This window comes from Theropithecus gelada, chromosome 7a (assembly GCF_003255815.1).
Source record: "Theropithecus gelada isolate Dixy chromosome 7a, Tgel_1.0, whole genome shotgun sequence".
Taxonomy (NCBI): domain Eukaryota; kingdom Metazoa; phylum Chordata; class Mammalia; order Primates; family Cercopithecidae; genus Theropithecus; species Theropithecus gelada.
The window spans coordinates 56,253,011-56,325,099 of record NC_037674.1 but is presented as its reverse complement, the minus strand read 5'-3'; the positions used below and the strand labels follow the sequence as shown (position 1 = coordinate 56,325,099).

The 72,089-nt window shown below is 43.6% G+C and overlaps 1 protein-coding gene across 1 annotated transcript; it reads left to right on the top strand.

Moving 5' to 3' along the window:
* Positions 1-12,349: 12,349 nt before the first annotated feature.
* On the top strand, positions 12,350-69,742 carry CTXND1 (cortexin domain containing 1). The gene is made up of 3 exons (XM_025390444.1): positions 12,350-12,622; positions 61,515-61,666; positions 63,243-69,742. Exon 3 carries the CDS (start codon positions 63,308-63,310, stop codon positions 63,485-63,487), a length of 180 nt encoding a protein of 59 aa, XP_025246229.1. The 5' UTR covers positions 12,350-12,622; positions 61,515-61,666; positions 63,243-63,307; the 3' UTR covers positions 63,488-69,742.
* Positions 69,743-72,089: the final 2,347 nt, after the last annotated feature.

Here is a 72,089-nt window from a genome sequence, read left to right as displayed (position 1 = left end):
GCCCTTCGGACATAATAAAATAATGATTCTAGGGTTCTTAGAACCATGTTATTTCTTTCCTTTCTCATCCGTCTGGATGTGAAGTAAAATAATAACTTAAATAACTTGAAGTAAATTATACTTTAAAAAGAATCTCAGCCAGGTGCAGTGGCCCACAACTGTAATCCCAGGACTTTGGGAAGTCAAGGTGGGTGGATTACTTGAAGTCAGGAGTTTGGGACCAGTCTGGCCATCATGGTGAAACCCTGTCTCTACAAAAATACAAAAATTAGCCAGGCGTGGTGGCGTGTGCCTATAATCCCAGCTGCTCGGGAGGCTGAGGCACAAGAATCGCGTGAACCTGGGAGGCAGAGGTTGCAGTGAGCAGAAATTGAGCTGCTTCACTCCACTCCAGCCTGGTCAACAGAGTGAGACTTCATCGAAGAAGAGGAAGAGGAAGAGGAAGAGGAAGAAGAAGAAGAAGAAGAAGAAGGAGAAGGAGAAGGAGAAGGAGAAGGAGAAGGAGAAGGAGAAGGAGAAGGAGAAGGAGAAGGAGAAGGAGAAGGAGAATCTCAGATTTATAAGATGAGAGATTCAGAAATATTTGGTTTCTAAGATCTAGGCATATTTGGTTTCAGCACCCAAAACTTTGGACAGCAGCCTCCTAATTCTCTCCTGGTAGAACTGACTTGAGAGAAAGCCTGGTTAGGGCTAACTGATTCCTAACATCTCTCTTTAACCAAGGTCATCTCAATTCAAAGAAGGAGAGTGTGCCCCTGGCTCAGATTAACCAGTGAGAGTTGAAGGGTACCGAGGACAAGGTACTAAGATGACAAGACTAGGGGGAAAAGTGCACTGTGGGCAGCAGGAAGTAACTGGACCCACATCAGAGCCAACAGCAAATATTCACACCATAACTCTGAATTCTCTGATCCCAGGAAGACTCTGACTTCCTCAGAACCCACTGTGATGTCTGAGCCTCTGGGCAAGGCTTGGATGTCTCAGTGGGCTCTCCTGCTTACCTGTAGTTTGAGTCACTCCCTTGCTGTTTTGTAGCATTTCAGCTAAATCCTGTGCATGGGGTGTGGGGGTTTCTTTAGACCTTGAGCCAAAGCTAGAAACCAGATTTCAAAAGTTCTGTGAGCAGCATTGAGAAGCTGTTCCAGGGAGAAGCAAGGACCAGGTTTTTCAGTCAAGCATAACTGAGCTGTTAAGACACAGGAGACTCAGGCATCTGCCTGTCCACATCCATCTAAGGAAAACTCAGTACACATTGCTGCAGCAAGCAGAGGTTTGGACATGGGATGGGCTGGATTATACTGTGCAGAATTTAACCAACACATGTCGGTGGCTGAATGCTACAAAATCCACTTCTTGCTCAAGTCTTACATGACCAGTAGGGGGTCAGCAGGGGGCTCTTCTCCACGCGTCCTTCAAGGACCCTGATGGAGGCTGATGGAGGTTCTACCACAGCATGGCTGCACCATCTGGAATCCATGGCCTCCTGGGTCACCTGGCAGGGCAAGAAGGAGATGAGGAGGTTTTGCACTGGCAATTAAATGCTGCAACCTAGAAGGGACACACTCATTTCCTCCCACAATCTGCTAATCAGAAATAGTCAAACGTGATGGTCCCCAAAAAAAGGGAAGAGCTGGCTGTAGCTGAGTGCTAGAAGATTCTGCCACAGTTCCTGCTATGGGTGAGTCCTCCTCCCCTTCTGAGACCACTCATTTCTTCCTGCATATTTACTATACAAAAATATTATAACAATACAAGGAATAAAAACAGAAAGGAAGCCCTCCACAATTCCATCACTCTAACAAACCAACTGCTTTTGTTGTTCATTGCTTCTTTTCCACGCTCTATCCACCTGTGTAAACAATTTTACATGATTTAGTGTTTGTTTCATGTGTTACCCAATATTATAAGCCAAACATTTTTCCACATTGCTCTATGATCTCCATTAGCATTCTCTAATGACAGTCAACTCTTTGCATTTGTGGGTCCACCTTCCATGATTTAATGGCTCCCTCGCTGTTGGCACTGGGCTCTCACTGAACACCAGGCTCAGCACTGAAGCTTTTCATGTGTCATCTGGCTTAATCCTCACAGCATCTCTAAAATCAGACCCCATTGTATCCCCATTTACAAGAAATGAGGGACTCAGAGATGGTGAATGAAGAGCTCAGACCTTCTTAGACAATAGGTAGTGGAGACAGACTTTGAACCCATGATGGTAGCCAGGTTTTCTCTATGGTAGATCATCATTGCTTTCAGAAGGCTATCTAGGGCCTCATGCCTCCCAAACCCCTTGTCCTTCCTGGCATTCCCACAACCCAACTCACTGGCACAGTAAGACCCTCCCTAAAACAGGCTCCCAAAGCAAATGTGGCTCTTTATTGAAGGTTGTGAGGGTAGACAAGAGAAGGTGACATTGTGTACCACTCAGCAGGACTTCCTAAAAGTATGTTTTAATTGTGTCTTTCTCTCTTGACAAAATTGTGTCTTCCTCTCTTACAAAATGTCACACATACACACATACACACACACACACACACACACACACACACAGCTACTTAAAATTCCCTCTCTCCCACCTAGCTTCTTCCCTCTGTCCCTTTAACCCCTCCCTGCCTCCCTCTCCCCCACTGCCTCCCTCCAGAGTCCCCCTTCTTTTCGTGCTCCAGCCTCAGCTCACAAACCTCCTTCAGGGCCACCTGCCCTGGGACAAGCTTCTCCTCTGCTTCCCATTCCTCTCCCAGAGAGTTTCTGCTGACTATCTCTTTCCTGAAGCAGAACAACTTGTGCCTGTCTTGGCTTTCCAGCTCTCTTCTCCATGCTCCACTCAGCATGATGTGATCCTAGATGCAAACCCAAAATGCAGGCCAGCTAAGAGTCCTTCCTCTTTAGAAGGTGACAGAGGGCAGTGCACATGTTTATAAGCTAAACGGATATTTTTTCAGTCATGTCTTTTCCCTCATACTTTGTGTTTTTCCTTAGAGCACACCTATCTGGAAACAGGGCACAGAAGAGCAGCACATCCCTTTTCAGGTGACTGCAGGTATGAGGGAGAGCATTCCTGGGCTGAGCTGAAATCCACCTCCCGGTACCTCCTCTTGCTGGATCTAGCCCCCTTCTCTGCACCACAAGCCCTCAGGGACCCACAGCAGAGATAATCTTGAGTTTTCCTTTCCAGCCAAATGTCCTAAGCCCTTGGAATGGCAGAACTTAGGGAGGCACTATGTCAGTCCATTTTTGCATTGCTATAAAGAAATACCTGAAGCTGGATAATTACAAATAAAAGAGGTTTATTTTGACTCACTGTTCTGCAGACTGTACAGGAAGTATTGTGCTAGCATTTGCTTCTGGTGAGGCCTCAAGTAGCTTTCAATCATGGCAGAAGGCAAAGGGGGAACATAGTGTCTCAGATGGTGAGAGAGGAATCAAGAGAGAGAAGGGAGGTCCCAGATTCTCTTAAATAACCAGATCTCAAGTGAACTCATTGCAGTGGGGAGGATGCCAAGCTATTCATGGGATGCCAAGCTGTTCCTGAAGGAGGCCACCTCCAACACTGAGGATCACACTTCAACATGAGATTTGGAGAGGACACACATCCAAACCATATCAGGCATTAAAGCAGGGGGTATGATGCTACTGAGCCACACAGTAACAACTCCAATATCAGGTGTTCAATCTGACAATGTGCCATGGGAGGTGCTTGGATGTGGCAGAAACTGCACCAGAAATGGACTCCAGAGACTTGGATGCTAGTTCTGGAATTTGCTGCTGAAGTCCTGAGACTTTGGACCAGCTACTCAACTGGTCTTTGTCCTCAGTTTCCTCATCTGCAAAGCAGGCATAACGCACTGCCTGCTCTGCCCTGCCTATAAAGCAGTGGTTGGAAATGCAGACGATGTACGAGAAAGGGCTTTGCAAACCCTGAGGCTGGTCCAGCTGGCAGGAATCATCTCCTTTCCTTGAGTATCTTCATTTAGGATGGGGTCATCCATCAACCCTCCCAAAATGCGAAGAGGAGGGACCGGCTGTCACCAATGCCTGCTTCCCCACTGCCTTTCTGGCCTCCTGAGGGCATGAATCAGCCTGCAGGCTGTGACCCTGAAGTGCAGGGCAAGGGGTGGGAGGAGAAGCTGACCCCACAGTGGCCATGCTGTGTCATCTGCAGAGGCAGGGAGCCCAGAGGAGAAGCATAAACAGCACCTTAGATGTAAACAACGGCCAACAGCTGGGAATTTTCCAAAGCTTTCCCTCAAAAGCTGCCTCCTTGGCCCATCTAGGGATAGATTAAGAAATGTCAAAGTGGGCAGAAAGCTCAGGGCTCCGCATGCCCTGGTCCAGTGGAGAAAAGGAGGCTAGAGAGAGAGAGAGAGAGAGAGAGAGCAAGGGGCTGCCTCAAAGTCACCTCCAAAGGAACTCTGTCTAGTGTGCCCTTTCCAAGCCACCTCTTGAAGTAGCCTTTGAGATGTTTTCTGAGGTCTTTAGGTCTCTTTTCACTGGGTCTATGAGGCTCTCAGGCTGGGATCAGGTTAGGAACTGGCCAAACAGGGCAGGAGCCCAAGACTGAGCTTTCATGGGGAGACCCTCTCCTAGGAGCGAGCACCCACCACCCAGCATGCCAAAGATGCCAAGGCAGGGGCCTGTCCATCCTCAGGAGGCTGCTGTGCCAGGCACCCAATCTGAACATCCATGCCCCCAACTGGGGTCAACTCCCCATGACACAGAATCCAGGAAAACAAAGTCCCTGCCCTCATGATTATGCAATCTGGTGGGTAGAAACAGACCACAAATGATTCTACAAGTAAGTACATCACAGGTCAGGGGAGGGGAGAGGCTATAAATGCAGTAAACAGATAAAGCAAGGCCAGTGAGATAGAGTGAAAAGGAAAGAGTTATTGTTTTGTACAGAACAATCATGGAAATTACTTGACAGGGGAGCCCAAGAAGAAGGAAGAAAGCAGTCCTTGCAGATCTCTGGAGAAAGAATAGTGCAAACAGAAGCAGCAATACATGTAAAAGCCAGGATCTGAATGAACCAGGGATGCTAGGAGAATCACTCATTGGTTGTCCTGGCTGAAGAAGCATGAACAAGGGAGCCAAAGGAGGTCAGAGAAGAATAGAAGTGATCTTTTCTGGGGTTATATGTCATATTGAAAGACTGATTTTCAACCTGAGTGAAAGTAAAAACTGTTGTTTGTTTGTTTGTTTGTTTTCTGTGCAAAGCAGTGGTATTTTCTGACTTAGATTTTAAAGGGATAACGCTGGCTGCTGTTTGGAAGAATGGTGGCATTCAGAATGTATTTTATAGAGCCAATTTAATTAACTAGTAATTGTAAGTGGGAGTAAGAAAAAGAGCATCAAAACATAGAGTTGAGGCAGAAAGAAATTTGCTGCCCGAACCTCCTTACATGTGGCAAAACTGGTCTGCCTAGATGTCCTCCCCTTGTGAGACTCAAGAGAGGACTCTGGTTGGCCAGAACCACGAGTCTGCCCACCACATGCAACAAGTCCCCTTTCTGCAGGGCAGTCAGGAGCCTCGGGCCTAGAAGAAATGTCAGAGATCTGCTGGGACAACTTTCCCCACCCAGTACCAGAGCTGAAGTCCCTTGGCAGCCCTCCAGAGAGTGGCCATTCACCAAGGCTGTGCTGGGAAATGTTTAACAGCTGGTTTGGGCTAGGGATGGGGGACTCTGACCTGTAGCATTTACCAATTTCTGAGGTGTAAATATTCCCACTATAGCTGATTTCAAGCTACCAATGGCTTAAAAACCACCTGGCAAAATTTCTGATAACTTAACAACTGTGTTCTACAAGCCAGTACAAGCTGGCCATAGGGCATTAGTGCCCTTCGTCCTCTTGCTACACGTCTCCTCATACAGAAAGCCTACCATCCCAGCCAAGTGCTTGGGAAAATTTTTTACCAACTGGCTTCTTGTGAGTTTCACTGTTGAAATAAACCCCTGAGCCTTTGGCAGGAATTAGGCATAAATAAGTTAGAAGGACATGTCTGCTTTGTGACATGGTGGTCACAGATGCAAGTCGCCTGCTGTGTAGAAGGTGCTGATACCTATGAATGTATCAGGATCCCACAGATAAAGACTCTGGGCTTTTGATGGTATCTCTGGGTACAAGCTCATGACAAAGGCAACACTTCTGTGCAGGACAGAGCAAGTAGATTGGTCTGAAAGCTACTGTTGGTGTCATTCTAGGGCTTTTTGTCCTTACCACAAAGAAAGTAGGCTTCTACATAAGCTGGCTCAGGGGCTGAAACACCCACAGAAACCAGGTGCAAGTGAGTGAGACTTAACTAATTCTGTTGAAGTTGACCTGTGTTTTGAACTTTGGGAGTGACAAAGGCAGTGCCACAGTTAATAACTCAGACATAAATTGGAGGGATTACATTGGTTTACTCCCAGTGGACACTAAATAGGAACAGGTAGGCAGCTTTATCTCTTTTTAAAGGTTAATAATAAGGGCTGAGCTCACCTATGACATTCTCCTAGATGGCTTACATTCAAAGTTACATTTGATCTCTACAACAGTCCTGCAAACATTGCTATCCCAGTTTCATGACTGAGAAGACATTAAATACGGGTTGAGCATCCTAATCTAAAAATCTGAAATCTGGCCGGGTACAGTGGCTCATGCCTGTAACCCCAGCACTTTTGGAGGCTGAAGCAGGTGGATCACTTGAGATCAGGAATTCAAGACTAGCCTGGCCAACATGGCAAAACCCCATCTCTACAAAAATAAAAAATTAGCCGGGTGTAGTGGCACATGCGTGTAGTTCCAACTACTCGGGAGGCTGAGGCAGGAGAATTGCTTGAACCTGAGAGACGGAGGTTGCAGTGAGCCGACATTGTGCCACTGCACTCCAGCCTGGGTGACAGAGTGAGACTCTGTCCCCCGCAAAACCAAACCAAAACAAAACAAAAAACATTTGAAATCCAAAATCTGAAACCAAAATTCCACTGTTAATCTCATGTGATGGGTCTCAGTCAAAACACAGCCAAATCTTTGTTGGATGCACAAAATTGTTTTAAAATTTATATAACATTACCTTCAGCTTTTGTGTATAAGGTGTATATGAAATATAAATGAATTTCATGTTTACACTTGAGTCTCATCTCCAAGTTATCTCATTATGTATATGCAAATATTCCAAAATCCAAAACATCTGAAATCCAAAACACTTCTGGTCTCAAGCATTTTAGATGAGGGTCACTCAATCTGTACCACGACTTGGCTGTGAGTATACACGTAGTGAGTTGCAGAGCCAGAACTTGAACCCAGACCTGTCTGACTTCAAGTCTAGCTTTCTTCCCAGTTGTCCCCAAGGACTGCTTAGCCTACTTGCAGTTTCACAGTCTGTTAACTGAATGATCACTCTGGTCAAGATTGATGCAATTGTCTCCCCAGTGTTCCTGCCCCCTTTTTCTGCACAGAGCTGTATCATAACATGGCATCCTTGTCTGTCCCATCCAGTGGTTGTGGTGATAAAGGTCATATTCTATTAGGATCCCATCCCCTTCCCTTGGCCACAGTTTACAGGTGTGTGAAGCTATATTGTTGGCTGTATTGTTACTCTGACAGAGCTGTAGACTTCCCTATCCCACTGGTATTAGACTTGGTCATGTGAATTACTCTGACAGCAGCTTTAAGAGTTAGCCCAAGGTTTCCTGTGTCTTCTCTTTTCCTCTGCCATGAGACCAAAATGCTCCAGTTGTAAATTACTTCTTCCCAAGTAAAGTTCCCAACATGGAGCCAAGCCACAGCCAACCCACAATGGACATGAAGCACATGCAAGAGGTAAACTCTGTCGTCCTAAGGCACTGAGATTTAGGAACTGTTTGTTACTACAGCATAACCCAGCCTATCCTGACTGATGCCCCAGGGAATAGATATTCTCCCAAGTTGGGTTAAAGAAGCCCTGGTCTGGAAATTTTAAACCTAAGGACCAAGAAAATTAATTTCTTTGGGTGACTGAAGATGTTACATAAAACTCAGGTGACTGCCATATTTTCATGGATTGAGGAGGAGAGGACACCAGTGTAGAATTAAACAGATGAAACTGATGCCCAGACAGAAGCAGAAACAGGGAGTAGAGGGAGAAACCTTAGAGGCAATGATGACAGCAGTTCTCTAGAATAAATTGCATCTTGGTTCTTACTGTGCCTTGGTTGTCTTACTCTCTCTGGATTCTCTAAACCTTCCGGAGAATATGCCTTATTTTTTAAACCAGTGTAAGTTGTATTAAGTAATTTCTGTATTTTGCAATTAGAACCCTAACCTATATATCTAACTTTACAGATTAAACACTAGTCATAGAGAATGGGTGGGACCTGCCTGTGTTCTCAGCACCCTTTTTGATAGCAGCAAGATTCACTTGACATAGTCCAGTGCATGATCTTCTTCAGCCAGTCAGAGGCAGCAGGAGCGGCATGGGGGATACTTGGGGTTCACCTGCTGCTGGGAACTCCCATGATCCTCCAGGCTGAGTCCTAGCCAGGTATCTCAGCTGTCAGAATTTGAAGGGAGAAATAACAAGTTTGCAGAAAGCCTAGACTATCAAGACACTAAAGCATGGAATCATGAAATGGGAATTTCCCCCAGGATTTTATTTTCCTGTTTTTCTAAATATTTAAAAAACATATATTCTTAATACTAAAACCTAAGTCACTTAGAAAAGTACAATGAAGAAAGCAAAAACTCTCCTGAAATCCCATCACTCAGAAAGAAAGGCTGTTAATATGCCAGTGATTATTCATCCAGATATTTCTCTCGGTCTATATGTATAGCCACATATAAATAGATTCAACGTTATGCAGATGGAATCATACATGTATGTGGTTTTGAAATTTTCTTTTTTCACTTAGCAATACATCATAAATATCTTCTATGTCAGTAAGTACAGAATTATATTGTCATTTTTAACACCTACTTGGTATTCCACCCTATGGATGCATTTATTCTGGCATGCTATCATGGGATTCCATTCAGTACACAACACTGCATAATAGCTGAGATTGTGGTCTCTGGAGCGACAACACCTTGCTTTAAATCCTAGTCCTCAATTTTCCAGCTGTAAGACCTTGAGAAAGTTGCTTTCCTCTCTGTGTGTTTTGTCTTCTGCAGAATGGAGATGCTAATAGTACCTTCTTACTCACAGTGTTTCTATTGTGTTTTATTCTGATGATTAAACAAGTTAATACACAGGAAGTGCTTAGAATAATCCCTGCATTGGCCCAGCTCTGTGGCTCATGCCAGTAATCCCAGCCCTTTGGGAGGCCGAGCCAGGAGGATCACTTGAGCTTAAGAGTTTGAGACCAGCCCGGGCAACATGGCAAAACCCTGTCTCTACCAAAAACAAACAAACAAACAAAATAGAACAAAACAAAACAAAAATTAGCCAGATGTGGTTGCGTGCACCTGTAGTCTCAGCTACTTGGAAAGTTGAGGTGGAAGGATCGCTTGAGTCCAAGAGGTCCAGACTGCAGTGAACTGAGATCACACCACTGCACTCCAGCCTGGATGACAGAGGGAGACCCTGTCTCAAAAACAAAGAATAAAAAAGAATAATGCCTGCATCACACATCACAGTAAGTCTCATTGCATAGTACTATGATTTAATTATATTTCAATAACTAATCCCCTATTGACAGATATTTGGGTTGTTTCCAATTTTCTACTATATTTCTGCAAAGCAACAAACATCTGCTATATATATTTTGTCCACTTGTCAGATGATGTCTTTAGATAAGTTCTTGAAAATGAATTTGTTTGTATATAAAGCATTCAACTTGATGTTTGTCCTCAAACTGCTTTCTAGAAATATTGTACTAAATCACATTCTCATAAACAGTGAGAGAGAATGCCCATTTTTCCAGACCCTTCAGTAGCACTGAATTTGTTCAATATTTTAAAATTTGCCAGCTAATAGGTAAAAAGTACAACTTCCTGAATTTTTTATTTGCATTTATTTCACTGCTAGAGAGGACGGTTATTTTCTCCTGTTTGGGACCTTTATATTTCTTTTTTTGTGAACTGCCTGCTCATCTCTTTTATTCTTTGTTCTATTGTGGTGATCATATTTTTTAAAAAATGATTATAAGAGTTCTTTGTAAGATATCTACATTAAAATGTTGCTGTTATGTTAGGGCTGCCAGATTAAAATGCAGGACATCAGGTTAAATTTGACTTTCAGACAAATGATGAATGGGACATAATCATACTAAAAAATTATTCATAGTCTATCTGAAATTCAAATTCAACCAGGTTTATATTTCTATTTGTTAAACTTAGCAACCCCATCTCTTATGGATAGCAAATATTTTTCCAGTTTGTTGTTTATTTTTGAATTCTGTTTATGGTGTCTTTTTCCATGAAGATGTTTATTTGGATCTTTTATAATCATATATATCAGTCTTTTCCTTTATGGTTTTATGATATATTTAGAAAGGTTTTCAGAATTCTAGGTTTATGTTGAATTTTTATGTACATATTCATCTAATTATTTTTTGACTTCGGTTTTTTATGTTCAATTTATGATGGATCTGGAATTTGTTTTGGTCTGGGGAACTAGGTAGAAAATTAGCTCCCCACACTTTCACTAATGACTATCTAGTTATTCCAATATCATTTATTTAAAAATCTATCTATCTGGGCCAGGCGCGGTGACTCACACCTGTAATCCCAGCACTTTGGGAGGCAGAGGTGGGTAGATCACCTGAGATCAGGAGTTCGAGACCAGACTGGCCAACATGGTGAAACCCTGTATCTAACAAAAATTTGCCAGGAGTGGTGGCACGCGTCTGTAATCCCAACTACTTGGGAGGCTGAGGAAGGAGAATTGCTTGAACACAGGAGGCAGAGGGTTGCAGTGAGCCAAGATCATGCCATTGCACTCCAGCCTGGGCAACAAGAGCGAAACTCCATCATAAAATAAAATAAAATAAAATAAAATAAAATAAAATAAAATAAAATAAAATAAAATAAAAACTATCTATCTGATTAACATGAAGTGCCACCTTAAACACCACAGTTTCTCATGTACTTCTAATTCTGGGCTCTTCATCCCATTCCATTGAACAGTCATGTCCGGGCCAGTAATGTGCTGGCTTTTGCTTTGTGACAGAGGCAGTGTCGTGTGATGGGGTTGAAGCATATAGGTACATAGTTTTTACAGGCCGAACGCCTGCATCAAACCCCTGTTCCCGTATTCCTACCTGTGTGACCTTGGGTGTGATACTTACACTTTTGGGCTTCCATTTCCTATCTGAAAATGGCAGCAGTATCAGTACCTGCATCATACAGTTGTTGTGATGAATAAAATGTATTAATCCATATAGAGCACTTCCTTAAATAGTAAGCACTCAGTCAATGTATTTTATTTATTCATTTATTCATTTATGCATGCAAGCATTTCTTCATTTTAATATCCAGCAGGGCTAGCTTCCCTTATGCTCTTCTTTATCAACATTTTGTTGCCTGTTCTCTTTATTCTTCCACATGACACTAAGAATCATGTCAAGTTAAAAAGAAAATTCTACTTGGAATTTGATAGAGATGGCATTGAATTGACAGATAAAGAGGACATGATAGGATTACACTGTTTACTTCTTCTTGTCCAAGAATAAGGTGTGTGTCATAATAGATTCAAGTCTTCTGTAGTCTCCCAGTACAGAAGGTTGTTTGTTTTGGGTTTTTTTCACACTTCATGATAAGTTTATTTTCCTAGCTACTGTGTCTTGGCTATTAGTGAGAATGGGATTTTTTATTTGCCTTTCAAACTGGTTAGTAAGTGCACAAGAACATTGTTAATTTGGTATGTTTATTTTGTAGCCTGCCAGTTCCTTGGAAAAGCTATTATTTCAACAATCTTCAGTTTGCACTTTCCAACTACACAATCACATCCTCTGCAAATAGTAATCATTTTTCTCCCGCTTCACATACATATAATATATATACATATATACACACATATAGAATATATATTTTTTAACAAAAGCACAACTTCAGTGTTTTTACATCTTATTTCCTTCTCTTGTCTAATTGCATTGACCAGACGTCCCAAACCGGCCCCCTGCTCTTGCCCCTAACTTTAATGGATATGTTTGGCTTGCTGTTAAACATACTGCAGGAGAAGGCTTTGAGAGGGTTTTGTTGCCGTTGTTGTTTGGGGTGATTTTTTTTTTTTACTGTAAAGGGAATAGCTGAAGAAAATGCATTTGAAGAGCATATTAGAATAGACCAGATTGGTTTGTGCGCCTGCAAGGAGCCCTTGAGCCCCCTCCCCTCGCTGCCAACGCTCTGCCCCGGGGGCTGAAGTTTCTCTCTGCGTTTCCGCTTGAACAGCGTCCAGCTGCCTCGCCTTTAAAATGACAGGGCAGCCGCGGCTCCGCTCAGAGCCCCCTCTCGGCTGCTGGCCCGGGCTCGCCCGCGCCGCCGGGGCTCTGACTCAGCCGCAGCCCGGCCGCTCCCGCCGAGCCGGGCCTGGGCAGCGCCCCCCGCGCCTCGCGCGCCCGCGCCCCCGGCACCGGAAAACGCCGTAGCCAGCGATCCGTGGTCGCCCTGGGCTCGGCACCGGCCCAGCCAAGACCCCGGGAGCGCACGGGACGGGCCTCGCCAGGTAAGGACCGCTGGAGCATCCCGGGACCCGCCGCCGCGGCGCCTGCGGGGCTGGAGCGCAGCATCGTCGGTGCCGCCGGGGCTTCGCGCGTGTCACCGGCCACAGGCGGAGGATCTGCTCGCTGAAGTCGGGCCGAGTCCTGCGCGGCCGCGAGGGGACCCGCGTGGACACCGGGACCGATCCCCTCCAGGGCGGCACTGCGCCCGGGGCGCGCCTCGGTTGGCGGGGAGGGCCGGACCCGCGCGGCAGGTGACAGCAGCCTCGGTGGGAGCCGCACGGGCGCCGCGTCGCAGCGGCCCGAATTCCACTGCGGGGCTCGGGGCTCGGAAACCGGGAGAGTGTGGTGCTGTGTTCAGGCACCCTCGCTGTTCTGAGCCTCGCCTCCCCATTCGGGGGTCTTTGGCCTCTCTGCTATTGAAGGGTTTGGGGAGTGTGAGTTGAAACTGAATCAAAGTTAGAAAGTCCTTCTCGTCGAGTTCAGTGCCTAAAATTCCGTCTCCTGTGGCTGATAGTCACATAGAACAGATTTTTTTTCTCAGTGTAACTGATGAAGGTCAGCACGGATGTAACTTCTGGGAAAAGTTCTGTTGGTGGCAGCCTTTCTAAAGAAATGTCAAGTCTTCGTTGGATTTTGTTCTCATCTATGGCAAAAACCCTAATCCGCGCTTTCATATATTTTTCCGTATCAGTGGAGACGTGGAGAATGATCTTGGGTTCTAATGTTTTGGGGAATGTATTATGGAGCCCAATTTGATAAGAGTCTCCATGCCCGCAGGGAAAGTTCTGGAAAGAAACCTGTTAGAAAGTCCAAGCTGAGGCATCTCCTCACCAGGTGTGCAATAGGGCCACAGTGGCCTGTCAGGATGTGGCTCAGGACACAGGAAAAAAGCTCCATCCAAGCCTGTGCTGCCTTCGTCGGGAGAAGTTCCATTCTAACCCACTCGTGCATCCGCCAGCAGGTTCTTCTCAGTCCTTCCCTGATTCTAATCAGAGGATTCGAGTTTCTGGATGAACACTGTGATACAATCTTACCCTTTTCCATAAAATATATATCCAGTGAAATAAGGGGTCTATTTCCCGGGGTCTGGAGTTGAAGTCTTCTATTCTTCCCTCACCCTCATTAAGCCACCTCTTGAAAGGAACTGTAATAATCTGATTTGTGGTCTTTGCAAACCTGCAAAGTGTGTTTAAGACCTCATAAAGCCAAACATTCAAGGCCTTAAAAGTAACTTATAGATTAGATTTTGATTAAGGCTACCTTTTCAGGGATGGCTCAGCATAAGATACATACCAGCTTTGAGGAGGCATTAGGGAGGAAAAGCAAAATCTTACCTCCTTGGGAAAACTGTTCTGAAACTAATGACTTTACATTTATCCAAAACAGAAATTGTGGGTAAGCTGTTTATTTATTCTGTGTAATCATTGCATTCATATATCCTTGTTTCAAAGGATTAATTTCCCAGTTTTCCCAGTAATACTGTTTCTGATTTTTTAACAGCATGCAGGTAATGAATGCATAGAGCATAATGTGTCTCTACCCTAAATACTTATGGAAAATTATAGCAAATTTCTGGCCATTATATGTTTAAGATGCAGATTTAAAATAAAGTTATGGTGGAAAAGGAGTTGTTTTAAAAATAATATGAACTTTAATTGGCCTAAAAAAAAAAAAAAACTAGTTCAACTAGAAGTTCAATTGCTGCTTGCTTATAAATTGTGATTTACAGAATTGCGTGTTATCTTTCCAGTTTCTTTCCTCACAGGGTTAATGAAAGAGGCAGCCATTCTGAATATACTGCCTTGCTAGTTAATCTTTGTCCAGCAAATATTTACACTACCAGAGCACACTATTATAGCACAGACTCAAAATCTGCAACCTTAAGGTAGTTTGTGTGTAGCACTGCCCAAATTCAATACTATTTTCATGACTTAAATAGAAAATGAAATGATATCAAGGAAAATGTCCTTAAAGTATCCTGTCTTGCCATAATAGAACAGTGTTTATAAAACTGACATGGTTCCAAGACTGAGGTTAATGCTTCTAATAAGTTCTGATGTAGAAGAAAACCATAATGACTCTGAATTTTGGCATTGAAGGCTCTGGAACTGGTTCGTGTCCATAAATTTTTTAGATACGTTAAGTTTGCTATTAAAAGTGACAACATTTAGAACAGTTTTGGACGGAAATATTTCTAAAGCACATTACACGCTTCCTACAATCAGCAAGTCAGCGAATGGGAATTTGTGTGTTTCCTGACAACTCAAGATCAGCGCTGTGAATGTCAGTTGCCTTGTGGACATCAGGGGAGAAGGAACACTGGCATTTGTGGGGACAGATCAGAGTTTAGTCCTGGCTCTGCCACTAGTCAGATGATCTTAAGCAAGCCACCTTTTTTTATCTTCAGTTATCTTATTTGTAAAACCCCAGAATCATCAATACCTACAAGTCAGTTCCATTTATTAAGCACTTAGTGTATACTAAGCATTTTATATATTCCATCATTTAATTCTCAGAATTATTATTCCCATTTTCCTGATAAGGAAACTAATGATCAGAGAAGCAACTTGAATTACCCAAGGTTAACTGAGGTAGGAAAACTGGGATTCTGAGCAGGGGTCACCTGGTTTTGAAGCCTGTGTTCTTCTCACCTATGTTGAACCTATGGTATGGGGTTGCTCAGAGAAAAATATCTTTGATATAAAGTGAGCACTCAAAAAAATGTAGCTACACTTAACTTTTGATGACCAGTTGCACTGAGTGAGGATGAAGTGAGATAATTCATGTTTTGGGCCTGCAGTGTGGCCCCTCTGGAAGTTATCACGGCTGCCTCAGTTATCCCCTGGAACTTCCATGCCTCTGAGACTCAGCTTCCCCGTTTATGACTTAGGGAAGCATTGCCTTCCTTGCTGAGTTGTTATGGGACTTGTAGTTGATGTATGGGAGAGCCTGGCACCTAATAGGTGTTTTACAAACTGTCCTTGTAAACCGTTCCCTTCCATCGTCTGTTCCTTTTGCTTCGTTATGGACCTCAGTGCTCTGTAGATTTCTTTAATCTACATGTCCTCAAACACGTACCTCTAGGGCTGGACATTCCCAGAAGGGTCCCTGCTGTGCCCCAGTGACTGTGATGCTTCAAGTCCCCCCAAGGTGGAGGCCCCTGGGAAAACACATTCAGAGGGAAACGTAGGAAAACAGTATCATAGATGGGAAGGATTAGGTTGGGATCCCTAACCCCAGAATCCCCAGCCCATCACTCATCCCTAGAGCCACAGGCTTCTAAGAGGCCCCTGCAGCACAGAGGCTTCTACACATATGAGCATCCACTGGTGTTTCTGTGGCTGTGGCCTCAGGCCCCTTTGCTGGTGCCCTCCCCGCTTACCAGCCCAGTTCTGCTTTTAGCCCTCACTCAAGATCTAGTCTGAAAGCAGAACAAGTGCCTCCCTGATCCTCTCCTCAGGGCCACATCATCACCCTGGCCCTCAAGTTGTTACTACTCATGTGGCAAGGACAGGCCCAGACAGGGGAATAAAAAGAAAGGGACCTTTCTCATTTAAACCAGAGGCGTCAGATTTTCCCGTTGACAGAAAATGTGACCCTGGGGTCTCAGTAAATGACTTCAAGGCAGCACAGATTTCATATTCGGTACAGAGTTTATGCTCTGTCTTTATGGGAATTTTGTATCCTTCCTCTAAAAGATCTGACTCCTAGTGCCCTTGTCCCATTAGAATCCTGCAGACTCCAAAATGGCGTTCTATCCCTGTCCTTAGGATGGCGTGATAGAAAAGAGCTGAGTTCCCCCGAGACTGGAGCAGGGTCAAAAAGACAGAGAATCGAGGCTGGGCACAGTGGCTCAGCACTTTTGGAGGCCAAAGCAGGAGAATCGCTTGAAGCCAGGAATTTGAGACCAGCCTGGGCAACAGAGTGAGACTTTATCTCCACAAAAAATTTTTTAAAAATTAGCCAGCCGTGGTGGTATGCCTGTAGTCCCAGCTACTTGGGAAGCTGAGGCAGGAGGATCACTTGAGCCCAGGAGTTCAAGGCTGCAGCGAACTGTGATTGCACTACTACACTCCAGCCTGGGCAACATAGTGAGACCCTGTTTCTACCAAATTAAAAAAAAAAATCAAAAAAGGAAAGAAAGACAGGGAATTGTGCTGCCACTCCTGCAACCTGGGCTGGTGGCAGACATGGGTAATTGAAATACAATGTTCTTTCCATAGACATGAATCTCCATGCCCAGGTGGTTACCATGAGTTGACCAGAGGTGGCAGGCATACTGACACCTGTTATTTAGAGGCTGATATTAATAGCTGACAAGTGGCCTGACACTGCATGGCCTTTATCATCACATCCAGTTCCCACCGGCTACCCTGACTTCTTGGCTCAGACGAAGCTCCCTGTGTTCTAGAAAACTGCAAATAAATGGCATACATTTGTCACACCTCCCTCTCTTGCCTAGAGCAGACATTGCTAATCAATCATGATATTCTTTCCCCTGGAGCCAGAATGAGGCCTCAGAATCCTTTTCTACAACTGCCTGGAGTTGGCTTAGGAAATGGTATCTAGTTAGGTACTGCAGACAATGGGGCGACATTGAGGAGTTTTAAGCCAAGAGAGTAATGTGGTGGCAAAACTCCTGAAAGTGTTTCCCTAATGGACCTTTCTTTCTCTCCTTACCCTTTCCACTGCCTCTCCTATAAGCCATAGGAACATCTATAGAAATGACCCCTGTGCAGGCAAACCTGCCCCAAGATTCCCCACATCAGATGCAGGCTCTCTTGATGCTAGGCCTGAGAGAACACGTCTGTGCCCAGGTTGGGCTGCCTGCATCGAATCAGGTATGACTTGCAAGACCAGGACATCAAAGACAATTAGACTTTAGAGTTGGTTCATTTGTGTGTGAGAGGGCATAGTCTAGGCTGGCACCGCAATGAGGTTCCATGCATGGGAACAGCCATAAGCCTCAGGTCCCTGGAGGGCATGGGAGGGCATCCTCTCCATCAAGAGTAGGCTGTTCAGCTCCCAAGATGACCCTCCTCTTGGAAGATAAGTCTGGTGCCCTCTACAATAGCTGATGTTTCAGAGGTTTGCACTTTTTCACTAGGTCAATTGACTTGACAAATTGCCATTCTAGATTCAGCTCCCAAGAAGTGACCTGGGTTCCATCCGCATCAACAGTACGGCAGAATTGTGTGGTGATAGTCAAAGCATGCTCCCTTTCCCTGGGCCCCAGTTAAAATGTTAATATATTCATTCTCAGTGTCTGCAGAAGAATAGAGAAAAGTTGCTACCTTTAGGAAACTAAACTGGGAAATCCTGCCTCTCCCTGGTGACCACATTTCCATGTGAACAAGGAAATTATTGTTAATCAATATGCATGCCCAGTGAAATCTAACTCTCCCAAAATGTGTCTTCTTGTTCAGCAGTTTTTCTGGTTTCTGAGGATACTCCTCAAAAACATAATGGGTTTCTATGTTAGTGTGGGGAGGGTGGATTTGAGTGTTCCAAGGGTAAGATCTCGACCTATGACTGAATTCCTCCCCTACCACTCCCACTCCCCACCTTCCCCAGGAGCATCCAACCCCTGCAATTTGGAAGAGGCGTTCTTCATCTGTGATTCCAAGGAGGGGACTTCTGTCTCCACTGGAGACCAGCAATAAAGCCTTTTACTTTAACTCTTTGACTATTCACACAAGACAAAAGGCACCCCTCTTAGAGGCACCTCAGAAGCATAGGTGATGGGGATGAGGGACAATTTAAGGAAGCTCCTACACGTGGAATGTTGCTAAGGTGGTGGAAGAATGGGGGAGAGATCTAGTCATCAATACCTTAGCAGTTGGATTCACAAATTGTGGAACCCTGGAGATATTCTCCTAGGGGAGCATGGGGACCTCCTGGTGTCAGATTCACCTGACCTGGCTTCAAATCTTAACTCCACCACTTCCAGTTGCGAGACCACAGACACATCACCCCACTGCTTTGAGCCTCGATTTTCTCATGGGTAAAATGGAAAGAGGAATAATGACCTCCTAAGTTTTAAGACAGGCTGACAGAGGAGACTATGTGAAATTAACCAGCAGGCCTGGGAAAATGTATGTGACATCTGAATCCGACTGTGAGGACAAACCTTTCCGTGTAAGTGGGCAGCAGAGAAACACCCAAAGAATCAACTGTAAGGCTCATTGTAAAATGCAGATTCAGGGACCCAACCTCAGATCCCTGAACCGGAACTTCCTGGCACAGAGCTGGTAACAGATATTTTTAAACAAACTCTGTGAGAGATTATTAGGCATGATAAACATTAGAGTCTAAAATCTGAGAATCACCGACCCAGCTTGGGCAAATTAGCACACTTTGCATACTTGCTTGACTCAAACTCCAAATCCCCCAAAGTCCACAGCTCATTCTGCCCAGGCAGAAAAGTGAATGCCCTCTTTCTCCTTCTAAACACAGAGAGACACACATTAACTCCCACAACGGGTTTCACACAAGGGCACTTCATAATTGCCTGCTTCCACCAATGGCATGACGTGGTCGGCTGTCAGCACTGCCGGTAGCCAAAGCTTCCCTGTCCAGGCTCATGTGGCTCCGATCTTCATCATACCAGCCCTGGAAAATCACAAGAGGATAAACAACAAAGCCCAGATCTGATGCCAGGGTGCCTTTTAACCATGACTCTTCCACAACAAAAGTCTATAATTACACCAATTTCAATCTATACACTAGGAAGTTTCTCTCTATTCTTATTTGATCTCATAGTATTTTTTCCACCTTTATGCAAATTGAACTTCGGAATTTCAGAAAATTTGCTTCTTTGGAGGACAAAGACTTTAGTAGCTTAACAGTTGAGTCATTTGAATGTAGAGCAAGAAATGTTTACCATTTATTTTTTAAGTGTACTTTTTGGGGGAAAAAATTTTTTTCTCGTTATACAAGTTATAGATGTGCTAGGTGGAAGTTTTGGAATACTGAAAATTATAAAAGAAGAAAATAAAAACTACCTATGATCTCAGACGCATAACTACCATGTTAGCATTTCCTCCAGTTTTGTCTCCCTGGTGTTTTTCTGGTGGTGTTGTTTATTTTTCATTACAAAAGTGGAATCTGTGAGAATGACACCTAATAAATTGTGTTCGTGAGGCTTGCGGGGTTGGGGGTTGTCCATCAGTAGCAAGGGGGCTGGCCAGTAAAGATCCTGGAGAGCATGGAGTTAGATGAGGCTTTGAACGATGGACAGATTTGGGCAGCAGAGGTAGGCAGGTGGCGTTTCACAGGGAGAGGGTGGTGGCAGAAAGGGGTGGGAAGGGTGAGAGCCTCAGAGTGGTTTTAGGATACATCCATAAGTTCCCTGACAATCCATCAACGAAGAGGTGGAGTCTATGCCCCCATCCTTGAACCTGGCTGGGCCTCTGTGGCTGCCTCAATGTATAAAATGAGGTGGAAGTGATGTTGTATGATTTCAGGGCTGGGATAGAAAAGGCCACATGGCTTCTGCCAGGCTTTCTTGGGACACATGTTCTGGGAGCCTTGGGCCGCCATATCAGGAGCCAGCTGTCCCAACCAGGATCTGAAAGTAACTGCATGACAGAGCTCCACGCAAGAGCTGCCCAGCTGAACCCAGTCACCCTCCAGATTTCTAAGCAAAATAAATGATTGTTAGTGATTTATGAATAAAGAACCAGAATTCTGTCTTCGAGAACAATGTTTACATCAGTCTTGATGTAAATGCAAGCCTGCTACTGGCAATGTGCCCAGTGAAGCTGGTTGGGGCAGAACCTAGAGGTCTTGATGCCTGCAGCACTGAGAGGTATCAGAGGCCCCAAACTGTTCAGCTATGAGCTGTTGCCCATAGAGGGATTGCATGATCATGATAGCCGCTGGTGTTAATCTTACCATCCCTCTGTGTAGGTACTGTCCTCAGTGCATTCCACGAAGTCATGCCTCTGACCCTCACACCAACTCTGTGAGGCTGGTACCCTAATCCTCATCCCTATTTTACCCATGAGAAGTCTGAGGCACAAAGAGGTGAATGAATTCACCCAAGTCATGTTACTGATAAATGGGATTTGGGCTGGGATTCAAAACCCAAAGACTAGCTCCAGGCCTGACTCTCAACCCTTAACACTCGGTTCCAGCTCAGTGGAGGCTGTTGGAATGCAGATGAGATGATGAGATTGTGTACCTGATAGTGCTTTATACGGTTTAAGGTGCCTGATGGTGTTAGGAGGCTGAACTTGCCCTTCCCTGTGGGAAAGATCTAGCCCACAGGGTCATAGACCAGCAGCAGCAGCATCCACAGGAAACTTATTAGAAACACAATTCCTAGTCATTTGTGTCTCCTTTGCCTCAACCACAGAGGGCAGTGTCTGGGACTGATTCACTCTTTCTTGCAGCCAGAACTATCCAAAGCCACCCAAGTCCTTGCTGATGGGTTCACCTTGCACCCCTCCAGTGTGAGGCCTTCTGCACAGACTCAAAGGAGATTCTGCCTGATCTTCAATCAGAGTACTCCTTTACTTTTTCCGTACTAGAGATCTCATCACATGCTGCACATCCCCCTGGAAGAAGGGGGTCCAGCCAGTGACACACCTGAGGAACAGGTGGTTTCCAGCCCAGCCTCCCATGGCCAGCCCTGTGTTGGGCTGTGCCTCCTCGTGATTCAATTTTTCAAGAATAATGTAGGCCGGGCGAGGTGGCTTATGCCTGTAATCCTAGCACTTTGGGAGGCCGAGGCGGGCAGATCACGAGGTCAGGAGATCGAGACCATCTTGGCTAACATGGTGAAACCCCATCTCCACTAAAAATACAAAAAATTAGCCGGGCATGGTGGCAGGCACCTGTAGTCCCAACTACTCAAGAGGCTGAGGCAGGAGAATGGCGTGAACCCAGGAGGCGGAGCTTGCAGTGAGCCGAGATCGCGCCACTGCACTCCAGCCTGGGCGACAGAGCAAGACTCCATCTCAAAAAAAAAAAAAAGAATAATGTAAGGATCATTACAGCTTCAGCTGACTTTGATACATCCTTTGACAGCATATACCTCACTGTCCTGAACATGGGCTTAGAACATAAATTTTCAGACCTCATCTGTTCATTTAAATCGCACTTGCTAGGCTCAGAGGAAAGAAGGCATTAGCAGAGTATGAGTAGGATTACTTACGTTCAGCAGCACACAAGCAGACAGTTTCAAGGACTCTAAAGAGAGAAAGGTAATTAATAACAATGGCTGTATTGATCTTCCCATTTCCCACCTACTTGGTGAGCAGGACTGGAAAAGTCAATCTTCCCTCCACGAATGCAGAGATGCAGGAGATGGAGGAGATGGGCAGGATGACTGAGCCCTGGGCTCTGCAGTGAACTTCAGCAGAGCCTGACTGCTCGTTGCCTTCCAGACGGCCCAGAGCATCAGACTCCTCCAACATCCACTGCTCTCCTCCCAGGAGCCATTAACACAGCTCTTTCCACTTATTCAAAATGCTCTTCCATGTTGACTACACCATCTAAGCTGGTAGCCCCAAAAGAAAGGGTGTCATTGCTCTATTATTATTAGAAGGGCACAGAGACTCAACGACTGAAGGGATTTATCTCACTGGTGACTGGTGGACTAAGTCCAATGTGAGATAGCCACATCTGCACACTCTGTCTGCCTCATCTCTCTGGCTCTCAGCTGGGAAGCATCATTTACCCTGGGGTGCAAGGAGAAAGATGCCTTTGCGTCTGAATTTTGCAGGAAGAAAGGAGAGAAGATGATGATGGTAAATAGTCTGGATTCTCTTAGTGTGTTACTACCTGCCTAGCCCTCGGAAATAACTCTGACTCCTTGTCCAAGGCATCTGCTATAGCTACTGGGGCACCACCCTGTGAAGACTCTGCCATTGCAGAGTCTACCTGCCCCCACCTCTCACCACTCACCCCAAGAGTGGCCATCATGCCTTCCCTTTTAGGGCTCTTGGGGCCTGACCCAGAGAATATGCTAAGGTGACAATTGGCAAAGGGAGTTCCCTGTGCAGGGAAGTGTCTTAATGCCCATTAGAGTAGCCACTGCCTAATGTCCAGCTTACACCATACCCCAGGCTTGGTAGGTATAACTTGGGAATGTAACTTTGTGTTCACCAGCCTGGGATGGCTTAACACAGCCCTCAACAACTAGGCCCTGTAGGAGACCCTGAGACTCCCAAAGCTGGGCCCGGCTGGCAGCACTGACTGGCATCTGTTCTGGGGGAGGGTCAAGGGAAACGGGCAGATGCACTTGGCATGGCTTCCTTCCTGAGTGAAGAGGAGGTAGTTCAAAGGAATCAGAGGGTTGGCAGACGGAAGCTGCAGCTCATGTGGTCACAGATCAAGTCTTTCACAAGTCCAAGGCTCCTGACCTCCCTGTGCAACAAAGATTGGAAGTTCTAACTCACAGCCTACTTCTTTAAAGCCACACATGCATGAGATGATGAAATCAGATGCCTACAGAGGCTGGGCAGATGACATAAATGACCAACGCTGGCTGGGTCTGAGCCATAGGGAGTGGTGGGGACTGTGAAAAGCCAACTCCATGAGTAGTGTGAAGGGGACTCTGGCAGCTCAGCTCTACCTGCGCATTGTGGGACAGAAAGGCAACCCCAGTGTAGCCAGAAAATTTTCCAATAGCAGAAATCCTGAATTTTATGTGAAATTCGCCAAGGGCCATCTCTTTCAAGGTAAAACAAAATTAAACGTAAAGCCAGTCTGCAGCCAAACATAGCATAGCTTTGCCCCGCTCTACCAGAGGGCCCTGTGTTGTGACCTAGGGTTTACACGCTCCTCCCTCGGCATTGACTAGTGAGGCATTGTTTATGCAAATTTGCAAACTCCAGGGGAGGTGGAACTTGTTTCAAACACAGTCCCCTGTGATACCCCAATCTAGAAAACAGACAATTCGGAGCAGTTCTGGTTGAGGAGGAGCCAGATGGGGCCATATCTCTGCCTCCCCTTCCTGCCCAGCGTGCCTAAACCCTGAGATCTCAATGGTAAGGCTTCCACATTGTTTAACTTCTTGCCCGGGCTCACAGGAGCCCCCTTGTGGGCCAGGAGAGTTTCTGCCCATTTCAAAGACATCTAACTTGCCATCAAGTCCTGAAAGCAGAGAGGACACCTGCGGCGCAGGAACTTATTTTCAGACCTCCCCTCTCCTTCCTGCCTTTCAGCATAGGGGATAGTCACTCGTGCAGCCTCTCTGTCTCTCTTAGGGTGTCCCCAAGTCTTCTCAACCTACATAACAGAATAAAGGCACTCAGTTTCTCATCCATAAAACAGGAATGTCCTGTCCAGACTAGGTAGCCTCTCTGAGCCTCGGTTTCCTTGTCTATAAAACAGGAATGCTCACTGCTCTGCCTACCTCACAAGGGTGTTATTGGAATGAAAAAGTGGGATATGGATGTGAAAGTGTTTTGGAAGGTGAAGCCAGGCAGGGGAAAGGGCTTATCGTTTTGCATATGTGGGTTTTTCTATGGGTGGGATGGGAAGAATTGGACTTTGGTGTTTCTGCTTCTCTTTGTTCAATCTGCACTAGGCAGGTTTCCAGGAAACGGTGCTGTGGGTGGAAGGGAGGGTAGGCCAACAAGCAGCTGTTTCCCCCAAGGGCCAGTGCACCTGAACTCCGTGGGCACCTGGGGTCTCTCCAGTCATGAAGCCCTATTCCATCATCCCAGCTCTGTGGGGGAGGGTAGGACACAGAGCTGTGCTTGCTGTCCTCACTGTGCATGGTCACTGACTACCCACCTTGCCCTGCAGAGCAGAGAAGCAAAGGAGAATGGGGGGCCCCTGCCCTCATGGCAGCTGAAGCCCTTACATGTCTGAGCATGTAAAACCAAGAGGCATCAGAAACCCAAAAGGGGGTCCTCAGTTCAGATCAGAGCAGGTGATTCTTGAAGGTGGTCCTGAAAGATTTCCTAGGGGCCTCTACGTAGAAAGGTCTGTTGAACAAAGAAAAGAAAAGGGAAAAAGTTCCTATTTCGTTTGAGAAGCCCAGTGTTTGGAGAATAATATATGAGAAAAGAAGGAACAGGAGGCAGGAAAGGAAGAGAATCCTTTTCAGACAATGGTGCTGCGGGGCCCCTTTTTCACTTAGCTCCTGAATCCTGACCCTGGAGAGTGGTCTAGGGAGTCACACACTGGGCTTTTCTGTTTTCTGCCCACAGATGCACGCACAGCTCTCATCTCCATCTCTTAACTCTTGTTGGCTGGTAATTGCCCCCATCTCTTTGTTTATAACACAGGGATAACAGACTTCCCTCACAAGGGATGGTGAGGGTGCAAGGAGGATCAACAAAATGTGTATCACATGCCAGTTTAAGGATTCCATGAGCAGCAGCATTTCCGCACTTTCTCTGCAGTAGAGCTTATCTCTGTAGAACTTGTCTCCCTTGGGGGTTCCCCTCACAGCCTGGCACAGAGCAGGATGAAAAGGCAAAGGAAGCCAGCTTTGTCCTGGGGATTCTCTAGGTACCAGGATATCTGGGTGCTCTGACTGAGATTCATATGGCTGTCTGGTTATTAGGAAATAACATCCCTCATTAACAGCTACTGAAGTCTTTATTCACTGGATTTATCTTCCCTTGAATGTGACATTTGCCACTGATTTTTATATCTTGTACAAAGTGTCTCCAATAAGCAGATGCATTTTCAAGAGCTCTTATCAATGAATCAGTTAAACAAATTAGCTTCCAAATTCCAAATTAGCTTCCCCTTAACAGATGTCTGGAAAGTTCTCAGGACTTCCAGAAGAGTCTTCGGGAGAGACTTTCCAGTCTACACAGTGATTAGGAACTGATTCCATTGCTAAGAGCTTTTTATTTGGTCGGTGGTGGGGGTTGTTGGCAGGCACACAACAGTAAGTCAAGCATGCAATTCAATTTAACAAATAGTGCAGGCTTGTGTACCTGCTAGGGGACCTAGGCCATGTTCCAATCTAGGATACCTGACAGAACAGGAAAACATAGTAGTAGAAAGAGGGAGACCTTGGTCCTACTTGGAGATGAGGGACGGGGCAAATTCAGGTTTTATGGGCAGGGAGCCCCCTTTAATAAAGTAATACAGTCCAGGCGCGGTGGCTCCTGCCTGTAATCCCAGCACTTTGGGAGGCCGAGGCAGGCAGATCACCTGAGGTCAGGAGTTTGAGACCAGCCTGACCAATGTGGTGAAACCCCGTCTCTACTGAAAATACAAAATTAGCTAGGCCTGTTGGTGCGTGCCTGTAATCCCAGCTACTCAGGAGGCTGAGGCAGGAGAATTGTTTGAACCTGGGAGGCAGAGGTTGCGGTGAGCCGAGATCGTGCCATTGCATTCCAGCCTGGGCAACAAGAGCAAAACTCTATCTCAAAAATAAATAAGTAAATAAAGTAATATAAAATTATGAAAACAAAAGTAAGCACAAAAGTGAATATTTGGGATGAGAAAATAACAGCAAATTATCAATAATAAAAAAGATTTAATTTTTTTAACTGCCAAACAAGATAAAAATACAATAGACATCACAAGGAGACAGGGAGGCTTGGGTGGAGCCAGAGCATGGTGTTCCTTGAATGCTTGCCCAAAGGAACTGGACTCTGTGGATGATGGGGAGCTGTAGCAAGTTGGTGATTGTATTAGTCTGGGTTCTCTTAGAGGGACAGAACTAATAGGAAATATATATATATATATATGAATGAGTTTTTTAAGTATTAACTTACACAATCATAAGGTCCCACAATAGGTTAACTGCAAGCTGAGGAGCAAGGAGAGCCAGTGTAAGTCCCAAAAATGAAGAACTTGGAATCCAATGTTAGAGGGCAGGAGGCACCCAACATGGGAGAAAGATGTAGGCTGGGAAGCTACACCCATCTCTCCTTTTCACATTTTTCTGCCTGCTTTATAATCACCCGCAGCTCATTAGATTGTGCCCACCAGATTAAGGGTGGGTCTGCCTTTTCCAGCCCACTGACTCAAATGTTAATCTCTTTTGGCAACACCCTCACAGACACACCCAGGATCAATACTTTGTATCCTTCAATCCAATCAAGTTGACACTCAGCATTAACCATCACAGTGATTAATGCAGCAATTTGGGGTGGGTGGTCGCCAGAGGGCGTAGAGTGGAGAGGTGGGGAGCAAGAGACCATACAAGGGACCCAGGCACAGAGGACTGTGGGGCTCAGGGAGGACCTGGAAAGCCAGAGCTGGTGGGAAGGGCTTCAGATGGCAGAGCCTTCAGGACTGGCACGGGCATAGGTGTTAGCAAAAATCAAGAGGTCAAGGAGAGCTCTGACACTCCACTGCTCTGTCGCTGACTCTGCTCGGGATGCCACCAGGTGTGACTTGAAAGAAAATGGAAGATTCAGTTCAATTCAGTCATGTGGTGCTTAACAACGGGGATCCGTTCTGAGAAATGCATTCTCAGGGGATGTCGTCGTTATGTGAACATCATAGCATGTACTTACACAGACCTAGATGGTAGAGCCTACTACACACCTAGGCTATACGGTATAGCCCATTGCTCCTAGACTACAGGCCTGTGCATTATGTTACTGTACTGAATACTGTAGGCAATGGTAGAACTTGTTCACTGGGTTTAACACGGTTGGGCAAAGTCTGCCTGCTGCTTGTTATTGTACAGCCCATGAAATAAGAATGGTTTCTACATGTTTAAATGGTTGAAAACAATAAAAGATCGAAGTCATGACACATAGAAATCATGACACAACTGTAACACAATGTTAAGTATTTATATATCTGAACATATCTAAACATAGAAAAGGTACAGCAAAAATATGGTATAAAAGAAAAGAAGTGGTACAGCTGTGCAGGATACTTACCATAAATGGAACTTGCAGGACTGGAAGTTGCTCTGGGTGAATCACTGAGTGAGTGGTGAGTGAATTTGGCCTAGGACATTACTGTGCACTGGTACAGGCTTTATAAACACTGTACACTTAGGCTACACTAAGTTTATTTTAAAATTTTTGTTTCTTCCATAATAAATTAACAGCTTACTGTAGTGTTTTGTTTTATAAACTTAAATTGTTTTAAATTTTTCTTTTTTTTTTTTTTTTTTTTGAGATGGCGTCTCACTCTGTCTCCCAGGCTTGAATGCGGTGGCGCAATCTCAGCTCACTGTAACATCCACCTCCCGGGTTCAAGCGATTCTCCTGCCTCAGCCTCCCAAAGTGCTGGGATTACAGGCATGAGCCACTGCGCCCAGCCTGTTTTAACTTTTTTACTGTTTTGTAATAATATTAACTTGAAACACAAACATATTATGCAAAATATTGTACAAAAATATTTTCTTTCTTATAGTCTTATTCTCTAAGGTGTTTTCTACTTAAAATTTTGTACTTTTGCTTTATAACCGTTAATTTTTTTGTTAAAAACTAAGACACAAACACTCACATGAGCCTGGGCCTACAGGGTCAGGAGCATCAACATATCTTTCTTTCATTTATCCTGTCCCACTGGAAGGTCTTCAGGGGCAGTAACACACATGGAGCTGTCATCTCCTAAGATAACAATGCCTGCTTCTGGAATACTTCCAGAAGGACCTGCCTGAGGCTGTTGTATAATTAACTATTTTCTTAACAAGCAGAAGGAGTATCCTCTTAAACAACAATAAATAGTATACCAAATACATAAACCAGTAACATTTTTGTATATGTACTAGACACAATTTTAAGTGTGATGCTTTTATATAACTGACAGTGCTGTGGGTTTGTTGACACCAACAGTGCCACAAACACGTGAGTAATGCATTGCACTATCATGTTAACAGGGCTACCATGCCACTAAGTGATAGAAATTTTTCAGCTACATTATAATCTTTGGGTTTTTGTTTTTGTTTTTTTTTTTTTGAGACAGAATCCAGCTATATTACCCAGACTGGAGTGCAGTGGCACGATATCCGCTCACTGCAAACTCTGCCTCCTGAGTTCAAGTAATTTTCCTGTCTCAGCCTCCTGAGTAGCTGGGACTACAGGTGCACACCACCACGCCTGGCTAATATTTATATGTTTAGCAGAGATGGGGGTTCCACCATGTTGCCCGGGCTGGTCTCAAACTCCTGACCTCAGGTGATCCACCCACCTCAGTCTCCCAAAGTGCTGGGATTATAGGTGTGAGCCACCGCGCCTGGCTCAGCTCCATCATAATCTTACAGTACCACCGTGGTTGATGGAAACATCATTATGCATTACCATGACTGCAAAACTAGATAGTGTCTGTCCCAACTACTCAATTCTGCCTGTCATAGTGCAAAGGTAGCCATAGACAGTGTGTAAATGAACAGGCACTGCTGTGTTCTCGTAGAACTGTACATTCGCTGAAATCCCAATGTCACATGATTTTCATGTGTCATGATTTTAATCGTTTTGTTTCCTACCATTAAAAAAAAGTAGAAACCATTCTTATTTATGTCTGTACAGAAACGAGCATGGGCCAACCTTGAAAGGAAGCAAAAGGAAGATGTTCCTTTTTCAAATGCAGTGAGAGTATCGCAGAGGGGACCATGACATAGAGTGTTTCCCAAAAGGCTGAGCATCACTGGGGTGTTCCCCACCCTGTTCCATCAAGCATATTCTGGGAAATGTGGTGCTAAGAGTTTGAACTTGCAGGATCTAGTATGGTTCCCAATACAAGGTAAGTTCAGATGGAAAGCTGGTAGAGGGATATTTACATAGTGCTGACTAGCAACCTGACACTCTTCTAAGTGCTTTATGTATATTAATTCCTCTAAGTCCTCATCATCATCCCATGAGGTAGTTACTTAGTATCCCCATTTTGCAAATGAGCAAGCGGAGGTTCAAAGGGATGAATGATTTGTGTCAGGCTACCCAGTCAGTGAGGGGCAGAGCCACACTGAAGCCTGTTGAGGAGAAGAAGGGATTGGTAGGGTAGTCCTGTGATAGTGGCAGGTGGGTAAAGGGGAGGTGGTTCTGGGTCGTAACTACAGAACTATACGATAACAACTTTATGGAGCCAAGAGCAACAGCGCAGGACATCCCAGTGAAGATGTCCAACTGGCAAGATTGGCCCTCAGGAGAGAGTTAAGTCTGAAAATAGCAACTGGGACTTGATTTCCCCTGCAGCCTTCCACAGTCTCGTTACGCCACTCCCAGTATGCTTGCTGTCCCTGTCAACCAAGCCCACAACTAGGTTATGCAAATGAGCACAATTTAGGGCGAGCTCTTTCGGAGATGCTAAGCCAAGGATGCCAGCCATCTTGGCCAGCACTCCACCAGGGTCACATGCGCACCTCGGCCCCTGGATTGGGAGGGCACCTGACCTGCATCCCTTCTGTAGCTGGCCTTATGATGTACTTTGGGTACCTGGAGAGAGAAACGTTTCCCCCAGGCTTCTGGGGCTCAGGCTATCTATTAGGTCCTGCCAGCCCCTAAGGGTTGACTCCATAGGACACCCTGAACAGAGGAACACAGGCTAGTTTTCCATCTGCTCTGCCAGGCTGGAAGGGCTGCCTTGTGATTCAGTAGCTGAACTACCTCAAGGGCCCCTTTCCTTGCCTCTCCCACAACCCTCCAGGGAAGAGCAGCTGAGAGGCAGAGGAAGAGCCCTGGTTGCAAGACACAGAGAAGTCATGCAGCCTGCCCAAGGTCACCCAGCCACCAGGGGGCAGAGTCATAACTCAAACTCCGGGGACTGAACCTCAGCCTGCTGCTGTCTGCATCTTGCTGTCACTGCTTCATTGAAGAAGACCATTCCCCAAAAGCAGGAAACAAAACACGGCAGGTTTCTGTCCACAACTGGCCTGAGTGATTGTGCACTGTGCAACTGTTTAGATAAAAGGGACATTTTGACCCAGGCGATGGAACACAGCCCCATCAAAAGAGCATGCTCAAGCCAGGAGCAGTGGCTCATGCCTATAATCCCAGCACTTTGGGAGGCCAAGGCTGGCAGATCACCCGAGGTCAGGAGTTTGAGACATGGTGAAACCCCATCTCACCAAAAATACAAACATTAGCCGGGTGCAGTGGCATGCACCTGTATTCCCAACTACTCAGGAGGCTAAGGCAGGAGAATCACCTGAACCCGGGAGGTAGACATTGCAGTGAGCTGAGATTGTACCACTGCACTCCAGCCTGGGCAACAGAGCAAAACTCCATCTCAAAAAAACAGAAAAAAAAGAAAAAAGAAAAAAAAGAGCATGTTCAAATTGTGCAATAATACATGTTATTTCAGCATGCTGTGTGTAATACACAGCCCTGTCTCACCTTATTCCTGAGCCAACCTCTCCCCTGATTCCCACCCATCCCTGACCCTAATCATTCTACTGATTTAGCCCATCACTTGAATGAAAATAAAACATATTTAATCATTTGTTTTCTAAATTTCATCCAAATGTCCCCTGGTCTCAGACGAACAGCCTCTAAAATGTCAGGTTTCCATAATCAATCTCTATCTGCAAAGCCTTCCCCCAAGAAGTTGGTAGATGCATTGAAGTAAGATGGCTGGGTTTTCTTTGTTTTCTTATTTCTGAATGATGCTCTGCACACAAAGGACCTAATCCTCCAAAGCAATGTGCTGGTTTTGCTGGAGAAGATCGAGGCTCACTCACTTGCTCAAGGTCACTTAGCTTCTCCACCTCAGGCTTGCTCCTCTTCTGAGGGACAGCTTTTTTACCTCTGTTAATGGGAATGGAGGAGGTAGGCAGGGAGCCCCATGGTGGTGACCCCATTCCTGCGTGCTTATGGAACTCGTGGGCAAGTTGTATGGGTTCCCGAGGGCCATGGGCACCCACAGGGTGTCATCTGTCCTGTTAAATGTCTTCACGGATGCAGATGAATCCTGCAGTTCAGATGTGCACAGCCACTGCAGCTGCCTGCCTTTGAGGTGCCATTAATTTCAGGGAGATTAATTACTCCACAAGACAGCCAAGTCAGTGACTTGCAGGTTGCCTTTGTTTGTCTGAGTCGCTGTGGGGGAAGTGGGCTTGTCTAACTCCCCCAGTCTCTTTGTAGGGCAGAATCCAAGCCTGGCATGGTGCAGCCCCCAGCCCTCTGAGCTCACTTTGATCAGGGAGGAAGAATCCTTGGGAGACTTGGTCATTCTGTGATGTCTCCTTGTTAGAGGTAACCAGCAGCTGTTTTCTGTGGAAGTCACCAAGAGCCAGGCAGTTTGCAGCCTGAAGGATAGAAGCATCCTGTATTCCAGCAGCCAGATTGGAGGCTTGGGCACCTAGAGAGGGAAACTGTAAGAACAAAAGCAAGAACGACAGCTAATATTTTAATTGAGTAAATATGTTAGTATGCTAAGTAACAATGCTAAGCACTTTAGAAATATATTGTCATTTATTCCTCCCAGAGATCCAATGAAATTCACTGGGATATTATTTTCTCCATTTGAAAGATAAGGAAACAGAGACTTAAAGAAGTTGCATTGGCCGGGCACAGTGCCTCATGCCTGTAATCCCAGCACTTTCAGAGGCTGAGGTGGGTGGATCACGAGGTCAGGAGTTCAAGACCAGCCTGGCCAAGATGGTGAAACCTATCTCTCTACTAAAAATACAAAAATTAGCCAGGCGTGGTAGTGGGCGCCTACAATCCCAGCTACTCAGGAGCCTGAGGCAGAGAATTGCTTGAACTCGGGAGGTGGAGGTTGCAGTGAGCCGAGATCATGCCACTGCAATCCAGCCTGGGTGATAAGAGCAAGACTCCACCTCAAAAAAAAAAAAAAAAAAAAGAAAGTTGCATTGTTCATCTAATATCACACTGCTGGTAGTTAGGGAGCCAGAACCTGAGCCTGGACATTATGCCCAGTACCTGAATTTCCAACGAACATTCTTTAAGTAGTCCGGCTTCTGTTTTTCACTTGGGAAGGGTTTTGGGATTTTAACTATGGTCATGGGAAATCACTGCAAAGGCATACACACCTGAGTCTACCTGACTGTCTTGTGAAAGATAAACTACCTGCTGGTGCTTTGGGGAGATGGAGAGTTTTATCTGGGGGCTTCAGGGCACAGACAGAGCAGCACAGGTTCAGGGAGGCCTGGGCCTAAGGCTGTTGTTGGGGCTTTAAAGGGCTTGAAGAAAAAGAGCACCTTGAGCAACAGCAGTTGTGCCAGGACGACTCTGCTGCTCATGCATGGTGTTCTACTCAACTTCATTATTTGGAGAAGAAAGATTGATTCTCTCCATTAAAAACAAAACAAAACAAAACAAAATTCATTACAGGCTGTTTGTTAGTGTTAAGTAAAATAAAAGGGAAATAATTACACAGGGGCCACTGATGAAATTACAATCAGGTTAGAAACATGAGCTCGATTTCCTGAGCATTTCTTTGGCCATGGGTCTGATCTAAGATAACTGGATATCTCTAAATACATGAGACTCTGTAACAGATTCCTCTGTTATTCAAAAGGATTGGGGGCAGGGAGGTATGCAGAAGCCAGGGGTTACCTCTTTTGGTCCAGAATAATTTCCCACATGGCACATCCTCACTGCCTGGTTCACAACTCTCATCTCTCCATTGAGCAGTTGCATGTCGCCAGCATTCCGGGCTTGTCACAGTCAGATACCCCCTACTCCTATAGCCTCACTCCACTTACACCCATCCCTAGTCTTTCTCTCCAACCACAACCAGAACCATGGCTGATCCCCATGGCCAGGTCCCACTGTGGCCCCAGAAGCTCCACGTCATCCAAGTACCTGAGACTGGGACCTTTGTGAACCTGCTTAGCCTCATAACCGTAACAGCCCAATTGTTCATGCTTAAACAACGCCGTGAATGGAAAAACCTCTTCCAAAATATAAATTATGCACAGATCGCAGCTGCTATTCTCAATGTGCCCAGACTTTTCTCTTGTTGTAAGATGGAAATTTTTCAAATAAAAGTGAGTATGCTTTTCTGTTTCTCATTCCTGGGTATGTGACTTTCAGCCTAGTTCATCCTGGGCAACACTCCGCCTGGGAGGAGGTTAGACTGTTACAGGAGGCATGCAGGAAAAAAGGCCACAGGAATAGTTCGTTCCTGACAATCAAACATACGATTATGCAGCAGAATAATAGTCTTGCAAGCCAGCTATTTTCTAGAGAAGAAATTTTCCAAACTCCCTTATTTCCTTCTTTATTTAGCATATCACGGACCAATTTAGAGGAGTTGGCTCATAAATTTCTCCCATGGTGTAGAGCCATGTTTATGTCCTTAATGAGGTATTAGCTGCATTCAGGAAGAAGTTGACACAGGAGAAGTTTTTTTCTTTTTTTTTTTTTTCTTTCTTTTTTTTTTTTTAATTGCAGGATAAAAATGGCAGGGATGATGATAAAAGACAGAGAAAGAGAAGGTGGCAAGGCTCTGTCATTCAATTTCTCTTCTTCTAGCCTAGATTTGGATGGGGCAAGGTGCATGAGATAATGAGGGAGCACTGAGGGCTTGACCGTGCAGGACTGAGCCATCTTAAAGACTGCCCATGTGAGCCTGGAGAGAGGTAGGCACAGAGAAGTAGTGATCAGGCTCCAGAGCACAATTAAGCTAGATAGCAATAACAAGAAGACACACACACCAAAAACAAATCTCTAAATGCTTGGAAATTAACCAACACACTGTTTTTTTTTCTTTTTTTGAGATGGAATCTTGCTCTGTGGCCCAGGATGGAGTGCAGTGGCACCATCTCGGCTCACTGTAACCTCTGCCTCCAGGGTTCAAGCGATTCTCCTTCCTCAGCCTCCGGAGTAGCTGGGACTACAGGTGTGTGCCACCGCGCCCGGCTAACTTTTGTATTTTTAGTAGAGATGGGGTTTCATCATGTTGGCCAGGCTAGTCTCAAACTCCTGACTTCAGGTGATCCACCCGCCTCAGCCTCCTGGAGTGCTGAGATTATAGGCATGAGCCACTGCACCCAGCCAAATTAAGCAACACACTTTTAAATATCCATAAGTCAAAGAATAAATCACAACGTAAATTAGAAAATACTTTGAGCTTGTGGCTTACAGCCAAAACATTACAAAGAGGAACATTTATAGCTCCAAATGCATATGGTTAGAAAAGAAGAAAAGTCTAAAATTAGTGATGTAAGCTTCCAACTTAGTAAGGTTAAAAAAAAGAATAGCAAACAAAACCCAAAGAAAATCAAAGGAAGGAAATAATAAAGATAAGGAAGGAAATCTATGAAATAGAAATCATACAACAAAGTTAAGAACTAATTATTTTAAAAGATGAATAAGATTGATAAACTGATGAAGCAAATGAGAAAGAATATTACCAACATCAGGAGTAAAAAAGGGTATGACTGGCCAGGCATGGTGGCTCACATCTGTAATCCCAGCACAGAAGTGTGTGAGTGCGTGCTTATGTTTGTGGGAGGTTGTGAATACTGAAGTAATAGGAACTAAAAGTACTCCTCCTTATCAATGGAGACACCGCCCCTGCCTTCCAAGAATCATTTAGAGACACATCATCACACTTTCCTGCACAGCAAGATGCACTGTATGATTCCACTGCTGCAGATCTGGAAACAGAATTGATTTTCTACCTTACACAATCCTACCAACTTAAGAATTATAGAAAGTCATTCTAGAAATTAATTAATTAATTTGGGGAATGTCTATAAAAGTATCTAGAAAGTAACTCATCAAGCTTTATTAATTAAAGAACGTTAGTTCCAAGTCATTCAAATAATTCTGAACACCACCAGGAGTCCTACTGCCCATCCTTACAGATGCTTATCCTGTCACCCTAATTGCTCCTCTTACTTTACTTCAACACAGGGCCTTCCAGCCTGAGGTGAAAGGAGAATTTTAATACTTAGCATTTTCCAACCTGGATAGATCTCTCTTTGTTTGAGACCAATTTAAAAAGGGATTTTTAAAGAACTCCATGTAATGTATTTTTTGTATTTTTGTGCAGCTAACCTTCTTCCCAGTTGCCCAAAGCACACTATACCAGGAATGCAAAAAGAAAGAATGGCTCATTCAACTTTTGACTAGCATGCACCATATCAGAATTTTTTAGTCAAGACGATATTGCTTTTCAAAGCCAAAATGCCATAGGAACAAAGGATATTTTAACATCCTTTAATTTGCATCAGAATATCAAAATCATAGAGCTTCAATGGAAGAATGGATGCCTACACATGAACCCTTGTGGTGGCCAGGCCGTGAATTTGCAATGAATGACCTGTTGTTGGCTTTCTTCCTAAATTTCCAGTCTGTCATGGACCTGAACATGGTTTGCCTGGTCAGCACTCAGCATGCAATGCGTATGACTCACACATAACTGGCGTATGCCCTACTCAAAGAGAGAGTACACTATCACACACTTAGACACACTGCAGCGTCACATTGCTTTAGAGGTTTCCTAACACTTATTCTCCAACTCCGTATTCACCTTGGTGTGACCAGCAACCACAGTTCCAGAATGAACATAAAACACTGATGTAAAAGACCCAGAAACCTTGAAACCTGTCCCTTCCAGGTTTGGCAGGGGAGGGGGTCTTGTGGGAAAGAAAAAGGAGACAGGAGAGTGGGGATATCAGGTGGCAGGATCTTCTTTCCCAGCCTCACCCAACTCAAGGTCAACTAACGTGTACACCTTAGGGGCTTTCGAAATATAGGTGGAGTGTCCTTTATCTGAAGCGCTTGGGACCAGGAGTGTTCAGATTTTGAAATGTTTGCATTAGGCTGGGCACGGTGGCTCACGACTGTAATCCCAGCACTTTGGGAGGCCAAGGTGGGCAGATCACAAGGTCAGGAGATCGAGACCATCCTGGCTAACACGGTGAAACCCCATCTCTACTAAAAAAAAACTACAAAAAATTAGCCGGGCATGGTGGCGGGTGCCTGTAGTCCCAGCTACTCGGGAGGCTGAGGCAGGAGGATAGCATGAACCTGGGATGGGGAGCTTGCAGTGAGCTGAGATCACCACTGCGCTCCAGGTTGGGCGACAGAGTGAGACCCTGTCTCAATAAAAAAAAAAAAGAAAAGAAATGTTTGCATTATACTGACTACCTAAGCATCTCTAATCTGAAAATCCAAAATGTTCCAATGAGCCTTTTCTTTGACTATCATGTCAGCACTCAAAAAAAGTTTCAGATTTTGAACCCCGTGCGGTGGCTCACGCCTGTAATCCCAGCACTTTCGGAGGCCGAGGCGGGTGGATCACGAGGTCAAGAGTTCAAGACCAGCCTGGCCAAGATGGTGAAACCCTGTCTCTACTAAAAATACAAAAATTAGCCAGGCGTGGCAGCGGGCGCCTGTAATCCCAGCCACTCGGGAGGCTGAGGCAGAGAATTGCTTGAACCCAGGAGGCAGAGATTGCAGTGAGTCAAGATCGCGCCACTGCACTCCAGCCTGGGCGACAGAGTAAGACTCCGTCTCAAAAAAAAAAAAAAAAAAGTTTCAGATTTTGTAACATTTCAGAATTTGAATCTTCAAATTAGGGATACTGAACCTGTACCCTGCTAAATGTGAGGAGCTCAGAATATGGGGCCAGTAGCTCCCTTTCCAGCATAACATGAAGGAAGCTGTGGGGCCCTGGGATAAGCCCAGCTTATGCTTACCATATGAAAGAGAACAACTTTCGCATCTCATTATTTAAGAAATACATTTTGTAAGGCTCTAGCTGCCATAGATTGTGATTCTTCTGATGGATTTGGGCAAAGTAAATTGAAAACCTCTGCAAGGAATTTATCATTCTAGATGCCATTAAGAACATTCATGATTCATGGAAGGAAGTCAATGTGCCAACACCGACAGGAGTTTGGAAGAGATTAATTCCAGCCTCATGGATGACTTTCAGGAGTTCAAGACTCAGTGGGGAAAGTAACCGCAGGTGTGGTAGAAATAGCAAGAGAGCTAGAATTAGAAGTAGAACCTGAAGATATGACTGAATTGTTGCAATCTCATTATCAAACTTGAACAGATGAAGAGTGGCCTTTTATGGATGAGCAAAGAAAGTGGTTCCTTGAAGATGTGAACCTTGCTGAAATGATATCCAAGGATTTAGATTATCACATACACTTAATTGATAAAGCAGCAGTAAAGTTTGAGAGGACTGACTCTAATTTTTAAAGAAGTTCTACTATGGGTAAAATGCTGTCAAAAAACCAGCACTGCATGCTATGAGAAATCTTTCATAAAAGGAAGAGTCCATTGATGTGGCAAACTTCACCATCATCTTATTTGAAGACATTGCCATGGCTAACCCAGTCTCCAGTAACCACCACCCTGATTAGTTAGTAGCCTTCAACAACTAGGCAAGACCCTCCACCAGCAAAAATGTTACAACTTCCTGAAGCCTCAGATGATTAGTAGCATTTTTTAGCAATAAAGTATTTTTTAATTAAGGTATGTACATTTTTCAGATGTAATGCTATTACAAGCTTAATATACTACAATATAGTGTACATATAACTTTTATATGCACTAGGAAACCAAAAATTTCCTTTTATATGCACTAGAAAACCAAAAATATCACTTTATTGTAATAGTCACTTAATTGTGGTGGTCTAGAACAGAACCCACAATATCTCCAAAGTATGACTCTATAGTAAGCCCTTATATAGCCAGATGTCTACTTGAAGAGGAGAAAGAAGAACAGGCAGAATTCTGACAGCCTGCATGTTTACCTAAATAAATCATGTTTATCATTGAAATCACCCTGAGTGAGAAAACTAGATGACTATTTAAACTGAAAAGAGACTTTTAAGTGTGGAAGACTGTGATATTAGTAAGTTACCTTCACTACTCAATGAGGTGGGTGCCTATAAAGGACATTCAATCTGTTATAGGAAACAGAGGTGCATTTTTTTTTAATGTCAAAGGTTCTGTGAACACACTACTTGTGTACCAGTTGTTTGCTTGATTTGCTTTTCTTTGTAGCATTTGAAAAAAAATGCAAGAATTCAAGAGTCAGAGGAAACTTATAGAAAATGATGTATTTCACAAAACAGAAGTAAATTTTAAACAGCATCTGCTATGTGCACTCAATAAAACTCAATAAACCATGATCCCTATGAATAAGATATGAAGAGAAGACTAGTTAATAGGCAAAGAGCAAAGAGATGGGGAAAGATTCCTGCTCATGTGGCAGCATTTCAGAATGGTGAATTGATTACTCTCCTCCTTCTCTTCACTCTTTACATCCCACTGAAATTACCAAAGAAATAAAAGATAGATGCAAAAGTCTGTAGCAGTCATGGAAAACAAGTCAGGGCATTCTCAATGCAGCAGACAGGTACAGGAATTTTGGGAAGATATAAAGTAGATGGGGTCAGATTGACAATCAATGGCTGAAGGCTTGACTGTCATGTCAAAGGTTGATCCTTGTCAGGGGAGGAGTGGATGGCTGTCCCTAGTAGAGCAGCAGAAGGCCGCCAGGGTCAGAGTGTCAGGCCAAGGGGACCCTGGATCGCCCAGCTGTGGGGGAGTCGGGAAAACTGGAGAATTCAACATGAGAGTGTTCTTTTCACCTGAAAGGCTCTCTGTTTGCCACAGGGCCTCAGGAGTGGACTGTCTCCTATATGAGGCAGAGCATTTGTTCTGGGAGGTTTCTAACACAAGCAGGAGGGCCAGAGAGAGATCAGGGAGGGACAACTTGGGGCCATTACAGCAGATACTGAGTGGGAGGGAAACTCTTACAAAAGAAACATGTCCTAATTTTTTTTGACCTTCATTGGAATTACTTCCTTATTTTCTGCTATAACATTTTTTCAACCGAGCAAAAAGACCCTCTTGAGACCTCAACAGCAGGTTTAGGCAGGTTGACCTGAGAACAAAAGAAAGTGTTCATAAAGCTCTGCTTTAAATCCATTAGGGAGCCACCAACTCAGGCACTCACCTCATTCTCTTTTTACTGACTACAATTGGACAACTGGGGATTTCCTCCATAGTAGCTTTGAGCTACCCACCTTACCCTGATGGAGTGAGAGAAGAGAAAGATTAACCTCCTCTTTTCGCTTCTGGCCCAAGCCCAAGCACCCTGAAATAAAATCCACCTATTGCTTCATCCTGTAGTCACTGGGCTGCAGATAAACCCTGCCCATGGACCCTTAAGCTCTTGGAAAAGATAGCTAGGGTATAAACAACAAGGCAGTTGCTGGAAACGCCCACATCAGCTACCAATATAAATGAATCTACACCTCCATTTATAAACGTGAACAGAAAAAAAAAAAAAAAAAAAAAGGATAACCAGCATCTCAGCAAGCTGAGCAATTAGAACAAATGGCCTCTAATTTAAAAATGGCAATGAAGGAATGGAAGGAAAGATTAAATTCTAATTGGTATGCTCAGTAAGATTGATTTTATGGAGTGATAGCATACCACTTCAGAAAAAGAGAGCAAGAAAGGAAAAAATCCTTGAAATTGAAAGCATAATGGATGAAACAGAAAGATTCATAGAAGCAGTGAGTAGCAACACGAAACATGGCTGAAAATGAAAGTATTGATTTAAAAGACCAACTTGAGGAATTCCTCAAGGACAGAGAGATGGGAAAAGTAACAACCTATAAGAGAAAGAAATAAGATATGGAAGATAAATCCATAAGATTCACTATCTGTATATTTGTATAATGGTGGGGGGAAAAAGGGAAAAAGTTTCTCTGAGCATTTCTTCTGCTTGAATTTTTAAACAAAAAGTGCCCACCAGATGAAGAAAAAACAAATGAAAAGAAGACACACGAAAACACACACATTAAAAATCTCCTGGTAAAATTTTTGGATATTAAAAATAAAGATTATATCCTATAAGCTTCCAGACTAGTAAATAATATATTTGTTGCCAACAATGGAAAGAAAAATAAGATTTTTTTCATCTGTAACACTATGTGCTAAAATCTCAGACAATAATGAATCAATAATTTTAAAGTTCTGAGAAAGGAACATCTTGAACCTATTTGTGGAAATATTTTTAAATTAGCACATCAACCCTCACATATGGTTGCTTTTTTGTTTTGGGGTTTTTTTTGTTTGTTTGTTTGTTTGTTTTTTGGCCAAAAAGCATATTAAAAGGTTCTAATTTCACATCAGAGAAATGCAAATAAAAACCACAATCTACCCACCAGAAAGGCTGGAATCTACAAGGCCAAACCTACCAAGTGCTGAGGAGGATGCAGAGCAACTGGGACTGTTGATAGGAGTGTAAATTTGTCCACCTGCCATGGAAAACTCTGCCCATAACTGCAAGAATTAAACATACACCTATATGGTCCAGCAATTTGACATCTAGGTATACAACTAATAGAAATGGATACGTATATCCACCAAAAGATAAACAAAGACAGACAAGAATTTCTTAGCAGCACTATTCATCATAGTCCCGAACTGGAAACAACCCAAATGTCCACTAGTTGTAGAGTGAATAAATCGTGATGTAGGCCATTTCATACAATGGAATACTTCACAGCAATAAAAAAGAACTACTAACACATGCAAAAATATGAATAAATCTCTGCTGGGCATGGTGGCTCACACCTATAATACCAGCACTTTGGTAGGCTGAAGCAGGCAGATCACCTAAGGTCGGGAGTTCAAGACCAGACTGACCGACATGGCGAAACCTCGTCTCTACTAAAAAAACACAAAATTAGCCAGACATGGTGGCACGTGCCTGTAATCCGGCGAATCACTTGAACCTAGGAGCGGAGGTTGCGGTGGGCCGAGAGCGTGCCATTGGATTCCAGCCTGGGCAACAAGAGCAAAATTCCATCTCAAAAAAAGAATAAAAATAAAAATATGAATAAATCTCATAGACCTTATGTTAACTGAAAGAAGCCAGACACAGAAGAAAACACTCTGTATGATTCCATTTATATGAAGTTTCAGGATAGGTAAAACTAATCTGTGGTGGTACCAGAATAGTGGTTTCTTCTAGGGGACAGGATACAAATGTGTGTCTGTATGTATTTGTGTTTATTTGTTTATTTATAACAAATGTATCTAAGAAACATTGTCATATGTGAATCCATTGTAAAAGAAAAAACACACTCAAGGAAATACTATAGCAGATTTAGTGAAACAAAGAAATAATTTCTTTAAAAAGATGCAGTAAAAAATAAAAAGCATTAAAGAACAACAATAAAAGTAAAATAATGATAAGGCAAAAACTGTAAGAAAAACAAGAAACTTGGCAGAATTAGAATTGTACCCATTTCAAAAACTTTCCTATTAATTGCATTAAAAAGAGAGGAGGAACAGTTAATAACAATTAAAAGAGATAATGTGTAAAACTCATTCATATCTTAATTCAAACAAACCTATTTTAAGAAAACAATTTTGAGACAATTGGGGAAAATTGAACATGAATTGGATATTGTATGATATTAGAGAGTTAGGATTACATTTGTTAGTTATGATAGAAGTATTACAGTTATGACTATTTAAGAAAAAGTCATTAATTGTTAAAGCTTTAAACTGAAGTATTTTACTGGCAAAATGATACGTTACCTGGGATTTGCTTCAAAATACTCCCAAAAGTGGGGGTATGTTGATGAAATAAAAGTGGTGTAATATTCATAATTGATAATCTGGATGATTGGTACATGTGGATTTATTATATCGCCATCTCTACTTTGTGTATGTTTTAAATTTCCATAAAGTTTTAAATGCAAATTTCCCCTTACAAAAAAAAAAAAAAAAAAAAAAACCTTAAAATTGGATGGATCAAATAGCCATGAAGAAATAGAGGATTCTAGTAGCATAATGAATAATCTTGATTTAATGAATATATCTAAAATCACATGTGCCCCCAAAACAGAGAATATTACGTTTTTATAAATGACCATGGAATCATTTCAAGAAACTGACTATTTATACACACACATATAATGCAAACAGCAACACTTACACAAACTATATTCTCTGACCACAGTGCAATGAAACTAGAGATTAACAATTAACAGAAACCCCAAATAAAATTTTCTAGCTACTTAATAATTTTTGAGAAACATATTTCCAAACAACATTTAAATCAAAATATCAACTTGAGACTACATAAAAATTAATAGCAGTTAGAACAATGGTTTCCAAAATCTATGGCATGCAGCCAAAGTTATACTCAAAGAAATATATATAGCCCTAAAAATTATTTTTCTATTAAGCAAAAAATATTTAGAATAAATTTACTAAACTGTCACCTTTAGAAGCTAGAAAAACAACCAAAAAGTTACTAAAAGTAGGACAAAAGGATTAATATCGGTTAAATCAGACTTACCAAAAAAAAATCATTTTTATTTTTAGGGATAGGGTCTCTCTCTGTCACCCAGGCTGGAGTGCAGTGGCGCCATCATAGCTCACTGCAGCCTGGAACATCTGGGCTCAAGTGATCCTCCCGTCTCAGCCTCCAAAAGCACTGAAATTTAAGGCATGTGCCACCATGTTGAGTCCAAACAAATCATTTATACAATGAAAGATTAGTAATATTTCTTTACAATAAAGAGCAAGACAAGGATGCCCTTTATCATCCCTACTATCCATTATTTCACTTGTGGTCTGAGCCAATTCAACAGGAAATGAAAAAAGTGGCAATGTGCAAAGAAAGGGACAAAACTGTTCTTTGCGGGCACTATGATTTCCTAAATCTAAATCTTCTAACAAATAAATTAATAATAGAGCTCAGTAAATTTTCTGGATTTAAAATTCATATCTAAAAACTTATATTGTTCTTCCATACCAACAATAACCAATTATAAGATGTAAAAAATAATCAATACTATAAACCACAAAGTACCTAGAAATAAACAAACAGAAAATGTGTATTCCCATGAGGAAAATTATAACACATGATTAACGGACATGAATGAAAGTCTGAATACCTTTATCACAAATGGGAAGACTCAATATCATAAAGACGATAATTCATTATTAATTAAATCATAAATTCCATGTAATTCCAATCAACATCCTAATAGAGTTTTTCATGAACTCAACAAGGTAATCTTATATATAAAAGTGTAAGGAGTCAAGGCACTCTTGAATAAAAATTACAAGGTGGAGAACTTGGAGTAGCATATAACAAGATGTATTATAAAGCCATTTAATGCAATTTAACACAGTATGGTACTGGCAGAGATAGACAATAAACAAATTCAAAAGGATAGGAGCCCAGAAATGGACTCGTGTAGATGGAAACTAGAAGTGGCATTACAAATCACTGGGGAAAGACAGATTTGTCAATAAATGGGGATGAGACAATTGTTTATGTGTATAGCCACACAAAAATCTATCTCAGATGGATTATAAACCTAAATGTGAAAAACAAAGTTGTAGAATTCTAAGATAGATAGATAGATAGATAGATAGATAGATAGATAGATAGATAGATAGATAAAGAGTGTATTTGACATCAGGACAGGAAAGGATTCAAGAAGTCACAAAAAGCATAAATTGTAAAAGAAAAGATTAATGTGGCTTACTACATTAAAATTTGAAACATCTGAACAAATAGGATTCTAAGAACAAATCTGAAAAACAAGCCACAAATTGGGGTGGGCGGGGGTCGCAGAATAGCAAAGCACAAGACCAGTGAAGAAATGATATTTAGAACAAAGATAAAGCCTAAAAGACAAACAAGAAAGAGAAAATTAACATAGTAGTTTATAAAGGGGAAAACTAAATGCCCAATAAAATTATAAAAAGATGCACCACATCATTAGAAAGCAGACAAATGCAAATTAAATCCATAATGACATACCATTCACATGCCCCGTGATGGCAAAAATTCACGTCTGATAATACCAGCTCATGCCAAGGGGTGTGAAGTGGCAGGAGCTTCCAGGTACTGCTGGTGACTGTGAGATTAGGAATAACCACTTGGGAGGAAAAATTGGCAATGTCTAACAAAGTTAGAGATATGCCTGTTCTACAACTCAGGAATTTCATACCAATTAACATAGCCTAGAAAAATCCTTGCCCAAGTGTACCTGTGAAGCATTGTTTTTATAATTTAAAATTTTGAAATAACATAAAAGCCCATTAGTTGGAGAAGAAATGAGCAGTGAACAAACCTTGTTTCAACCACAGAATACTATGTAGTAGTGGAAAAGAAAGAAACAAAGTTACGTGTATTGGCATGACGAAAAGTCTCAAAGTCATCGAGTTGAATGAAAAAGCAAGTAGCAAGATGATAGGTACTCCATAATCTTTAAAGTTTTAAAAACCACAGAAAATAACTAGGCACAGTGGCTTATGCCTGTAATCCCAAGTACTTTGGGAGGCCAAGGTAGGAGGATTGCTTGAGCCCAGGAGTTTGAGACCAGCCTGGGCAACATAGTGAGACCTTCACTCTACAAAAAAAAAATACAAAAACAAAAAATATAATTAGCTGGGAGTGGTAGTGCACACCTGTAGTCCCAGCTACTAGGGACACTGAGGTGGGTGGGTCCCTTGAGTCTGGAAGGCAGAGGCTGCAGTGAGCTATGATGACACCACTGCACCCGAGCCTGGGTAACAGCGCAAGACCCTGTCTCAAAATAAAAATAAAAATAAAAAACACAGAAAACACTCAGTATGGTGTATGAATACATTCTTTTATATAGTAAAAATATAACAATATGCATAGGAACGATCCACAACTTCAGGAGGGTACTCACCTCTGGTGAAGGAAAGTGGAGAGTGGGATCTAGTTCAAATACATACTGGGCTTCGCTTACATCTGTAATGTCTTTCCTTTTAAAAAAGGAAACAAACAGGGTGAAATACTAATGCTGGTTAAAGCTGGATAGTAGATATACAGATACTCCGTCAGATTTCCTACACATTTAAGTATTTCAAATAAAATATCAATGGAATATATATATATAATATTAAGAAGAAAGGTAAAATAAATAATAAGAAAACAATTCATTGTAAAGCAAGGAAAGCATACAATTGATCTGTAATATCAATACTTTTAAAACATCAACAAAATGCAGAAAGTTCTGGAAAGCCTAACCAAGAGAAAACACAAATAAATAATATATGCAATAAGAAATAAGCAAATAGGCCAGGAGCGATGGCTCACACCTGTAATCCCAGCACTTTAGGAGGCCAGGTGGGAAGATTGCTTGAGACCAGAAGTTTGAGACCAGCTTGGGCAACATAGCAAGACTCCACTTCTACAAAACACTGTTTAAAAACATTGCCAGGTGTGGTGGTGCACACCTGTAGTCCTAGCTACTTGGGAGGCTGAGGTGATAAGATTGCTTGAGCCCAGGAGTTCCAGGCTGCAGTGAGCTATGATTGTGCCACTGCACTCCAGCCTGGAGGACAGAACAAGACCCTATCTCTAAAATATATATATAATAGTAAGCAGATAATTACATCCAGGAAGCACACCAAAAAGTAATGAGAATACTACATACAATTTTATATCACTGAAGTTGAATACATAATATGGACAATTTCCCATGAAGTTATACATTTCCCAAATTGCTATAAGAAAAGGTAGAAAATCTAAACACATTGGCATCCATAGAAGAAACTGAAAAATATTTACCATCGTTTATTTCCAGAAAAGATCCGAGTCACACAGGGTCTTTTAGAATTCAAAAAACTTCTAAGGAACAGATAATTCCCCTTAAACTATTAGTGGGCTGGCCACAGTGACCTACACCTGTAATCCCAACACTTTGTGAGGCTGAGGCAGGCAGATTGCTTGAGCTCAGGAGTTCAAGACAAGCGTGGGCAACATGGTGAAACCCTGTCTCTATAAAAAATACAAGAATTAGCCCAGTGTGGTGATGTGCACCTCTAGTCCCAGCTACTTGGGAGGCTGAGGTGGGAGGATGGCTTGAACCCATTGGGTGAAACTTGCAGTAAGCAGAGATTGCGCCACTGCACTCCAGCCTGGGTGACAGAGCCAGACACTGTCGCTAAATAAATAAATAAGCAAGCTTTTGGAGAGCACAGACACATTTATAAATCTTTCCAATTTGTGCTAAGAAATTAGCACAACCTTGACACAAAAATTAACAAAATCGTACAAAAAAAAACCCAACAACAATAGATTCCATTTTACTTAGTAATGGTTGTAAGAATCCTAAATAAAATGTTAACATTTGAATCTGACAGTGTATCAGAAAACAGTATACCAAGTAGGATCTATTTCAGGATGTAAATTTGGTTGAATATTAAGATATCTATTTGTAGACAAAGAAGAAAATCCATGTGGGGGTTTTGTCAGTTTCCTAGACCTTTCTTTAACTCCCCAAGGCTTGATATGTTGCTATTCAACCCACAGCAGAAGAGAGGTTCAGCTTGCAAACTGGCATAGAAAAACCCCAAGATGAATGTTTTTTCCCTTGTGTCCTGGCACTAGAGCCTACCTTCTGCTGTTGGAACCAATTCAAGGAAAGCAGAGATTTAGTTGCAGCTATCATGGATAGTGTCAAGTCGCTGCACTCACCAGTGACTAGAATTCAAGAGTTCTGGTCCATATAAGAAGAATCTTTGATCAAATCGTTTGCCCTATCTGAGCCTTGTTCCATCAAACTCTAAAATAATGGAAGGGGCCAGGCACGGTGGCTAACATCTGTAATGCCAGCACTTTGGGAGGCCGAGGCAGGTGGATCGTTTGAGGTTACGAGTTCAAGACCAGCCTGACCAATATGATGAAACCTCATCTCTACTAAAAATCCAAAAATTAGCCAGGCATGGTGGTGTACCCCTGTAGTCCCAGCTACTCAGGAGGCTGAGACAGGACAATCCCTTGAACCCAGGAGGCAGAGGCTACAGCGAGCCAAGATTGTGCCACTGCACTCCAGCCTGGGAGAGCAACAGAGCAAGACTTCGTCTCAAAAATAAATAAATAAATAAAATAATGGAAGGGATTGGATGATCTCCAATGTCATCACTTCTGATTCTATATTAAATGATGATCCATAAACAAGGCTCAAATTACTTTTGCAATTGCAGCAAAGTAAATGACAATTTGTTGGTCCTCCTGCTGCTATGTAACAGTTGTCAAATTTGTAGGAAGGAAATATGAACATCTCAATTCATGGCTGGAAACAAATGAAATATGTTCTTTGGAAAAGAAACATCTCTTCCCTAGTTTGCAAAACGTTGAGCTTATGTCAGTTTACCCTTCAAACGCAGAAAATCAATTTGTGTAGCTGCGCAGAGGGGATTTGCATTAATTTAGAGGAAATACTATCAATAGGAAGTGTCCCCTTTTGCCATATGTCCAGCAGGAGTAGAGCCAGAAAACATATGCTTGATGCAGCCTGGTATAGCCCCAGCCCTGGAGAACGGGGACATGATCTTCATAGTTTTCCAGTGAGAGATGAGATAAAGACAAACATCTTTAAATGCCATTTTGTGAATTGTTGAATATTCTGTGTCAACACAGTTAACACAGAATGTTCAACAAGGTAGAAATTTAACATATCTTTCTGGGAGAAAAACTGCTAATGAGCAGACCTTGGAAGACGCTGGGGAGAGGCTGCACATTTGTATGATCCCCTAGGACTCTTGAAAGTGGGAACTGATTGAAACTCCACCCACTTCTTCCCAAGAATCAAGTTGCAGAAATCTGCTTCAGTAGTCCAGTCTCCCCTAAGCAACGTCCAGAGGGAGGAAAGAGCATCGAAGCCCCTGGAATGAAATCATCTTGGGGATAAAAAGCATTAGGCTTGGGGTGGGCCACTGCTGAGTTGGGCTGTCTTAAGACAGGAATGGTTCTGAATCCCAAATGCTGTGGATCCTAGGACAGGTTCCAATCCAGCCATCCTGGAGATCAGATAATGCCCCAGGAATGTGCCCTACATGAGAAAACAAATCTAAAAAGCTTCGACATTGGAACCCTTGACAAAGAGCTGAGGAAGACCAGCCCACACCTTGAAGGACCACCCATGTAGAGCCACTGTGGCAGGGACTGGAATAGACTTCCTAATCACCTTCTCTTAGTGATGTGCCATCCTTTGTCCTCAAGGAGAGGAGACACGCCATCTGGAAGGCATGAATAAACTTGCTCTTTGGTCATAAATAAGCACCTTGGGGACTTCTTTCATCATAAACATATGCAAAATAATCAATATTGGAGCTTGAGCTGTTCAATGAAAGTATTAACAGGAAATGTGTTTGTACCCCAAAGGGGCAAGGAGGAACTCCAATGGTGGCCAATACAATTCCCCCAGCTCTCAGAACAAGAAATGGTACCCCCAATACGGAGGAGTTTCAGGCGTAGGTCATTACGTGCTGGAGAGCACTGGGTGGCTTCATGGACTTGGCCTTGGTCTGGCTGCTGGACTGGAACCCAACTTGGGCCAACTAAGCAGTCTTGACAAACACCCATGGAGATTGTTTAATTTGGGTTTTCTATTTCATTTTGAGCCAATTTTGGCTATTTACATTTTTCTGGAAAACATCCATATCATTGAAGTTTTCCAGTGTAATGGCAGAGTTTTCATAGTACTGCCTCATTATATTTTTGATCTCCTTTGTATAATATCTGTGGTTATATCCTGTTTCTCATTCCTAATGGTGGGTATTTGCCTCTTCTCTTTTTAACCGGATTAAACTTGCCAGAAGTTTGCCCAGGTTCAAACTATTTTAAAGAACTTGCTCTAGGGTTTATTTTTAACTGTGTTGATTTTGTGTTTTGTGAATTATTAATTTCCACTTTTAACTATACTAATCTCATCTTCTGGATTTTCTTGATGCTGTTTATGCAACTTCCTAAGTTGATTCCTTGTTTCACTACATTTAATTCCCTTTGTTCCATGATGAGAGTTATGATTTTGCCCCCGAGTATAGTAAACAGCTGTCACTCACCTCACCCCATAAGCTTTAACAGGAAGTATTCTCATTATAGTGATTTTCTAAATCTTCTGTAATTGCAGCTTAATTTTCTCATTGACTCAATAATTTTTTAATGTTATTTAAATCAAGAAGCTTGTTGGTTTGTTGTTTTGTTTACTCCTTTGTGGTCAGAAATGCAGTCTGCAGAATTTTTACTTTTTAAAATTTATGCATGTTTCCTTTGGAAATCAATTTCTGTAAATATTTCATGAACATCTGAAAACAATGTCTATTCCCTCCCAGTAATAAAAACATTTATTCAGCTAATTAATTATACTATTCAAATTTTGTATTGATATATCATCCTACTAGTGTTATCTTTAAATGTTCAAACACATATCTGAACTTATACTTTTCTATCAATATTAAAATAATATTTATTGACATTACCCAATAATGTGAACAATATATTGTACTTTCATTTACTTCTACCTTTTCCCACTAATTTTTATTGAAATAATATGGGCTTATAGGTACAAATTATTATTATAAAGCTCTTATGATAGGTAACTTTTTTCAAAAATTGTTTTTAATGTTTTTGTTGTTTTATACCTATATAAACATGGTAGGTTATTGCCTTATTGGTTTCATTATTCTCTATATGCCTTTTCCTCCCTTCATTTATTCACTTTGATTCATCTCTTAGTGGTAGAGGTACCTCTTCATGCAATTTTTTCTTGCTAGAAAGGTTTTTGCATATATGAGACAGGTATATACAATTCTTTAATGTCTGAATATGTCTTTCTGTTGCTGTCATGGCTGAATAGTACCAGTTAATATAGAATGTATTGTTTATAATCTTCCCCTTCAAAATCCTAAAGATGTTGCTCCTCATCCTCAGGTGTTCAGTGTTGTAGAGGAGAATCCTATGCTAGCCTGTTAACGTAATTTTCTTCCGCTATGTGGATAACCTGTTTTTTCTGTCTCTTTATGTCTTTGTGGGATTTTTCTTATCCTTGCTCCTTCTACTCCTAGTCACTGCCAGCATTCCTTGGCCCCTGGCCACATCACTACAGTCTCTGCTTCTGTGAGTCACATTGCCTTCTCCTCTCCTATAGTCGAATCTCCCACTGCCTCTCTCTTGTAAGGACACTTGTGATTACATCTAGGGCCCACCCAGATAACTCAGGATAATCCCCCCAATCCCAACACCCTTAACTTAATCACATCTGCACGGTCCTTTTTGCCATATAAGGTAACATTCACAAGTTCCAAGGATTATACGGTGGACATCTGGGGAGGCCATTATTCAACCTACCATAGTCCACGCTTTGGCCCCCAAAGATTCATGCCTATGCTACATATATTCACCTCATTCCAACACTCCCCCAAAACCTCAACCCATTAAAGTCCAAAATCTCATAATCTAGATCATCTAAATTAGATGTGCATGAGACTCTGGGTATGATCCACCCTGGGACAAAATTCCTCTCCATCTGTGGACCTGGAAAACAAGTTATCTGCTCTGAAGACAGAATCATGGGACAAGCATAGGATAACAGTTATATGCATTCTCATTTCAAAAGAGAAAAAAAAAAGCAGAAGGAGGAAAGGAGTCATAGTCCCAAGAAATCTCAAAATCCAACCAGAAAAACTCTGTGGGTTTCCAAAGCCTGAATAATCCTCTATTTTTCAAGGCTCCACCCTTCTTGCCCACAGCTCTGCCCTCTTGACCACAGCTCTTCCCTCAGAGTCATCCTCCCTTTTTTCTTAAAGGGTAGCACACATTTTTAACTGATTAGTTTCATCAGCATGTTTTCTATCTGTAGAATTTGGGGAGTCCAACAGCTTTCTTTTATTTCATCTTGTCTCTGTCCCTTTTAATCCAAGCTGGCAGTGTTTCTGCTGATACGACATTTGAAAAATTTTTGCAGATCTCCCATGTATGTCATGGTGATTTACTCCTTCAGACCAGAGAGTCTTCCAATATTTTTTTTCTGGATAATATTATCTCTATTTCTAACTTCTGCTGAGATGGCTGAGGGGATCTGCGAGTGACACATCTAATTTTTATACCATTAGCAAAAGATTGTCCAGTCCCACCTTTGGCTTTCTCTCCAGAGCATACTTTCCTAACAGTGAATATCCTAATTTTAGCATCTTTTGCAACCCAGATATGCAGAGAATCCTTGAGGGTAAGGACTAGGTCTGATTTAACATTGAATATCCAAAACATACTATGTTTCCTGTTCTGGCTTCCAGTGGAAGTTTGATATCTTGAATTTAAAAGTATGGGATAGATACAGAAAATTCATATTCATCTACCTAGGATCAGGTTACCCCAAAGCAGACTCTGAGGCAATGATTCATGTGCAAGGATTTATCTGGGAAGGGCTCCTAGGAGAAACTGACAAGGGACTGGAGGAAGTAGGACTAGAAGGGAAAGAAGCCCAGCAAGGATGCAATTTCAGATGAAGGACAAGTCTCAGCCTGATCCTGTGGTGCTCTGTAGTGTAAATTACACAACAGAGTTTTTCCTCCCTCAAGACTAGTGAGCTAGACTTTCATATTCCTGCACGAGTTAGCCATTAGCTATGGGCCACCCCAGGGTGACATAACTCCTAACTCCCAGGCACTTCCAGCTCTCTACACACATGGGTGAAGCAGCTCTAGTAGTCTAAAGATAGTCTTCTACAGAGTTGTTAGTGTTACCTGCTATAAGAAAAAGAATAAAAAACATTCAGAGCCTGGGTGCTGTGCATACCAAATGGTAAAGGGAATCCAAGGAGATCTGAGTGAGACCAACAGCATCAGCATTATCATAACATGATACAGCAGAAGTGGTATGGTGGTTCATAGAATTATGAAGTAATGACAGTGCATTCTCTTGGCAGAAATACCCTCTTTTCTTACTTTTATCTAAAATGGTGCTGGCTCATACTGCCTCCTTGCTCTGGGAGGTTTCTTAGAGGATGGGGGTGTTTAAATATCAGAAGATAACAAGTCTTAAACACAGTATTCCATTAATCCCATTCTCTCCACCGCCCTGCTGATTGTCGTGGTTTTAATTATCTGTTAACATACACTCATCACCTCCCCCTGACAGGCCTGTGAATTGTTCTGGTAGAGAAGTGAGGCCACCAAGTGCAGTCCCACAGAACGATGTGATTGGTGGGAGGTTATGACACTGAACATCTCCTCTGTCCTGAGCAAATGCCATCCACTTAACCCATTTGTCAGTTTGGGGAAGTGATCCTGACAGGTCACCTTTCATAATGGCTACACTTCTATTTATAGAACCAGCTGATGACTGCACGTGGTCAGCTCGGATTCTTCTTACCCCGAATGAATTCATAATGTCGCTGCAGTGTACTGTTTATCCCCACAATGAGAAGTGGCGTGCTGTCTCAGTCCCTTCATCTTCCTATTTTCAGGGGCTGATGAGCACCAGCCAGGCACTGGCTCTCACCTTCTGGCATTTACTGTGAGCCGTTCTAACAGGTGTGGTCTTGGCCTGGCTCCAGGAAGGCAGTGCCCCTCAGCAGACTCAGACTCTGCCCTCAAGGATCTCATTGCTATGGACCGAATCTTGTTCCCTCCTCCTCCAAACTCATGAACCTCTAACCCTCAATGTGACTGTATCTGAAGACAGGGCTTTCGGGAGGTAATTAAGGTTACATGAGTGAAAGGGTGGGGACCCAATAGAATCAAATTGGTGGCTTTACAAGAAGACTCACATACCTAGGAAAGGTCTTGTGGGCACACAATGAGAAGAGAGCCATCTGCAGGCCAGGAAGAGAGCCCTTGGGAGCAGCCAACCCCACTGGACCCTGACCTGGAAATTCCAGCCTCCAGATCTGCGAGGAAATGAATTTCTGCTGTTTAATCCCCCAGTCTGTGGCATTTTGCTATGGCAGCCTGAGCAGACTAAGAAACACATGTACAGAAATAAGGAAATACAGAAACATAGAAGGTAAAGCTGCTGATTCCGAAGTGTTCAGGCAAGGGGTGGCCTTGAGCTGGTGCCTTTCATAGATCCTCCAAACAGATAACAAAGCTCCGCACATTATACAGCATCTACTGTCTCATCATTTCATTAAATACATGTCCAGGGGAACAAGGTGACACAGCAGAAGCAGAGTCAAGACGTGGGACAGAAAAGACAAGTCTCTCTCTTCCTACCCATGCCAAGTTCTCTGGCTGCGAGAGGGAAGAGAAAGCCACAAAAGGGAGAAACAGCTTGTGACTTACTGTGGTTTGAATAAAGCAGATTGAAGGTGGAAAGAGTCTTACTCACATTTTGGGGAAAACAGTTAATGGGAACCAATACTTACTAGTATTAATATTTAATTTAGTATCCATGCTTAATACTAAACTTCAGTGGACTGGCTAGAACAAGCCTGGCTATGCCTCATGCCCACCTTGCCCCCAGAGAATAAAGAAAAAACATTGAGGAGGCGGCAAACAGGTGGACCTGGAGAGAGTCAGAGGCCAGTGGAAGAAAAGGTCTGCCTGGCCAGGCCTGTGTTCCTATCACCAGATGATCGGGGCAAAATTCCTCAAATGTAGCCAAAATGCTGAGGACATTATTTTCTTATGTGCATTGAGCACGTTTCTAATCTTCTATAACTTTTTTAAATTGAGTTTAAGTTTGATTTAGATTAATAGTTACATGTACGCTTTAAAAGTACAAATAAGGTGTCATATTTTTGAAATGAAAAATTGCCCGGATTGGCATTTTAATAAATTACCAAAGATACATGTGAGTCTAAATTAGGCTTACCCAATGCTTAGTTGTAAAAGAGAGGATGGGATGAGATTAGTCAAATATATGCACCTTCCCTGAGCACCTCACTCCCAGCCCTGGGGTAGTACACAAATTTGTACATAAATCCTATATTTGTGCACCCTTTGAATTGTGATTGCTTTGCTGCTGGTTTTTTCCTAAAATCCCGATTCGGATGCTTGTTTCCAGGTCTATGTTTGGATTCTTCATTGTGTCCTATGACTTTCTCACAGCATTTGGCAGGACTCTTTTCCACTTGGATCTGCTACAACCCAACCTTACACCTTCATGCTTAACAAGTACACTGGGTCAGCCCAGCGGCCACTTTCCTTGAGGGTCACTCATTCGCCCAAGTCAGAGTCCCTGACTCTGAAGCAAATCCACCTCCAGCTGCCGCAAGAACATGGCAGATGGAGCACTTGGCTCATACAGGCTCAGTGTTGAAGGACGATGCAGTTATGCTGGGGCCCACTGAGTTGGCCACCAGGAAGGCCAGCAGCTCAGCTCCCAGGGAACTGCAGCTGAGTTCAGTGTTGCCTTCTCTCCTGGATGTGTGTCCTTGCTTCGAAGCAGAGCTGGATAGGACTTATGCCTGCCTGGTAATTAAAGCGAATGAGCACATTCCATCTGCAAGGCAGAAAAGCAAATCTGGTTTTTGAGTCCACATTCTTGTCATTCACCCCAACCAGAAGGATCCAGGAGACAGTAATAATCCTCCCCTGGGATATGTCGCCAGGTTGTAGGACCCAATCCCGGTTCCAGACAAGACAGTGGAGGGTCACAAGGTGATCCCTGTGAGATCTGACCCCTGCAATCTGTACCTAGTTATCTGATATTAACTTGGCAGAGCCTGAGATTTCAAAATCAGGGTTTGAGAGGCTAGGCTGAGTCCTACTATGAAACATTGGAGCAGGAATCCCTTGCACATTCATCTTTCTTTAACACCCACTAAATGACTATGTGGAATCCATGCCGCAGGGCCCAAGGCGCAGGCATGGGGTGAGAAACACGGGTTTCTCCAAATTCTGCTGTGCTATTGACTCTGAGCAAAAGTCTTCCTCTCCCTACACTTCAGTCTCTTCATCTATGAAACAGAGGGAGGTGGGTTAGAGCCGTATTTTCAAAGTATGGTCCAAGGAATTCTAGAGGTTTTGTGAATGCCCAAAGTGGAAAGTGCACACCACACTCATGATGGTGATACTGCTGAAGAAGGTGTGAGGAATAGTTCTATAGGTTAGGAGTTACAATGTAAGGATTTATATTTTTTAAAAAAAGACAATGCAAAAACGATAACATAACAATCGCAAATTCTGCATCATGGAAATGTAAGTACTTGTTATAGCATTGTTGTACTTTTCTAGGTCTTAAATTTCTCAAACAAAAAAAAAAGCAATTAAAGCAGGAGCAGGTCTTGACCTAGCAGTCAGCAGACAGCACTGACCTCCCACCCCCCCACCCAGCACGTGCAGATTTTACATTAAAAATTTAGTTGCTTATTTTACATAAATATCATATTTGTGATATTGTTTGTCAACTTACTTTTTCACTTAACAGAATTTCTAGCCCTCTATTGTGTGTATGTGCATATGTGTGTGTGCACATGTGTGTTTCCAATGAACTAAGAGTACTCCATGACGCAGATGGCTGTTTTAACCATTCCATTACTGACAGAAGTTCATTTTGTTCCCAGTTTTTCACTGTTACAATACTGCAGTGAACATATTTCAAAGGAACAGCAGACCTGTAACCAGACACCTATTTCTTCATCCTCAGGCCTGGCCTCATATGAGTGGCTATTAGCGAATGGCCAATGTTCTTAAGTTTCACACATTTGCATTCCACAGCACGGAATCAAAAACCAGTTCCCAGATAATCCTGAATAATTTCCCCTAGGCAGTTTTCAGCTATTTCAAGGCACTAAGGAGAAAAACTAGAATATAAGATATGCCAAGAAAGGAACAGCCCAAGTAAATATCCCAGGATCTCAACTTGGTACCCTAGAGTGCAACACCCTAGTAATATTGTCAAACTAAAGATAGACACAGCCTTGTTTGCAGTAAGTGAACCCCACCTTGAGTGGGCTTAGCCCCTTATTGAATGGAGGTGATCTGCTTGCACAATAGTTGCTTACCAGAGAAAATGGTGAATCCTCTCTGCAGAAAAATAACATCACCCTGAGCTGCTACAATGTTTTACATCAGTGCTCAGTAACTCACTGAAACGTTTATCAGGTATATCAAGAAACTGAACCAAAAGAAAAAATAAACAATAGAAGCAAACCCACAGATGACCTGGATACTGGAGTTATCAAATAAGGACTTCAGAAAAATTACATCAGTGACAAGGTAGAAAATGGCACTGGAGAGCTGGAAATTGTTTTAAAGCATCAAATGGTAATTCTAAAACTGAAAAGTATGGCTGAAGGGAAATTTGAATAGGTAGATTTAACAGCTGATGGGACATAAAGACAAGATTAATGAACTTGAAGTTAGTCCATAGAAAATATTCAGACTACAGCATTAAAAAAAAAAAAACACACACACACACACATAGGAAGAAAGCATAACAAAATTGTGACACAGTGAAAAGGTCTAAGTGTACCTGGAGCACCAGAAAGGGAAGAGAGAAAAAATGGAACAAATGAATATTTAAAGGGGAAAGAGCCCAAAATTTTCAGAAGCTGACATCAAGTAACATTCAAGAAGTAGTACAAACACTAAGAAAATACAGAGAAAACCACACATAGGCACGTTCACAGCAAAACTGCTGAAAACCAAAGACAAGGAGAAAATCTTTAAAGCAGGCTGAGAAAAATGCACATTCCCTTCAAAGGAGACAGGACCTTGGGGAATATAATTGACATGACTGCTTCCTGAAGGACATGCTAGACAACAATCTACAGCCAAACAAGAGATGATAGAAAAACTTCAGCCAAAGTGAGAAGCGACAACATGCTATCAGCCCTCGCTCTCGGCACCTCCTCGGCCTCGCCGTCCACTCTGGCTGCGCTTGAGGAGCCCTTCAGCCCGCCAGGGCACTGTGGGAGCCCCTCTCAGGGCTGGCCGAGGCAGGAGCCGGCTCCCTCTGCTTGCGGGGAGGTGTGAAGGGAGAGACGCAGGCGGGAACTGGGGCTGCATGCGGCCCTCGCTGGCCAGCGCGAGTTCTGGGTGGGTGTGGGCTCAGCAGCCCCACACAGGGAGTGGCAGGCCGGGGCCCGGGCAGTGAGGGGCTTAGCACCCGGGCCAGAAGCTGCAGAGGGTGCGCTGGGTCCCCCAGCTGTGCTGGCCCGGCAGCCTTGTGCTGGAATTCTTGCCGGGCCTCAGCTGCCTCCCCATGGGGCAGGGCTGGGGACCTGCAGCCCACCATGCCCGAGCCTAGCCCCACTGCACTGTGGGCTCCTGCACGGCCTGAGCCTCCCCGATGAGCTCCGCCCCCTGTGCCACAGCACCCGGTCCCATGGCCCACCCAAGGGCTGAAAAGCGCAGGTGCACCTGCAGGACTGGCGGGCAGCTCCGCCTTCAGCCCTGGTGCAGGATCCACAAGGTGAAGCCAGCTGAGCTCCTGAGTCTAGTGGGGACTTGGAGAACCTTTATGTCTAGCTAAGGGGATTGTAAATACACCAATCAGCACCCTGTGTCTAGCTCAGGGTTTGCAAATACACCAATCACTACTCTGTATCTAGCTAACCTAGTCGGGACTTGGAAAATTTTTCCGGCTAGCGCTCCGTGTCTAGCTAAAGGATTGTAAATGAACCAATCAGCACTCTGTGTCTAGCTCAGGGTTTGTAAATACACCAATCACTACTCTGTATCTAGCTAACCTAGTGGGGACTTGGAGAACTTTACTGTCTAGCACTCTGTGTCTAGCTAAAGGATTATAAAGGCACCAATCAGCACTCTATCAAAAGGTCCAATCAACTCTCTGTAAAATGGACCAATCAGCAGGATGTCAGTGGGGCCCGATAAAGGAATAAAAGCAGGCTGCCGGAGCAAGCGGCTGGGGGTCTCTTCAATGGTATGGAGTCTTTGTTCTTTTGCTGTTTGCAATAGCTCTTGTTGCTGTTCACTGTTTGGGTCTATGCTACTTTATCAGGTGTAATACTCACTGCAAAGGTCTGCAGCTTCACTCTTGAGGCCAGTAAGACCTTGATCCCACCAGGAGAACCCAATAACTCCAGAAGCGCTGCCCTTACATACGAAGGTCTGCAGCTTCAGTCCTGAAGCCAGCGAGACCACAAACCTACCAGAAGGAACAAACTCCAAACACGTCTGAACATGAGAAGGAACAAACTCCAGACCCACTATCTGTAAGAACTGTAAGACTCACCACTAGGGTCCGTGGCTTCATTCTTGAAGTCAGTGAAACCAAGAACCCACCAATTACAGACACAATGACTGGTGGGAAGCCTTAAATAGATGTCACTGTAAAACAGAATGAAAACTAAGGTAGACTTAAGGGCAAAAACAACATATAAATGTTACATACCCTAACCGTGTAGAAATAATGGAAGTAACTGTCAATGGAAAGAGAATGGGAAAAGGAGGTGAAAACTGGAATAAACTCCCTAATTTCCTAATACCTTGCAGCTGGGAATAAAAATGCATACATTTAAAGTTGACAATTCAAATTACAGAAACTAACGCACATGTAAAAGAACAAAGGTAAACAATTAGCTAATACTAGTGACTAAAATTAGGTAGTGAAAGAAAGTAAGAAATAGGAGTAGGAATCAGGGATAAAGGAAAAAACGGTAATAAAATAAAAATTAATAAAATGAGCATATTTATTTCAACTCTGCTTCCAAGGCCAAAAAGGAGAGATACCAAAAACCCAATAGAAAAATAGGTAAAGGATATTAACAGAGAATTCACAAAAAGAGGAAGGACAACTGGATCTTAAACACATGCAAAGATGCTTAATTTCTCTAAGATAGATAAAAATTACTCTGAGAGCTACAGGGTGTATACATCTGTAAAATCTCAAAAATGATGCATTTAATATGTGTACATTTCACTACATGTAAATTTTACATTTTAAGAAATCTATAAACAAATACTGAATTCTAGTTAATGATACACACGCTGGAGTGCTTTGAAGTGAAGTGTATTAATGCTTGCATCTTTGAAATGCGTTCAAAAAGTTAAAAGGATGGATAGGTGGGTAAATAGGACAAAATTTTTAAAATGCGGCAAAACATAGAATCTAGGTGGTAGATATATATTTGTTTACTGTATAATTCTTTCAACTTCTCCGTGTGTTTGAAAATGTTTGTTATAAGATGTTATAACATCTTTCAAATTTTCTTTCAAATTGGCGAAAATAAAAGATAACTCTGTTTTCAAGATTCTGCTACTGAAACACCAGGAGTTTGGTCTGGATCCTGTTGCTCACCGTACAGAAAGCCAGTAACTGAAACGACGAGTATTTCCAGGGCAGAAGGCTTTTTATTCTCATGATGTCAACTGGGAGAATGGGAAATAAGTCTCAAATCCATCTCCTCAACTGACTAAAATTGGGGGTTTATAGACTGAGGAAAGAATGTGGAAAAAAAAGTTGGACTAGGAAGGTAAGGAAGAGTAAGGAAGACGAACGAGGGGTCTGGTGTCTCATTGTCTAGATGCCGGGATCTGGTGCATTTCAGTCCCTTGCCTGACAGTTTCCTAAGGAAAAAACTCAGATGAGAGAAATGTAAGTTTCAAATTTTAAGACTCGGAGGGTCAATTTCTATGTTTATTCAAAAAACCCATAAATATCAGTTCTATGGGACAATTGGGCTGGTTTCAGCTGTAGGACAACCGTCCCTCACAACCTTTGCCAATGGAAGCTAACATAGGTACAACCTCCAAGAATAATAATATCGATCAGAATTAAAATGACTTTATCCTTAGACACAGCAGTTTCGCCTGAAGGAATTTAATTACAGACATACTCAGACATGTGCAAAATGCATAGCTACAAGGACATTTGCTCCATCAATATGTGAAAAATGAAAGATTGGAAATCCTATCTAACTGATAGAAGACTATGGTTGAATTTATTATGGGATATCCATACAACAAAATACAATACAGCCATTAAAAAGAAAGAGGCAACCGTCTATGTGTTGACGTTAAATAATCTCCACGATATGTTAAACTTGAAAAGTAAGATGTGGAACAGTTCATATAACAGGCTTTCATTTATTTGAAAAACAAACATACATATTTTCTTTTATAAGAATAAAATATCTCCAGATTAGAAGGATGTATAAAGACCTGATAACAATAGTTGCCTATCTGGAGATGAGCTAGATGGCTGGGGATAGGGGTAGTGAAAACACTGGTTTTACTGTTTTCTTTTTGTGCTTTTTGAGTTTTGAATAGTGTACAACAATTAATTATGCAAAATGTTCAATTTAATCCTCAAAAAAGTTAAAAATATAATTACCATATGATCCAGCAATGCCACCTCTGCTTATATACCCCAAAGCATTGAAAGCAGAGTCTCAAAGAGAGATTTGCACACCCACATTAATAGCAACACTTATTTACACAGTCAAAAGGTGAAAACATCCCGAGTGTCCATTGATGAAAAAATGGATAAACAAAATGTGGTATAAACATATATACAATGGAATATTATTCAGACCTTTAAAAAAAGGAAGTTCTGACATGCTACAATATGAATGAAGCTGGAGGACATTATGCACAATGAAATAAGCCAGTCACAAAAAGATAAATACATACAATTCCACTTACATGAAGTAGGTAGAGCAGTCAAATTCATATAGACATAAAGTAGAATGGTGGCTGCCCGGGGCTGGGGGAAGGGAAATGGGGAGTTATGGTCTAATGAGTGCACAGTTTGTTTTGCAAGATGAAGAGTTCTGGAGATGGATGGCAGCAATGGCTGCACCACAGTGTGAATGTACTTAATACCACTGAACAGTACACAAAAATGCCGCTGCACACTTGAAAATGGTCAAGACGGTAGATTTTATGTTATGTGTATGTGGCCACACTTTTTAAAGTTTATGTGTGTGTGTGTATAAACATTTTTTTTTTTTTTTTTTTTGGAGACACAGTCTTGTTCTGTTGCCCAGGCTGGAGTGCAGCGGCGCAACCTCCGCTTCCCAGGGTCAAGCGATTCTCTTGCCTCAGCCTCCTGAGTAGCTGGGATTACAGGCGTGCACCACCACGCCCGGCTAAATTTTTTTGTAGAGACAGGATTTTGTCATGCTGGTCTCAAACTCCTGGGCTCAAGCAATCTTCCCACCTCAGCCTCCCAAAGTGCTGGGATTACAGGCCTGAAAGTTGTTATATTTTAAAAAGAGAGAAGGAATCAGCATCAAACAACAGTGTGTGGCAGATCCCACCCCCATACCAGGAAGGAGCTACCCAGGGGAGTCCACATTCTATCTAGGGCTGGGCATCTCAGGAAATAACTAGTCTTCTTTGTCCCTTTCTCTTACAGTTACACTCCAGCGCCCCCACCAGCCAGCACAGCGCCTGCTCTCAGTGAACAGCCACTGCTCTCCATGGGCACCCCCCATGATGCCTGACCACTCCCTGTGCCTCCTGGAACAGCCAGGGTCCTTATGAAGTGGTGACCACTCCAGTCAGCAGGTCAGTGTCCTGTAAGAGTGGTGAAGGTTGAGACAAGGTCTAGAGAGGGGAAGTCGTGGTTGACTGTGGTTACAGCTCTTCCCCAGCCAGCGGACTCTAAGCTTGCACAGACAGCTATCTTCCTAAAGCTCCAGAGTGGGTGGGGAAGATGGAGCCCCACTAGAGGAGGCAGAGACATGTAGGGACCTAGGGTGTGGGATGAGGGACCTTGGATATGTCATTTTCCTGCTCAGTGCCTCAGTTTCCACATTTATAAAATGGGCCTATTGATGCCTGGGTAACTTGCTTCCAGGGGTGTCATGAGCTTTAAATAACAAACAGAACACGAAGCACAGCGTACAGCCCAAGCACTCCACAAGTTCAGGGATAAGGATGGGGACGAATGCTACGTGTGGGGAGAGGGAGCAGCAGCCAGCCCTCCTCCTAAAGCTGTCCGTGGCAGCTGAACTTGGGGAGCTGCCTGCCCCCTCCTAGCCAGCTCCTCGAGCTGCCAGTTCACCCAAAGTATGTACTGACCATCCACTGGAGCCAGGGACCGTGCATTTGGTTGTCACGCCCTTGTGAAGCAGGTATGGCCACCTGTCCTCAGCATGGAGAAAATTAGGACCCAGAGAAGTTGGCAAATCATCCCAAGATGAATGAGTGATGTGTCAGTGTAGGGACTACTGCTGGAGTCCTAACAATAATTGAGAGCTGTCCAGACCTGCACTGCAAGGCGGTGGCAGAGCTGGGACCCTTCCATGTGACTGCCAAAACTGTTCTTCCCATCACACAGTTTTCAGGCCATGTGCTAGCCTCAGCAGGAGTCTCTAGAGAGTCCCTGTGAGGACCTGCAGCAGGGAAGGGGATATAGACCCTCCAGGCCTCTCACTGTCTTCCACGACAGCAGTCCCTCGTCGGTCTGTTCCTCTGTGGTTTTCCACAATAGGTTTCATTTGAAATCTAGGTTCTTATGCTTTAAAAAACACAATAGACCAGACATAGTGGCTCACACCTGTAATCCCAATGCTTTGGGAGTCCAAGGCAAGAGGATTGCTTGAGGCAGGAGTTGGAGGCTGCAGTGCGCTATGATTGTGCCACTGCACCGCACTCCAGCCTGAGCGACGGAGTGAGACCCTGTCTCTAAAATATATGCATCTATATCATAATTACTTAATTTTTTAAATGCTTTTAGATTACCCTCAGATAGTGGTTTGTCTAAATGGAAAGCATTATCCTAACTGCCTTTCTAAAGGGTTTCATGGAGTGGAGGCAGCTGCAGGGCCTCTATCCCCACCCAGCCCTCAGCCCCACCCTAGTCCCACACCTGCTGGGACTCATCTGTCACCTCCCCTGCCCCAGCCTGGGGAGGCACTGGCTGCACCCTGCTAGAGCCTCTGGTCACCTACAAGGTTTCGGGCTGGGACCATGTGGGTCCATGTGTACCCATCCCCTCCTACCCTCCTGCAGGGTGGTCTGAGCAGCAAGCTCTCGGTGCAGGGGTAGCAGATAAGAGGGAGCAGAGGTTGGTGCCCTGCAGTCACCCCAGGCACGTGACCACACCCCTCCTTCCCCACTGCTGTGGCTGTCTCTGCAGGGGTGGAAAATGGTACCAGTCAAGCCCGAGGCAGAGGAGGAGCAGCCCGCAGTCGCTGCCACGAGATGGAGGAGCCCACGCCCGAGCCCGTCTATGTCGACGTGGACAAAGGGCTGACCTTGGCCTGCTTCGTCTTCCTCTGCCTCTTCCTTGTCGTGATGATCATCCGCTGTGCCAAGGTCATCATGGACCCTTACAGCGCCATCCCCACATCCACTTGGGAGGAGCAGCACCTGGACGACTGAGGCACAGCAGCGGTGGAGACTGGACCTGGCAATCTGCGGGTGGCTGTGCCCCAGGATGCACCCATGTGTCCCCTGCCAGCCTGCCATCCCACAGAGGCAAGGAATGAATCTGGTCACCCAGGGAAGGAGAAAGTGCAACTTAGCCCTGTCAGCCCTCCCTCGAGCACCAGCGTGGAATGCCCGGGTGCCATGGGTGTCACAACCATGGAGCAGCCAGGGGAAAAGAGCCCTGGCCCAGGACCCAGGAGGCTGGGGTTCCAGTGTGGGGAGTCACTGTGAGATGATGGGGTAGTCACCTTCCCAGGCTCCTGGGCACCTTTTGGAATTGGATCCAGCAACAGACACCCCCCCAGCCATCACACAACAGTGGTCTTGCCTTGAGGAGATTCTCTATCCTTAAAATACAAAGTAGCACATGGAGGCTTCCAACCAAGAGGTCCCACCTGAACCCCAGCCCCTCCCCACGGACCAGCAATGGTGTGGCAGTGAGGAGGGAAGGCAGGTTGAGGGAGTCTCACTTGAAAATTCATGAAGGGCACAGGATATGGGCTGCTTCCAAGCAGTATTTTTTTAAACTAAAATATAGAGGGATATATTTTTCCTGTGATAAATAAAATGTACATTTTAGAAACTTGGGAAAATGCAGATAAATAGAAAGAAAGGGAGGGAAATAACACTTAATAATTCCACCTCCCAGAAACCACCATTTTGATATATTTTCTTCCAGCCTTTTTACTTGTATTTTTTAGTCAAATTCATACTCCATGCATGGTGTTGTATCACTTCATATGGTAGCATGAATATTCCCCACGACATCAAACACTCTTCTTAGCTGCCAGTTTCAGTGACTGAAGGGTCACTTCAGTCACTACCCAACCATCAGTTGGGTAGGTCATGGTTAAAAAATCATCTCCTTTGGTTGTACATTTAATTTTTTTCACTAATTTTTCCTCACACAAAAATTATTTCACCCAGTAACCTTTCTGAGGGTGCACAGTCCATGAGATAAATATTGAATGGGGAGATCTGTGTTCTAGTCCCACATTTATCAGTCAGGTTACAATGTGACCTTGAGCAAGTCACTTCACCTCCCAGTGCCTCAGTTTCCTCATTGTAAGATAGGAAAAGCCTTGTCATTTTAAAATGTTTATTTTTTGCATATACCTCGTGAACAAAAGGACAGAAAGGGGAGTGAATGTGCTATAAATTTGCTATAGTCGGAGGTGGGGGGCAAGGAAGAAGTTATTGATGATGACTCTTCTCGGGCCCTCCCTCCTCCCACCTCCTTCTGCCCTCGACCCCACTCCCACTCCATCACCTACATCCATGACCTTGCAGCAAAATTATTAGAGCAGAGCCTACAAAACTGGTCCCAGGTCCCAATTCCTCTACGTCCTTGTTATAGCACCCCAGATAACTCACTTAGCCTCTCTGAGCCCCAGTTTCCTCATCTGTAAAGTGAGGGAATAACATCTACCTCACAAGGTGGTTGTGAGGATGAAATGAGAGAACATGGGCAAACATGAATGTTCTTGAGTTCACCACCCCAGGAGAAGCCAGAGGTCTGAGCTGGGAGGAGTGCCCCCTGCCCCTACAGAGCCTGGAACCCTCAGCTTTCCTCAACTTCCGAGGGCTACTTCCTACAGGCCAAATCTCCCAGCCAGAACCACTTGGTCAGAGGAATAGTCACAGCAGCCTTCCCTAGCACCTGACCTCAAGGGATGTGGTGTCTTCCAATTTACGTAATTGCCAGTGTCATCAGTTTTCCCGTAACATGATATGAAGTTAAACAAGAGCACCTGAGCTCCCCTTCCTCTGAGTGCATTTATTCTGTCCCTCCAAAGTGTGGCCTTCCATCCCCATCCAAGAGACCTGCAGCTGTGAAGAAGCTCAAGACTTCTCATTGTCAGCCTCCCAGCCATTAGTCCCCACCACAGCCCAGGCCACCTGGAAAATGGGTTTCCAAAGCACTATCACTACTAGGTGACCCCTGAATGCGGACAAGGCCACAGCTGTTCAGGCAGCATTTCAGGGGATATCCAGTTGTCATCCCTCTCCTACCCCTCTCCTACCCACCCCTATCCCCACTATTGTGGGATGCACAAAGGGACAGCTGGCAATGGCAGTGAACCAAGATGCAGAGAAGGCCCTGTATAATGAGGAGGATCTAAAGCAAGACTCGTGTGCATTGCCTCAGGTTGAGCAGCAGCAGCCCTCACTCTGAAGCCTACCTTGAGATGCCAGGCACTTCTGTTAAAAATCTCATCAGTATGCATTTACAATGTAAACTAGAACCAACTCCCAGTAAGCTAATAACAGACCCCAGGAACAAGAAAAGGTCTTCCAGACCGCCCCTGGACACACTTTAGAACCCTCAGGGGTGAAAAAGAGGGTGCTCCAGGGCAGTGCAACTAACCTGTGGTTGAAGGACAAACAGCCTCTGCAATACTTGAGGAGCTCGTTAGAAACCCAAACTCACAGCCCCCTCCAGACCAACGTACAGAATGTACATTAGCAAGATTCCCTAGGTGGTTTCTATGCACCTTAAAGTTTAGGAAGCACTGCCTGAGAATCCCTTGGTCCTAATTAATTCTTTTCCACACTCAGATTCGCTAATGGGTTTCACCTTATCTCTTGACTCTTGTTTGATGGCAACGGGAAATAGTAACATTTCAGGAAGGGTGGAAAATATAAAAAGCACTCCCAACCCAAGCCTCCAAAACACAGCAATTTTAATTTGTGTCCATATATTGCCTAATCATTGTCCTCATGCAAGATTTTTTTCATAAAGATGATCTGCTATATAATTTTATATCATACTCTTTCTCCTAATATTACATCATAAGTATACTTTCGTGTTGCTACTACATTCTTCACACTTGTCATTTTAATGGCCATAAAACATATATAATTATGTAGCTTCCTATTATTAAATACTTGGATTTCTTCCATTTTCCCTATTATACATGTTCCAAGCAAAAAAGAAAGGTTAAAATACATATGATGAAGGCAGGGTGCTTGCTTAGGACAGGGGAGAATAAATATTTACTATACACTCCCTCCATCTAAGAGACACATGGAGCACAGCGGGGAGGGAGACCTATCTAAGAACTGGATCATATTAAGGAGAAAAAAGCAACTGGAATCTCAGGCTTCAGTAGTTGCATTATGCTGCTGAAGCACAGAGGAGATGGTCCTTTGTGACCAGAGCATCTCAACTCGTTTCTGGCAAGCTGAGATGAACTTTGGGGTTGTGGATAGAAAGATAAACTGATCAGCAAAAGGAATGAACAGAAGTCTTCAAGGCTAGAAGTTGGCAGAGAAGAAATGAAAAGTATTAAGAGAATGGGAGGCCTGTGAAGTTGGCCATAACCCAGGACTTAAGGAGAACACAGACTGGAGAAGAACTCTCCAAAGCAGAGAATGGGTGGTGGGTTTTCCAGGCAGTGATGCCTAGAGGCCAGTTTTAAGTTGTGGCTTGTACTGTGCTCAGCTACACTCCCTTCATGTCGCCCCAAGCCCTCTCTGAAGTCTGATAAACGATCCCCTCTGCAGCAGTGGTCTTTGGGACAATGAAGACACCTCGGTGGTGGGTCATGTAGGGAAATACAATCTGGAAGGGGCCAGCAGTCCCACAGACAAGTGGGGTAGCAGAAATATGCAGAACCAAGAGTTCAGAGTGATGATCACTAGAAGAAACGCAGCCCCTAAGGATGCTCAGAGAGTTGGATACATATAGTAGGACCCTAGCTTTACCGTCCTGGCATATCATTCCCATCATAGATATTTCGTTTTTTTCTAATTAGTTGCTCAAATGTCTACATGTTCTTATTGAATTGAAAACCAGTGTCTCCCTGTCTCATTAAATTTCCAGAACTTCAGAGGCTAAATCAATCCAAAAGGGGCCGGTCCTGCTTTCAAACACCAAGTGAAGAGAACTGCAAAGCTTGGTGTGTGCACTAGTGTGGTTTCATACCACTAGGTCTTGTTGTTGAGGACTGGTTCTGCCATGCATGATGAATGACCACCCGCAATGTCCTGTGGCCCAGCCTGTGGAGAGGTGCTCACACAGAGTTATCTGGGTCCACATCCACGTTCCCAGCTATTCTGTCCAATCATAGCACAAAGACAGGTTGCCTGTATCCAGAGGGACACACAGCCTCAGCCACACCAGCCCTTACTTATGAGCTTGATGGTCATCAGCAAAGACTCTCTCCCTTTAGGAGGGTTCTCCTTGGGAGCTTTCAGTGTCTTGGCAGGAAAGAGATGGCACGCACGAAGCACTGACTGAAGATAGTTTAATGAAAGAATATTTACAGAGTTTGGGCAAGGGTATGGAAAGCAACAGGGAAGAGTAAAACACACAGGGATGGCCGGGCAAGGAAGCTCATGTCTGTAATCCCAGCACTTTGGGAGGCCAAGGCAGGCAGACTGCTTGAGCCCAGGAGTTTGAAACCAGCCTGGCCAACATAAGCAAGAACCTGTTTATCTACAAAAAATAAAATGTTTTTTAAAAAATTAGCTGGGTGTGGTGTTGCACACCTATAGTGCCAGCTACTCAGGAGTCTGAGGTGGGAGGATCACTCGAGTCCAGAAGTTTGAGGTTACAGTGAGCTAGGATCACACTACTGCACTCCAGCCTGGGTGACAGAGAGAGACACTGTCTCTAAAAATAAAAAACTAAAACAAACTACCCAGGGACAGGCAGGCCACAAACTATTACCATCTCAGCCTAGAGAGACAAGGAGGAGGATCTAGAACCCAGGGAGAGCTACAGCCATGGAGAAGGAGTCACCCGATGGAAGCCCTGGTCACAGCTAGAGGATCAAAACTCCTGCACCCACTGCAGCTCAGTAGGAAGAGAGCCAGGGGAATAAATACCTTGACCTCTTGCCTCCTGCCCTGCAATCTCCTGTCTGGGTCTTCCATTGGCCAAAAACAACAGAAGCTAAAGGTCAGGGGACCCTGAGTGATACGGTCCACATAGGCAGCACACTGGAGCAAAAGAAGAAAACCCAGCACAATTCATCCTATTACCACTTAGCAGCCATTCACAAACTTTGCTTAGATGGGAGAAAAATATTTTGTCCCCAGCACAGGGGAAACATAAAATCTCACCAGTCACCATATTGTCTGGGGGTGATAGCAATTTAGTCCCATTCCCACCTGCAACTTAAATCATAATGTAGCCACTCCTGGGTAAGTGGAACACTTCCTGTAAAGCACAACTGCTAGTGCCCCCTTCTGTGACTGATCATGGGGCCCAGAGTGGTAACTGTAGTCTTGTTCTCCCACCACCCATTCCATAGCCCTTTTACCTTCTGGCAGTCCCTTAGCTGTTGGAAAATTTTATTTGGTGGAATGACCCAAATCTTCATCCACAGAGGATTCAAATTCTTGGTGCCCTGTCTTCATTGAGTTGTCACAGTATACACAGATTCCTAAAGAACATGAAGAGGCCTTGAAGATCTCACCTGGAAGCACTGTAAAATTCTCAGAAAGAATAACAGGTGCTCTAGGGCAACAACTACTATGGTCCAAGGATGGACAGCATTGGCATCTCTGGGGAGCCTGTTAGAAATCTAATTTCGTGCCCTCACCGCAGGCTTACAGAATGAGGACAAGGGATACAGGGAGTACCAAGTGCCCTAGTGAATCCCAGGGTTCCAAAGCTAGTACTCCTTGCCCCTATTGTGTAGCAGAAACCCTACTTTCCCTTGGATATTGGGGTGAACCATCCTGACAGTGCAGTGATCTCTTTCTCTGCCAATGTTTCAACATAAGGAGCCCCAGATGGCACAAGATCATCTTCCAATTTAACAGATCCATAACTATACTCCCTGGTGGAAGCAGTTCCTCTTGGTCACTAGAGATTTCCAAACCCACAAAACCTAAGGTTTCTTGTTTAAAGGCCACGTTTGTGGGATATACTGAGATGAATATGCTGTGGTTTGAATGTGTCCCCCAAAGTTCATATGTTGGAAACTTGATTCCCAATGCAACAGTGTTGAGAGGTGGGGCCCAGTGAGAGGTGATTAGGCCATGAGGGTGGAATGAATGGATTAATGCTGTTATCTCGAGAGTGGGCTTGTTTTGAAAGGGGGTGTTTCGTCCCCTTTTCTCTCTTGCCTATGTGATTCATTCCACCATGTTTATGATGCAACAAGGTCCTCACCAAATGCTGGTTCCTTGATCTTGGATTTTGCAGCCTCCATAATCGTGAGCCAAATAAATTTCTATTCATTATAAATTACCCAGTTTGTGTTATTCTGTTTTAGCAGCACAAAATGAACAGAATGAAACACCACAAATGGCGGGGAGGGACAGGGATGGCAAATCCATATCTGGAATATATGTCTATTCCTACTGCCCTCCATGATGAAAGGGACTCAGTTTAATTAACCTTCTACCAAGTAAGTGTTTGGTCTATCTCCCACCACCCATCCCTGGGAATGGTGCCATATCAGGGGCTTGGCATTGGTCTCATTCATTGGAAGCCTACATATCCAGAAGTTATGGAAACCAATGGACTTTAGCAAGGGAAAGCCCATAGTGTTGATAGCCTCTGTCCCTTCCACTACAGTCACTTTGTTCATGATGTCATTGAGCAAACACCAGAGTAGACAGAGGAAGAGGCTGACACCCCCAAGTTGGGTCATCTTATCCACCTGATCGTTGAGAGTCTTTTCTGCAGTGGATGCCCTCCAGTAGGCATTTAAATGGCCCTTGAATATCTTGACACCCAGGGCCCCTTCAAAGATGTCTTTTCACACATATCTCCCGAAGACTGCCTTGGACTCTCTCTTCCCATCCTGTTCAGTTGGGTCAATGCTGTGATTCTCCTATTGGAGATGGTTAGGAATTCCACACAGCACCCCCATTTGCAAGACACTTCTGGCACTATTGGATCTGCTGATCTTAAGGACCAAACGGCAGAGTAGCTTTCATCACAGTCTGGATATATCTTTTCTAGAGTCCTTTATTATTCTGGGCCCCATTCAAAACCAGTGGTCTTATGATGTAACCAGTAAATCCATGAGACACACACACACAAATGTTCTATACATTGCCTCAAAAATCCAGAGATCCATCAACTGCCGAGCCTCTTTCTTTATGGTGGAAGACACAAGGTGAAGCAACATGTTTCTCATCTTAGTGGGGATATTCCAACAGGCCTCAGACTTCTAGAACCCAAGAAATTTCATCAATGTGGGAGGCCACTGAACCTCCACATGTGTTTTCTTCCCCTCTCTGGCAAGCATGTGGCAGTATGGCACTCGCTAGTCCTCATTCACCAGATCCTATTAGCATAATGTTATCAATGTAGCAGACAATCATAAAGTTCTATGGGCTGTCAAGATGATAAGGGTCTCATATAATATGACAGAGACCAGGAGAATTGGTAGATCCCTGAGGTAATGCATTTACGGTGTGCCACAGTCTGCTAACAGGTGAAGATGAACTCTTTCTGATTGTCTGTATTGATTGTGATGCAGTGGAAACTATTTCTAATACCACAGTTCTCAAACTTCGGTATGCATTGGAATCACCTGGACAGCTTGTTCTAACACAGCTGGTGAGCCCCTAAAATTTTTAATTCAGGTGGTCTTCAGTGGAGTTCTATAAATTGTACATCAGACATGTTCCAAGGTGACACTGAAGCTGCTAATCCAGGGACCTCCCTTTGTGAATTACTGTTCTAGTCACCAGGCACAATACTAGGTGCATACCAGGTGCCAGGGGCTAAGTGGATCTTCTCTAATAAAGATACCACATCCAGAACAACTTCTGAAATGGCATCAATTCCTGATTTGTGTTTATGAAAATCTGTAGTCATTCTCTAGGATCCACCTGGTTTTTGCATAAGCTAGACAGGTGACTTAAATAGTGATATGATTAGAACCACCTGTCCTGCATCTCTCAAGTCTTTGATGGGGGCACAATTCAATTGCCCTGAAGATGCAGTATTGCTTTTGGTTTACTATTTTGGGCACAAAGAGGCGGTTCCAAGCGCTTCCATGGGGCCACTTCTACCATAATAGCCCTCACTCCATGGGTCCAATTGTCACCCTTAATACCAATGGCTTTATTCATCAGGATTTAAGTGGCAAATTCAAAAGGTTCAGTGAAGAGGGTTTAATTTGGGACAATTTTCAGAGGGACAGGTAAGGTAAAGAGAATCGGTAAGGGTTGGTGATTAATCCAGGGTTAACAATGATAAGAAGCCATTACTGCCCCTTGCTTGGGGAGAAAACAGTGGCACCAGAATCTAGCAAAGGCTGTGGTTATGTTTCCCACAGGAGCAGTAGGACACAGTGGGACACAGCCACTGCCCAAACCATGGCTCAGCAGGGAAAGAGTAAGGAGAATGATGCTCCCTGCTGCTTTCTCCCTCTATATTCCAACTTCTGCCTGCACTTCCACTGGCCAGTCCTAACCAGCAGCCAGAGAGCATGAGCCTGGGTGATGTTGTCCAATGAGGTCAGCCTCCAGGGGCATGAAGAGCAGCACAGGGAAGGATGGAGAACACATCTGGAGGAACAAAGGGAGACAAACCTGCAGAGGGCCCTGGGTGCTCTTCCTGCCAACAGACCTCAGTCAG

Excerpts from the sequence above, each read along its gene's own strand:
- CTXND1 (XM_025390444.1), top strand. The coding sequence starts at position 63,308 with ATGGAGGAGCCCACGCCCGAGCCCGTCTATGTCGACGTGGACAAAGGG.